This window comes from Brassica napus, chromosome C5, assembly GCF_020379485.1.
Source record: "Brassica napus cultivar Da-Ae chromosome C5, Da-Ae, whole genome shotgun sequence".
Taxonomy (NCBI): Eukaryota; Viridiplantae; Streptophyta; class Magnoliopsida; order Brassicales; family Brassicaceae; genus Brassica; species Brassica napus.
In genome coordinates, this window is record NC_063448.1 from 39,575,818 (window position 1) to 39,635,457 (window position 59,640).

Consider the following 59,640-nt stretch of genomic DNA (forward strand, 5'->3'; position numbering starts at 1 on the left):
TTTCTCGTAAGTCGTCTACCTGGACGAATTTCAAGTAAGTTGTCTGGGTAAAGTTAAATATTTAAGTTTCTTTTTCGAATTGCAAACTAACCCGAGAAGACTTACAAATAAGTCGTCTAGCTTTAATAAAATATTGAAATTTTTGTTTACCCAGAGACGACTTACTGGTAAGTCGTCCAGGGAAAAGTCAAATATCTGACACAATTCGGTCAAATGCAAAACTAACCCGTTTTATCCCAGACGACTTACTGGTAAGTCGTCTAGAGTTTTTTTTTTTTAACAAACAAAGCTGGAGGACTTAATTGTAAGTCGTCCTATTTAAAATTCAATTGCAAAAATGACCTGTTTGGACGACTTACTGGTATGTCGTCTGCGTCAATGTTTAGTAAACTTTCATTTTCTCTATGTTTACTAATGTGTTTTATTTTGAATTTTTGCAGATGATGCGTCAGTTACATGCAGTGTATGGAGAATGGTTGTTGAAAGATTGCTGTTGGGATTTTGTGGTTGATAATGTTAAAGGAGCGAGAATGTTTTTTTTTTAGTGAAGGTTTGACACATGTTGAACTTCTTGCAATGGCTCAAGAAGATTAAAACCTGGACATGAGCACAGAATCTGTGGAGATAACCTACTCATTACCAGCAGAAATGATGCTGGCTCCAGACACCCCTCCTATTCATGTTACAAGTGATAAACGAGTTCGAAACTTGCTCGAGATAACCAAAACGCATGGAGTACGACTTTGTGTATCAAGCCGTAGCAAGGTGGAAACGGTTTCAGAGTTCAGGGAAAAAGATGATGAAGCTGATGAATGTTTTGAAGATGATGATGATGATGTGGTTGAAGATGAAAATCATGATGGGGAGGAGGATGATGGGGAGGAGGACAATGTGGAGGAGGATGATGGGGAGGACGATGCTGATATCTCTATTGTTGCTGAAGCGGACGAGAATGGTGAGGATTACAGTGTTTATGGAAAGGTTGAAGATGAGGATGAGGAAGATGATGATATGTGTTTTGAAGATTTCAAAAAGATTAAAGTAGGAAGATCGAATGGTAACAGTATCTATGTCAACCAGAGTTTTGTTAGCAAGGATGCACTACTTTCAGAGCTGTGGTTGACAGCAGTGAGGCTTAGGTTCTCCTTCAGAATATACAAGTCAACGAAAACTCTCCTTGAGACAACATGTCCGGTAAGTGATTGTGAATGGAAGATCAGAGTGAGTGTGAAACATGGGACAAACACGTTTTGGATAACAAAGTATGTGGAAAAACATACATGCTCAGTGGGAGACCGAATCGCTCAGCAGAGACATTGTACTCTGAAGTATGTTGGTAGGCTTTTCATTGATCGTGTTGGAATCATTGATGGGTTGAATCCGCAGCATATGACTGATGCAATGAAGAACATGTTTGGCATGAAGCTTGATTACACCACTTCATACAGAGCACTTTTATATGCACAAACATTGGTGAGGGGATCAACAGAAGATGGGTATTCGCGTCTGCCATCATATCTCAAGTAAATCTCCTTAGCAAATCCCGATTCTATCACGGCTATAGAACTTGATTCTATCAATAGATTTAAGTATCAATTTCTCTCTTTTGGAGCTTCTATCAAAGGTTTTAAGTATCAGAGAAGGGTCATTGTGGTGGATGGGACTCACCTAAGTGGGAAGTATGGAGGTGTTATGTTAGTTGCAGCCGCACAAAATGAGAATTTTCAGATATTTCCATTGGCTTTTGGGATCATAAATGCTGAAGATAAACCTTCTTGGGAATGGTTTTTCACAAAATTGGCTAGTTGTGTATCTGATGAGCAGCCTCTGGTGATAGTCTCCGACCGGCACACGGCCATTAAAAGTGCATGTGATAAGGTGTTTCCTTGGACAACCCGAGGATTATGTTATTATCACCTTCAAGATAACATTGTCAAAAAGTATAAAGGGAAACATCTCTTGTACTTGGTGAAAGGTGCTGCTTATGCTCATACGGTTTCAGATTTTGACCGGTACATGGCTGAGATACGGAGTGCAAACCCAGACCTTGCAACGTATTTGGAGAATGCCGACGTCAGCCTATGGTCAAGGGTTTATTGTCAGGGGGACAAGTACAACATAAAGACAAGCAACATCGCTGAATCTATTAATTCCGCTCTGAAGCGAGCTAGAGGATTTCTGATTCAGTTCCTGTTGGAGTTCATAAGGGAGAAGCTAGGAAAGTGATTTTGGAAAAGGAGAGAAGATGCTTTGAGTCTCCCAACTCAACATAGTCGGGGTGATGAATACTTACTTGCTGTTCGATCGGAGATAGCGGATACGATGACGGTACAACCAATTGATGGATGGCGATTCTTTGTGAAATGTGGCAAAATGGACTGTGTGGTTGATTTGGAACATGGAAAGTGTGATTGTGGTGTCTATGCAGTGGAGAAAATACCTTGCTCTCATGCTATAGCTGCTGGAACATCTGCTGGTTTGCATATCTCCACACTTGTATGCCCAGTGTACTCAAAGGATTTTTTGTTTGCAGGATACTCAGAGAATATATATCCTTGTGTTGGACAACAAGTTGAGGAACGTACATGATTTCCTCCAGATGTAAAGCGTGTTCTGGGAAGACTGAAGAAATCAAGATGGCAATCTTGGTTGGAGCAATCCAGGATGAGAGGACGCAAACCCCGGAAGCAACACATGGTTTATAGATGCTCAAAATGCAAGGAAACTGGCCATACGAAACCACAATGTAAGAAATGACGTGGACGACCTTCAAGTAAGTCGTCCCGAAGGTCGTTCAGTTAGTCGTCCAGGGTTTTTTCTTCCAGACGACCTTCAAGTTAGTCGTCCAGTGTTTAGTCTTCCAGAAGACCTTCAAGTAAGTTGTCCAGAAGACCTTAAAGTTAGTCGTCCAGGGTTTTTTCTTCCAGAAGACCTTCAAGTTAGTCGTCCAGTGTTTAGTCTTCCAGAAGACCTTCAAGTAAGTCGTCCAGAAGGTCGTCCAGTTAGTCGTCCAGGGTTTTTTCTTCTAGAAGACCTTCAAGTTAGTCATCCTGTGTTTAGTCTTCCTGAAGACCTTCAAGTAAGTCGTCCAGAAGGTCGTCCAGTTAGTCGTCCATTGTTTATTCTTTCAGAAGACCTTCAAGTTAGTCATCTAGTGTTTTGTCTATGTATTAAAAATTTGTGTTATGAACTTATCTGTGTCAACTTCTTTGTCAACTTCTTTGTCAAATTGTACTACCAAAAAAATTTAAGAAGGTCTTGCCCTTTATATTATCCGAAAGGTTACAAAAGGTCACTGCACAGAAGACTTTCCAGACTACTTATAGTTAAGTCGTCCAACATTCCATACGACTTAACTGTAAGTCTTCTGCGCAGAAGATAAGTTACAAAATAATCAAGTTCAAATACACACATCAGCCTAATCTATCATACAAAATAATCTAACGTAGCCTGTTTATCACCCCTCATATGCACCCATGTTGGCATCATTGTCCTTGTTTTCGAACTCATGTGCGTTAGGAAGCTCTTTGAATATATCCACCGCCATCTTATCCCTCATAGTCTTCCCGTTGGACTTAGGAAAGTCTTTTTTACTAAATGGCATCCCAAAAGCATGACATTCAATATACTTTAGAGCGTACACCCCACAATCACCAGCTCGGGCCTGAGGTATATTGGTTAGTCTCTCATATGTGAATGGCTCCAGGCTGTATTGGGCACGTTGTTCGTCTGAGGAAGCGCACTCAACAAGCAGATAAAGGACCATGTAGAGAAAAAGATCCATTACCACATCGAGTTCTTCTGGGGAGATACTGGAACAAATGCTGTCCCAGATGACTATGTGTCTCTTAGGGATCAATATCCACATAGCAATCCAATGAGTGTCGGTGTAGTTCACTAGCGCATAGACATCATCAATATCCGTCCCCAAACCTTGTTTGATTGGCAAAATGATGGTATAGTGCCTGCATAATAATTCCACGCTCCACCAGGGAGTCTTCTTCCTAAACCGTTCTGATCGAGCACCGAGTCCTTAAAATCCTTGTAGTTGAATCTCCATTGCTGAGCAAAGAGATGATCAAGGAAGCACATTCTCTCGCTCCTGAAATGTTGTGGGTTAGCGTCGTAACTCTTCCTCAGCACATTAATCCAAGCATCAATATGATGCATATAAAATAGGGTACAAGTCAGAAGATATCAGACGAATTACTGGTACCTCTTCTACGTAGAAGACTTACCAGACGACTTATAAGTAATTCGTAGACGAATTAAGTCGTCTGGTAAGTCTTCAACGTAGACGACTTACCAGACGACTTATTGGTAAGTCGTCTACAAAGAAGACTTATCAGTAAGTCATCTAAGTCATAGCAGAAGACTTACACAGTCCTCCAACCACTCTAAGGAGGTCCAGAGGATGTGATACCACCAAGTTCTATTTGTACGTGTTTTTTTATCGAGAGATGTTCTATAATGACTGCAAACACAAAATGTCGAAAAACAATCAGTTTTTGTAGACTAAAGCAAACTATTATGGGAAAAGCAAACACTTACGGACAAGTTTTCAGCCAATCAGCGAGCTCCTTCAACTTCTTCTTGTCAATTGGTGCAAAAGGATTATAGCCTGGATAAAGCATTTTTTTTGGAATGATCACTTTGGCCGTGCTGTTTGCCGTATAAGGAGATTGCTATAAGGCAGCAAGTGTCCTTGTTCGGTCACTCTTTGCACGGCAAAGTGCCAAAGCAGCATCCCTCTTTTCCTGATATCTAGCATCCTCCTTTTGTAAATCCGAAACAGTGGGTTAATTTTTGTCCAATAGAACAAGGCTTGGTTCTGGAGCTTTATCTTTCGAGGAACTAGAATCTGCGGGCACATCTGGACCTTTATCCTTCGGCAAGCTCTTCCTTCCCGCGTTCGTCCCATTAACACTTTCACTCTACAATATACAAGATGGGTTTATACAATAATAACCAAAGATCCATTTCAAACAATAATAACCAATGAGTGTCTTCAAACATGAAAAAAAATACATATACAAAATACATACACTATAAACAAAGCACACATGTTCTGACATACAAGAAACAAAGCAAATGCAACTTTTCAGTTCTTATTCTTAAGACTTTGTCTAGTCAATCTCTTGTTGGGAGAGGATTCGTTACTAACCCCGGGTTCGAGCGTCGGTTTAGGTGGAGAGGTAGTGTTTTGAGATGATGTCCCTTTCCGTTTTGTGGTGATACCAACCTTCTTCTCCACAGCTTCCACCCTTTCCGACAGATACTTGATCTCCTTAAGGCACGTCCCAAACCCTTCCCTCATGGCATCAACTATGTCCTTCAAAATGTTTTTAATATCCTCTTTGGTCAACCCACCAACAGTCGTAGTCACCTCTGAACGAGCCAGTGTATGAACCTCTTCACTAGCCTCTGCAGGTGCCTCTTTACGAGCTTTCTTCCGAGGTCTTGGACTCTCTTCCTTCACTACTTTTTTCTTCGTTGGACTCACAACCGCCGGCTTTGTATTGACCCAAGTACCGGTGACTTCCCAGCAATCCATAGTCCACTTCCACGGTCTCTTCACAAACATGAGTTTAATTATGTTCTCCGCGGGCGTGTCCTCAACATCAAACTCCCATTTTGGAAACATTTCACCAATGTCCTTCAGAACAAAGTTGATCACCCTAGTCTGCAGTAAATTGAAGATATGAACTTAGATATTTGACGGATTAAGAAAGATGGAAAGAAAAGACTTTGCAGACGACTTATAATTAAGTCGTCTGGAAAGTCTTCCAGTTGGACGACTTAGTAGATGACTTATAATTAAGTCGTCTGGAAAGTCTTCCAGCTGGAAGACTTAGTAAAAGACTTATAATTAAGTAGTTTGGATAGTCTTCTCATACGACTTAATTATAAGTCTTCTACTAAGTGATCCAGCTGGAAGACTTTCTAGACGACTTAATTATAAGTCTTCTACTAAGTCATCCAGTTGGAAGACTTATCAAACGACTAAATTATAAGTTTTCTGCTAAGTCATCCAGATTGAAGTAAATACCCGACTGAGGATAGCCTCTTTAAACTGTCTGCGTCCTTTGCGACCCTTGTAAGCTAGTATGGGTGGAGACGGATTGTTTGGGAGAGGATTACCATAATTAGCACCCAATTCCGGTAGAGCTGTGTACATCCAGACCTGGAGAACTTGCGCAACCCATTAATAGTCTAACAACCCGAAATATCTATGCCCTTCACAGAGTCCATCAGCACCTTAAACGCGACTCTCCCCCATGGATAATTTTCAAACCGTTCTTGCTCCATCACTAGCGTTGCCAGACTAACCTGTGTAGGGGTTGAATACTTTCTCCCTTCAATGTATCCAGTGAAGATGGCAAGGTACGCGAGCCGCTTGCGATCATCCCGAGACCACTCTTCGCATCTCTCAAATGTTGCTATTATCTCCTGAGTAGATGGCCCAGCTTCGACATGAACTCCCAACATCTCCCAGAAAGAAGTCAACTCCTTTGTAACAACACAGTGAGGTCTCTCAATGTCCTCGATTTACTCGCAGTTTAGACTAGTCAGGTTTCAAACTCTAACAGTGAAAACCTCACAGGTTGTGGACCAACGAGACTCCACAGCTCATACTTCTTCTTTATGTCCAGCTGGAAACCGAGCATGTAGTGAACCAGCCTTGAAGCCCAATCAAATCCCAGCTCTTGGAACTTGATGAAAACTCCCAACTTCGACTCCTTCAGCTCTTCATATTCGTCATCATGAAGAGCTTTCTTTAAAGCAATATGCAACGTCCAACAAGTATGATACGAAATGCTATGCATTGCGGGGGGCTCTTCCCCTAATGTATGTATCCTACGGGGGAGTTCTGGTATATCCATTTTTTTTGCCTGCAAAACAATCAAAGACAACCATCTCAAAACAATCAAAGACAACCATCTCAAAACAATCAAAGACTTATAATTAAGTCGTCTGACAAGTTTTCCAGCTGAAAGACTTATAATTAAGTCGTCTGGAAAGTCTTCCAGCTGGAAGACTTTCCAGACGACTTAATTATAAGTCTTCCAAGACATCCAGTAGAACATTTTAAGGCCGACCTGAAAATTCGGAGAAGATATAGTCGTGTTCGAGACAGCGGTTATATATCTGCAAAAATAGACGTGAAAAAAGAACGAGTGTATAAATTGATAGAGACAATGTTTTATGTTCATCTTTTCCTCAATCAATCACTCGACAGTAAGAGATATAACTTACCGGTGGCGGAGTTCAACAAGACGCCTCTGAGAGAATGCGCGCTAGGGTTTCCTCTCACACTACAGGAAATGTGGGTATTAATAGCGTCGTAGCATAGCGTTTTTTGCTTCTCTGCTATTGTATATAAACACGGGCCTTTATAATAGCGTTTTTGAAATGTATAAGCTATCTTTGTAGTCGCAGGAAAATAAAATAATTCAGCCGCGTTAATTTGGTAAGTGGAGGCGCCTTACCATTGCAAATCAAAAACTAAATGCTATCGTATATGAAAAAATATATTAAAAATAACTTAAGTATTAATCGAAACCGAGACTTCATTCTCTTCACTTCACTCTCTTCACATTCCTCAAAATCAAAATCGACTCATCGAAGTTCTTCAGAGTTCTCTCGAGTCGAAGCTTCAATTGGTATGAGTTTCGATTTGATTCTGAGTTTAGAATAGAGACTGGTTCTCTCGAGTCTAATCTCTTTGATTTTGGGTTTCTCTTTGATTCAAATCTCTTTTCACATGCATGTCCGCGTTAACACATGATTCGATTTTTATTGTGGGTTTCGATTAGGTTTCGATTAGGTTTTGAATATGATTGTGGGTTTCGATTAGGTTTTGAATATGATTGTGGGTTTCAGTTTGATTTTGAATATGATTGAAGGTTTCGATTTGATTTTGGGTTTAAATTTTTTGATCGAATGGCTTGATTTGATTTTGGATTTGTTTATCAGTTTCAGAAATGGCAAAGACAAGAGGAGGACTAGTTGGTTCTCGTCGGAGTAGACGTAATCAAGGCTTGGAGGTAGTAGATCAAGAGGACAAGGCACCGCAACTAAAAGTGAAGAAAAGAACACCAAAGAAAATGGCTTCCCCTAAAAAGAATTTAGTTTTAACGCCAACGAGAAGAAGTAGTAGAATCAAGAAAGTGGCTGCTGAAGATGATTACATAGAAGATGTAACACCATCTGACGATGGTGTGGTAGAAGATGTTACACCTCCTAAGGATGATGAAGTACAAGATGTAACACCTGCTCAGGATGATGAAGTAGAAGATGTAACACCCGAAGATAAGGATGATCAGGCTGAGAAGTCAATGTCTGAAGAAGATAAAGACGATGAAGAGGATGTCAATGGGAAAGAGGATGAAGAAGATGGCGATGTCAATGGGAAAGAGAATGAAGAAGATGGAGATCTCAATGGGAAAGAGAATGAAGAAGAACCGGCCAATATGGAAGATGATGGAGTTCTTAATGAGAAAGGGAACGAAGAGGAAGCTTGCGAAGAAGAAGCTCGCGATATGGAAGAAGATGGCACTGCGCAAGATGATGAGATTCCTAGTACTGAAGGAGTTGAGCTAGCAGGGGAGGAAGTTCAAAAAAAAAATAAAAGAGGACCTACAAAGTTGCGTAGAGTGGCTGAAAATCCCAATGATAAGATTATGGTCACATTCAATGACATTGGTGAGCATGTTGGACCTGGTTCAGTAACACTATCGTCGTTTCTTGGTCCTCTTGTGAGGGAACATGTTCCGGTTACACTTGCCGATTGGAGAAAACTTGATGCAGCGACTAAAGCAACAATGTGGGAAGAAATTCAGGTTTGTATATATATTAGTATGTTTTGTTTAACCACAAGATGAAATTATAAACATGTTTAACTTGATTATTGTGATGCAGGGGAGGTTTAACTTGCAAGAAGAGTGGCAGAAAGCTGTTATTTTCAAGCAGCTGGGAAATGTGTGGAGGGCTGGGAAGTCGAGGCTGGTGTCACAAGTACGTGTTGCGAAGACTGCAGCTGAGAGAATAGCTTTAAAACCGAGCAACATCCCATCCCTTCAACTGTGGAACACTTGGGTTAAGAATAAGACTACCAAATCTTTCACAGTGAGTTATCTACAACTAAGTAAGTTTCATTCTTAAAGGTCATGTCTGATGGATATAATCAATGTCATATTTATATTGTAGGAAATGAGTAACAAGTACAGAGCGATGAGAAGAAATCAGATTCCTCACACCACCAGCCGCAAAGGAATGCTTCCTTTAGCTGATGATATGGTAAAAGAGTAGTCAAACATCTACATATTGTACATCAGCTTGTTAGATTAAAATGGTAGTGAGATATGTTTGTTTTCATATAGAAAAAAAAGAGTAAAGAACCAAGTAAGGTGAGTAGATCCAAGGTTTGGATTGCGGGACACACTCATGCTGATGGCAGACCTGTGAAGCCCCAGTTTGCTGAGACTATTGTAAGCATTATGGAAGTTGTATATTGTGTATAGTTAATAGACTATCGCAATGAATGATTTTGTGTTTAAATGATTGTATCAGGAACAAATACAGTCACTTGACAGTCAGATGGACTCCACATCAGCTGCTGATAACATAAGGGAAGATGCTGTGAGCAAGGTTTTGGGAAAAGACAAACCTGGACGAGTAAGGGGCTTTGGTAGAGGGATTACAGCTAATAAGCTAGCATATCTGCAATTTAGAGACGCTAAGATTGCAGAAATGAAAAGTGAGATTGAAGATTTAAAGGGGATGGTGCGAGAATTAGCTGAGAAGAAGGTAATCCTTTTCATTACCTTTGGTCAATTAGTTTTAAGACATTTACGATTTCCGTTGCCTTTTCTCAGAAAAGTAATGTTGATGATGAAACATCTGAGAGTAGTGGTGGATTCAAAGAAGGAGTCAGAGTACAAATACTGGATTGGATTGAAACAGAGGATGTTGTTGTTGGTGAAGGAGAATTCTGCTCTGCTGAACCGAAGTACAAAATTGGTCGTATACCAATTGGTCCTAATGCAGTGGCTATCGTAGTTAAGTATGCACTAAGCGCATCAGCTTCACTCTGGAGGCCTACTACGGATGTGTTAACTCTTGATGAAGCTGTGGGATACAAGATATCTTGGCCAATTGATAAAGTAATTTTGGATAAGGATCCAAACTGTTCTGAAGATTTATCTATGGTAAATTTTCAAATCTTGTTTTCTTCTTACAACAATTGAGTCATCTCTAATCATTACTAAAATTTCTAATTTCAAATCTTGTTTTAGCAAAGCAAGGAAGGTGAATATCGAAGATGCAAGATATATGATTGGACCAATGATGAGGACGAGGTCATTGCTGAAGGTCTCGTGTGCTCTTCAAAATTCAAAGACATGGTTAACAACATACCTATGGGTCCCAATGCTGTTAGTGTCGAAGTAGTGAAGGTGTTCAATGATCAAGCATATTTGTGGAGGCCAACCGCTGATATGTTCTTGATTGGTGATGCACTTAGCGAGAAAATAGCATGGCCAGTCCTAAAGGTTGAAGTCATGCCTACACCCGCTACAGAAGTAACACCAACTAAATGTGCAGGGAAGAAAATAGCATCACCTTCGAAGCCAGCCAAGAAAAAAGCAGTGGTATGTAATTGACATGAAGTTAAATTTTTTTATTTGCCTGATGATTGATGTTGCGTCCTTGATTGATGTTGGAACTTGCTTCTGTCATCTTGTTTGAGTTGTAGAGTCTAGGCAGCACTAGTTCGACCATAAGTCCGAAGCAGAAGTGCACTCTCTTGGATTGCAACAACTCTGGACGTAAGGTAGCTGAAGGAAGGGTAGCTTCAATGGATCCGAATGAGTTGTGCCACTTTGTACCCCTAGGTCCAAATGCAAGCAAGGTGTGGATTGATGTGGCTAAGATCGGTGATGCAAAAGTCTGGAGGCCAAATTCAGAGATTGAATACATATCTGATGCAATGGGTTCGGTTGTGGCATGGCCAAATGACAAAATCAAGTTTGTCTAAAATTGTCGTCTGAAACATTTTTCAAGTTGGTTCTCATCGGCTATGTATTTCTAGTGTGTGATCGAATGTTTAGGTACTTTTTTACTCGGTTGAAATCATGTATGATATTATGCAACAGTTAGCAGACAAAAAAAAACAAAAAATTATGTGTTATATTATGATATAAGGTTATGTGTGAAAATGTTTAGCTTGTTAACCCCTATACCCTTAAGTGCATAATTTTACATTAAACCATAAGCTTTAAAAATTAAATCCACAGACGGGAAGACCAAAAATTAAAATCCTATACCCTAAGTGAAATCCTTAAACCCTAAAGTACAAACCTATACCCTATACCCTAATTGTACTTGATTTCACAATTTTGTTCATTCTTAAAAGGATATTGTAATCTTAATTTCACAAAACTGATTAGTTATAAATTTTATAAACACTCATTTGTTCAAACCCTCTACCCTAAAGCCTTTGTACATACAAATAAGTAGTAGTGTTTATGAACATATGAACTAGATTGATCAATCTTATAAAAGCTCACATAAAAAATTTATATTCATACAATTTATTTTTTGTAAAATTGGAAAACTGAATATTTGATTTTTAAGATTTAGTTTAATTTTTTTTTTTGCTTCAAAATCATATTTATATATTAATTTCCAGATTTCAAACGAAATTAATACCTTGAGCCAATAAGGAGTAACCTCCAAGATTGCAGACGTGGCAAACCATATGCCGATGGATGTGTCTTCCCAACTTCAATCTTAGCCATTCTTTTTATTTTTTGAGCCAATGAGGAGCAACTATGATGTCTCGAGTTTTAACCCGATTATCTAACTGCAAGTGCACAGTAAAGTACGCAGTAGTAATGCGGGATCGAATCCACAGGGACCGATGATCACACGTAGAGTTGTAGACAAGTTAATAGCTACAGCGAATCAAGATATATTTTTGATGGTTTTTATTTAATTTTCTTAGGTGTCACAAAACATAAACAAGCTGTAAAAAGATGATTTAAACGATTTGAAAACTATTTTAAAACAAACGTTGGGCATTGGGAATTCTCAGGGATTTCTTTTTAATCAAGATACAATTAATGGCAGACACATGGATATATTAAGAACCGTCTAGAACTCAAACACGATATTAGAATTAACCTACTTCCGTAGCGCTAATTCTCTATGTTATAGAAATCTCCACACTAACTTCCGCTGAGTTTCAATTTCTAAACAAGCATTAAGAACAGGTTCAATATGTTCACAAAGCGCAATAACATCAACTTCCGAGGGTTAAGGACACTTTGCTCATCTAAAGTATTTTCGGAAGTTAAAACAATCACTTTCGGTGCATCAAACAATCTGAAATCATGAACTAAGTGATCAATTCAGTTCAAGCAGTAAGAAACCCATTAGATGAAGAACCAAAACGTAATCCCTTAGTCTACACACGTTTTATGAATCAAAACATCAAGAAATCCCCTATGAGAACCCCTAAACCCAACTAGATGACTACTCACACATAACTAAATAAGAACAAAACGATTTTGATGAAGAAAACATGATAAGATTGTATTAAAACAGAGTAAAGGTTCAGAAGATCTTCTCCAAATGGTTTTGAGATGAACTCCTTCACAAATCTTCACAAATCACACAAAAGATGAACAAAAACTCTCAAATCTCTCTCTAGAACTTGTAAATCTCCTTCTTGGTCGCCCCTGGTCTTTTCTGAGTCTCAAAGGTCGAGTTCTTTTGTGAATTATTGAGGGGAGTGGGTAAAAAGGAGTGAAAAGCTCGTGTGTGCGTGTGGAGCCCGTAGCGCCTGAGATCGGTCGATCCACATGGCCCGGATCGGTCGATCTCGTGTATGAAAGCCTAGGATCGGTCGATCCACATATCCGGATCGGTCGATCTAGTGCTCTGTGCGATCAATACTTCATTCGGTCCATTGTTCGGTCCATCTTGCTTCTGAATAAATCCCGAATGCGTTCTTTTCTTTCAAGCTATCTAGTAACCTGCATATTACACTTAAGAACACCAAAACGCATCAAATAGACCAAAACATTAATTAAAACCGACCATTTAATTGCTCCAAAACGAGTTTAAAACCGTTAAAAACACGGAATATCAACTCCCCCAGACTTGAATCTTTGCTTGTCCTCAAGTGAAGAGGATTAAAATTTGGGAGCTCACTAACCCTCAGTAGACCTTACCTTGTGATTTCGCTAACCACTTAAATCAGAGACTGTCAAGGCTTTCATTCCAAATCCCCACCAAGACCGCGCAAACCTTTCCATATTTCAGACCTGCAAGTCTCAGTTTCAAGTAATCAACTCTTTACATTCATTAAAAAGGGCGTGACCTTTCCACCAAAGATATCTCCATCAGGTATAACGGGCTTGGTGTTTGGGAGGCTGTTTTAGTGTTTAATTAGGTGAGGCTCAAGTGTTTGTGGGTATCAGCGATAACAAAAAAAATGCAAAACATTATGCAAAATCGCTGGAGAGACCGAGTATATTGATAACCATGTTTTCGAACTGCTCAAGTCTCAAATGATCAAAAACCAACAAATCTCAAACTCTAACCCCAAATTTAAACAAAGCATCATCTCTAGTACATAAAATAAAAATAAAATGTCTAAATCAAATATACTGAATGAGATATAAACATGAATAAATTTTTTTTTTTTTTTTTTTTTTTTTTTTTTTTTGGACCGATTACTTGCAAATGTTTTGTGGTAATCGATCGAATCATATCTTTTTTTTTTTTTTTTTTTTTTTTTTTTCAAACCGGAATCGAATATATACACTGCGATGCAATCACACACTTACAACACCCAATTTTTCTATTTACACCTCTAGACACACAGGTCCGTGTCTAACCACCTAAATGTTCCGATCCTACCTAAGCAGTCGGATGAACCATGTCTACCCTAATCTCTCCATTGTTTTTGCACATGTATGCACATATGATCAGTGTGTAAGAATGCATGGAGATGAAATAAAAGGGTAAGGTGTAGGTGAGGTACCAAACTATTGATGAGTCTGGCCATTCAGGATTATTAAAGAGTGGTAGAATGTGGTAAAGAAAATCCTGAATGTGTATATGGTGTACCGTTTCCTGATGTTGATTCCTGGTCAAAAGAAATTAAATTCATTAATGGTCAAAAATAGTTGAGTCGACTACAATTCACCGAGACTTGATAAAAGATTTAAGGAGAGGTTGTTTGGTCAAGTGGTTCCTCGGTTTGTCTGCGCTAACAGTCCTGAAAAATGGTCAATATGAAATGTAAAGCACAACACACAAGGAAGTAGTCTAATAATCATCACAGGGTCTGAGAAAAATACGTAGAGAGTTTTTAAAACACAAAGAAAATAAAAGAAATAAAAGCAATATGGTACATAAGTAGCATCCTCCCCAGGCTTACTTCACACCGTCTCGGTGTGAAAATAATTCCAAGAGAGATTACCGATCAGGCGTTGCGGTCAGTACGCCTCTTGGAGCGCCTCTCCAAGGCTCCATCATCATCAGAGTCCTCCGCTGCCTCAGGTCCAGCAGCGGTGCCGTGGGCGCCTTAGATCGACCGATCCATAGGCGTTGGATCGACCGATCTCTGCCTGATCGTGATACATGCCTGAAAATCATCTAAAAAACACATCCAAAAATCAATTCACACCAAAAAAAAAAAAAAAACATAATCACAAAAGAGAAAGAAAATCAAACCATGTGGGTTGCCTCCCACTCAGCGCTTGTTTAAAGTCGCGAGCCTGACTATTTTGTTGTCCTTAGGCGAGATCAGGTTCCGATAAAGGAATGTTGGTTCCTTCTTCGGGTTTTGCATCTGTGAAGTAAGGTTTTAGCCTCTGCCCATTGACGGTGAATTTCCTCCCATTGTCTTCCAAGACAACAGCTCCATAAGGTCTAACCTCTGTGATGGTGAAGGGTCCGGACCAACGAGACTTAAGCTTTCCAGGAAATAGCTTGAGTCTCGAGTTGAACAGAAGAACTTTGTCTCCAGCAGCGAAGTCTCTCGGGATTATCTTTCTGTCATGCCATGCCTTAGTTCTTTCCTTGTAGATTTTGGTGTTCTCATAGGCGTTCAACCGAATCTCGTCCAGCTCGTTCAACTGAACCATCCTCCTTTCTGCTGCGGTTTTAATGTCGAAGTTCATCAACTTCGTTGCCCAAAAACCACTGTACTCCAATTCCACAGGTAGGTGACAAGACTTTCCATAGACCAGATTAAAAGGAGTGGTGCCCAAGGGAGTCTTGTAGGCGGTTCTATACGCCCATAAGGCGTCATCAAGCTTCACAGCCCAGTCTTTCCTTGTTTTGCCTACAGCCTTCTCCAAAATCCCCTTGATTTCTCGGTTCGATATTTCAACCTGCCCACTTGTCTGAGGATGATAAGGTGTAGCTACCTTATGCTTTACTCCATGTTTCTTCAGCAGTTTATCGAACGTCTTGTTGATGAAGTGAGAGCCTCCATCACTAATAACCACTCTCGGGATCCCGAATCTTGGAAAAATGACTGTCTTGAACATTTTCTTGACAACACTAGAGTCATTTGTCTTGCTGGCTACTGCTTCCACCCACTTGGAGACATAATCAACCGCAACCAAGATGTACTCATTTCCATAAGAAGATGGGAAAGGGCCCATAAAATCAATTCCCCATACATCAAAAACTTCAACTTCAAGGATGAAATTTTGGGGCATCTCATTTCTCTTACTGATGTTACCCTTCCGCTGACATGCATCACACTTTGAGACAAACTCATGGGCGTCTCTGAAAAGTGTAGGCCACCAGTAACCAGCCTGCAGGACCTTAGAAACCGTCTTGAATGTTGCAAAATGGCCTGCGTATTCTGAGCTGTGGCAGTGGAAAAGAATCCCTTGCATCTCATTCTCCAGAACGCATCTCCTGAATAAACCATCTGAGCATCTCTTGTAGAGGAAGGGATCATCCCAGTAATAGTGGTTCACATCTCTCATGAACTTCTTCCTCTCATATCCCTTCAGGTTCGGTGGTTCAATTCCAGCACATAGGTAGTTTGCAAAGTCTGCAAACCATGGGAGATCATCCTGAATTTGTCTCATGGCACAGCAATCAGCCTGATCCAAATACTCATCCTCCAGCAAGGTGATCACATAGACATTCTCCTCGGGTAATGTATCATCCAGTGGTGTTTCAGCTTCCACTCTCATTCGGGAAAGATGATCTGCCACTCCATTTTCTGCTCCTCTCTTGTCTCTGATCTCAATATCAAACTCCTGTAGGAGTAAGATCCACCTTAAGAGTCTCGGTTTAGCATCTTTTTTCGTCATCAGGTACTTCAAGGCTGCATGATCTGTGTGCACAATTACTTTCGAGCCCACCAAATAGGACCTGAACTTCTCGAAAGCATAAACTACTGCCAGCAACTCCTTCTCAGTGGTAGCATACTTGATTTGAGCATCATCAAGCGTTCGGCTGGCATAATAGATCACATGGAGTTTCTTGTCTTTTCTCTGCCCCAAAACAGCTCCAATCGCGTAATCACTTGCGTCACACATTATTTCAAATGGCAAGTCCCAATCTGGTGGCTGCACAATGGGAGCACTGACTAGAGACTTCTTGAGAATCTGAAACGCAGCGAGGCAGTCAGCATCAAAAACAAACTTCGCTTCTTTGCACAGCAGACGGGTGAGTGGCCTCGCTATCATAGAGAAGTCTTTGATAAACCTCCTGTAGAAACCGGCATGTCCCAGAAAACTCCGAATATCCCTCACTGTCCTGGGAGGCTGTAGGCTGGTCATAACTTCAATCTTTGCTTTGTCAACCTCGATACCCTGCTCTGATATCCTGTGACCCAAAACAATGCCATCTTTCACCATGAAATGACACTTCTCCCAATTTAACACCAAGTTCTTCTCCTCACATCTTTCCAGCACCTTGCACAGATTAGCAAGGCAGTCGCTAAATGAAGAACCGTAGACTGAGAAATCGTCCATAAAAACCTCCATAATGTCCTCAATAAGATCAGTAAAGATCGACATCATGCATCTCTGGAAAGTTGCAGGAGCATTGCACAATCCGAAGGGCATTCTCCTGTAGGCAAAAGTACCGTATGGGCAGGTGAATGTTGTCTTCTCTTGGTCGTCTGGATGAATGGGTATCTGAAAGAACCCGGAGTAGCCATCGAGAAAACAGTAGTAGGGGTGGTTGGCTAGTCTTTCCAGCATCTGGTCAATGAAAGGAAGTGGGAAGTGGTCCTTCCTTGTGGCTGAGTTTAGCTTCCTGTAGTCAATGCACATCCTATGCCCTGTGACTGTTCTGGTAGGAATCAGCTCATCCTTCTCATTTGTGATGACAGTGATGCCACCCTTCTTAGGAACCACATGAACCGGGCTCACCCAAGTGCTGTCTGAAATTGGGTAGATCACCCCTGCACTCAACAGCTTTAGAATCTCCTTTTTCACAACTTCCATCAGTTTGGGATTCAGTCTTCGCTGGTGCTCTATGGACGTCTTTGACTCATCCTCCAAGTGAATCTTGTGCATGCAAAGATCTGGAGAAATACCTGTAATATCATCCAAAGAGTACCCCAATGCTTTTCTATACTTTCGCAATTTTGAAAGAAGCAAAGCGGTCTCCACATTATTCAGGTTAGCACAAATAATAACAGGATATGTGGAATTCGGTCCCAAGAATGCATACCTCAGCCCAGCTGGGAGGGCTTTAAGTTCCACCTTTGGAGCATTCTCCTCACTCCAATCTGGTTGGGAGGATGACGGTTTGACGGTTTTATCGGTGCCTGAGTCTTCAAGGCTGACATAGGCGACATGCTTCTCAATCGGTGAGGCTGAATCCAAAATCTCAGAAAATCCAACCACTTCTTGGTTCATGAACCCGAACTCACTCTCCTTTTGGGTCAATGCGACTTGTAGAGGATCATCAGTGTGCAACTCTTCATCCATTTCCTCCACCAGTTCAGTCAATGTATCAACCCAGAAAGTCTGTCCATCAATAGTCGGATTTTTCAGCACCTTCTCCACATTGTATCTCATCGCCATGTCTCCTAGACGTAAGTCTATATGCCCATTCTGTACATCAATCATGGCTCCAGCAGTAGCTAAAAACGGTCTGCCCAAAATGAGAGGATCTTTAGGTTCCTCTTCCAGCTCCAGAACTACAAAATCGGTAAGCACGTATCCCTTTCCAACACCAACAGGGATGTTCTCTAGTACACCGACTGGTCTTCGCACTGATCGGTCAGCAAGGACCAAGGAGATCCTTGTAGGTTTGTAGTTCGTCATGCCTAGCCTCTCAGAGACAGAGAAAGGCATTAGGCTCACTCCTGAACCCAGATCGCAGAGACTCTTCTCAAAAGTAAGTGATCCAATGCGGCATGGTAGAACAAATGCTCCGGGATCTTCACGCTTTTTAGGCATGACATTTTGTAGAACTGCGCTACACTCCTCATTGAGCATCAACACACCCCGCTCTAGGCTCATCTTATCGGTAAGAATCTCCTTCATGTACCTTTTAAGAGAAGGTACCATCTTCACCGCTTCAACAAATGGCAATCTCACATGTAACTCCCCAACAAGGTTCTTTAGCTTCTCGTACTCACGTTCTTTGATCTTCTGCCTTGGTCTGGATGGGTATGGAGCCTTAGGAACATAAGCAGGAGGCGCCACATACACCTCTTCAGGTTCAGAGGAATTTGGCTTCGTCGACACGGGATCGGTCGATCCAGATGGACCGGATCGGTCGATCTCCTTTCCCTTGGATCGGTCGATCTGTTCTTGAGATCGGTCGATCTCTTTCTCTTTCGATTCCTCAATCGTTTTTCCACTCCTAAGTGTTATAGCATTCACAAACTCCTTGGGATTCGTCTCTGACTTCCCTGGTAGAAATCCAGGTGCTGTTCTGCTGCTGGAGGCGGTTTGAGCAACTTGCTTTTCCAAAACTTTCAAATGGGTGTTCAAAGCTTCGAACTTCCCATTAAGCTCTCCATACATGTTATCCACCTTGGTGTTTATCTCTGCAGTGCTATTCTTCTGACCTTCTAGCACCATTTGCAGCATCTTCTTAATTTCGTTATCCTGAGAAGGCTGTGACGAAGAGGCATTTCCTTGATTCTGATAGTTGTTGTACTGCTGCCTTTGCTGAAATCCTGAGTTGCCCGAGTTGTTCCCCTGATATTGATTTCTGTTCTGAAATCCTTGGTTGAACACACTCTGGTTCTGATTCTGGTTCTGCCTGTTTCCTGCCTGAGGGTAGGACTGATGTTGTGGATTCTCCACATTGTTGCTTCGGTAAGACAGATTATTTTGCTGATTTTGATTCCATCCAAGGTTCTGATTGTAGCCTCTGTTGTAGTTTCCTTGACCACCAATGTAGTTCACATCAGCTTGCATATCATCTGAATCATCACCAACAGTTTCTTGTGAGGAACGATAGCCTTGCTCCTCCACAAATTTCACAGATTTCTGATCTCTCTTGAGAAGCATCTCAATCTTGGCATTCAGCTCATCTATCTTCTTGGATTCATAACCAACACCCTTCTGGCTGGTGTCAAACCTTGACTTGCGGTTTGCTTTGCTGGATGACAGGTTGTTCAGCAAGGTGTAAGCTTCTTCAACAGTCTTGGTCATGAAATCACCATTACTTGCTGTGTCCATGGCATCTTGACTCTCTTCATGAACTCCATTATAGAAAATGTTCAGCAAACTCACATCAGTGTAGCCATGGTGAGGGCAGTCCTGTGTGTACTCCTTGAAACGCTCCCAAGCCTCATGAAAGCTTTCTGAATCAAGCTGCTGAAAGCTTCCAATTCTGCTTCTCAGATATGTGGACCTTGACTTGGTGAAGAAATGCTGTAGAAAAGCAGCTCTTGTCTCTTCCCATGTAGTAAGAGATCCTGGAGGGATGGACTTTAACCATCTGATAGCTTTATCAGCTAAGGAAAACGGGAACAACCTGCATTTCAAAGCGCCTTGAGGAACTCCATTATGTCTGCTGGTGTCACAGACTCGCTCAAAATGCTCCAAGTGATACATCGGGTCCTCAGACGGGTTTCCATGAAACGGATTTTTCTCCACCAAATTAATGAGACCAGTCTTGATCTCAAAGTCTCTTCTCTCAATGGGAGGTGGGCGAATCCCAGAACGATCGGCATAGAATGCATCTGGTGTATCATAATGTGCAAGCGTCATCCTAGGCATGCCATAGTCTCCAGCCTGTTGTCTTGCAGCTACACCAGCCTGCTGATTATCACCAGCATTGTTGCCTTCTCGTTCATTTACAGGAATTGGATTTTGCGGGTTGTCCTGAAATTGGTCTTCTTGGTGTTCAGCCATTTCAACCTCTTCAGCGGACTCAAGTCTTTTCTTTTTCACTTGTCTCTCTAGGCGGCCGAGCTCTAACTCCAAAGGTATTAAATTCGATGATCCTTTGCTTCTAGTATGAAATCCGCTCATTCACCTGAAAACACAAACAGAAAGAGAAAGACAGAAACATTAGACAAAATAAAGAAAATGCTATAGTCTTAAACTGATCATTAACTCTAGGGTGACCAAATGGTCCCCGGCAACGGCGCCAAAAACTTGATGTCTCGAGTTTTAACCCGATTATCTAACTGCAAGTGCACAGTAAAGTACGCAGTAGTAATGCGGGATCGAATCCACAGGGACCGATGATCACACGTAGAGTTGCAGACAAGTTAATAGCTACAGCGAATCAAGATATATTTTTGATGGTTTTTATTTAATTTTCTTAGTGTCACAAAACATAAACAAGCTGTAAAAAGATGATTTAAACGATTTGAAAACTATTTTAAAACAAACGTTGGGCATTGGGAATTCTCAGGGATTTCTTTTTAATCAAGATACAATTAATGGCAGACACAGGGATATATTAAGAACCGTCTAGAACTCAAACACGATATTAGAATTAACCTACTTCCGTAGCGCTAATTCTCTATGTTATAGAAATCTCCACACTAACTTCCGCTGAGTTTCAATTTCTAAACAAGCATTAAGAACAGGTTCAATATGTTCACAAAGCGCAATAACATCAACTTCCGAGGGTTAAGGACACTTTGCTCATCTAAAGTATTTTCGGAAGTTCAAACAATCACTTTCGGTGCATCAAACAATCTGAAATCATGAACTAAGTGATCAATTCAGTTCAAGCAGTAAGAAATCCATTAGATGAAGAACCAAAACGTAATCCCTTAGTCTACACACGTTTTATGAATCAAAACATCAAGAAATCCCCTATGAGAACCCCTAAACCCAACTAGATGACTACTCACACATAACTAAGCAAGAACAAAACGATTTTGATGAAGAAAACATGATAAGATTGTATTAAAACAGAGTAAAGGTTCAGAAGATCTTCTCCAAATGGTTTTGAGATGAACTCCTTTACAAATCTTCACAAATCACACAAAACAAGTACAAAAACTCTCAAATCTCTCTCTAGAACTTGTAAATCTCCTTCTTGGTCGCCCCTGGTCTTTTCTGAGTCTCAAAGGTCGAGTTCTTTTGTGAATTATTGAGGGGAGTGGGTAAAAAGGAGTGAAAAGCTCGTTTGTGCGTGTGGAGCCCGTAGCGCCTGAGATCGGTCGATCCACATGGCCCGGATCGGTCGATCTCGTGTATGAAAGCCTAGGATCGGTCGATCCACATATCCGGATCGGTCGATCTAGTGCTCTGTGCGATCAATACTTCATTCGGTCCATTGTTCGGTCCATCTTGCTTCTGAATAAATCCCGAATGCGTTCTTTTCTTTCAAGCTATCTAGTAACCTGCATATTACACTTAAGAACACCAAAACGCATCAAATAGACCAAAACATTAATTAAAACCGACCATTTAATTGCTCCAAAACGAGTTTAAAACCGTTAAAAACACGGAATATCAACTCCCCCAGACTTGAATCTTTGCTTGTCCTCAAGTGAAGCGGATTAAAATTTGGGAGCTCACTAACCCTCAGTAGACCTTACCTTGTGATTTCGCTAACCACTTAAATCAGAGACTGTCAAGGCTTTCATTCCAAATCCCCACCAAGACCGCGCAAACCTTTCCATATTTCAGACCTGCAAGTCTCAGTTTCAAGTAATCAACTCTTTACATTCATTAAAAAGGGCGTGACCTTTCCACCAAAGATATCTCCATCAGGTATAACGGGCTTGGTGTTTGGGAGGCTGTTTTAGTGTTTAATTAGGTGAGGCTCAAGTGTTTGTGGGTATCAGCGATAACAAAAAAAATGCAAAACATTATGCAAAATCGCTGGAGAGACCGAGTATATTGATAACCATGTTTTCGAACTGCTCAAGTCTCAAATGATCAAAAACCAACAAATCTCAAACTCTAACCCCAAATTTAAACAAAGCATCATCTCTAGTACATAAAATAAAAATAAAATGTCTAAATCAAATATACTGAATGAGATATAAACATGAATAAATTTTTTTTTTTTTTTTTTTTTTTTTTTTTTTTTTTTTTTTTGGACCGATTACTTGCAAATGTTTTGTGGTAATCGATCGAATCATATCTTTTTTTTTTTTTTTTTTTTTTTTTTTTTTTTAGGAAAACTTATACAAACCGGAATCGAATATATACACTGCGATGCAATCACACACTTACAACACCCAATTTTTCTATTTACACCTCTAGACACACAGGTCCGTGTCTAACCACCTAAAGGTTCCGATCCTACCTAAGCAGTCGGATGAACCATGTCTACCCTAATCTCTCCATTGTTTTTGCACATGTATGCACATATGATCAGTGTGTAAGAATGCATGAAGATGAAATAAAAGGGTAAGGTGTAGGTGAGGTACCAAACTATTGATGAGTCTGGCCATTCAGGATTATTAAAGAGTGGTAGAATGTGGTAAAGAAACGAGCTATCTAGTAACCTGCATATTACACTTAAGAACACCAAAACGCATCAAATAGACCAAAACATTAATTAAAACCGACCATTTAATTGCTCCAAAACGAGTTTAAAACCGTTAAAAACACGGAATATCAAACTACTAAGATTGCACTCGGAAAATTTCAGAACACAACATCTCTCTTTCTGTCGAAACTCCTTTCTATCTCGCGATCTAAAATCGAAAAAAACCTAAAGAAAGCACATATATCTCTCGAGCTAAAATCAAACCAGCTGTTCCTGTATTCGCCGATTGAAAGTAAGCAAATGGATAAGTCGTGGATTTGGCTTCCAAGGTATAACCTAAAATCCCTCGATCTCATTTCTACTCGCCGATTGAAATAAAGCTAATTTCTTTTGTCTGATTCTTGTAGGAATAGCCACGAGTATTCAGAAGGAGCAACTAATTTTGTGAATTCGTCCGCAAAAAGATTGGGAAGTCTGTCTGAAATGCTATGTCCTTGTAGAGACTGCCGCAATTTGACCCATCAGTCACTGGATAAAATTGTGGAGCATTTGGTGATTAGGGGTATGGATAAGAAGTATAAGAGTTCTCGTTGGAGTATTCATGGAGAAAAAAGAGATTCTGCAGAAGACAGTGTTCTTCAATATGAAACAGAGGCGTTTGATTTGTTTAAGACAACATTCTCCATGGACGAAGGTGGTCCAAACCAGACAACTGACAACGAAGACGATGAATCACCAGAGGAAATTGAGTTTAAGAAAAAGCTCAGAGACGCTCAAACGCCATTATACTCGGATTGTCTCAAGCACACAAAGGTTTCAGCTATCATGGGACTTTACAGATTCAAGGTTAAAAGTGGTGTGTCGGAGAACTACTTTGATCAGCTGTTGGTTTTACTTGAGGATTTGCTACCTGAAGACAATGTTCTTCCCAAGAGTTTAGCTGCAATCAAGAAATTTCTGAAGATCTTTGGGTTCGGCTACGACAGTATTCATGCTTGCAAGAATGATTGCATATTGTATAGGAAGGAGTATGAGAACCTAGAAAGCTGTCCAAGATGCAAAGTTTCAAGATGGGAAATGGATAAGCACAGTAATGAGTTAAAGGTGGGGATTCCGGCAAAGGTCCTTAGATATTTTCCAATCAAGGACAGGTTTAGGAGGATGTTTAGATCACAAAGGATGGCTGAAGATCAGCGTTGGCACTATAGCAATGCCACTGAAGATGGTACAATGCGGCACCCTGTTGATTCTATCTCTTGGGCACAAGTGAATGCTAAATGGCCAGACTTTGCTGCTGATCCACGGAATCTTCGACTTGGGATTTCTACAGATGGGATGAACCCTTTCTCCATGCAAAGCACCAATCACAGCACATGGCCAGTGTTGTTAGTGAACTATAACACGCCTCCAACCATGTGTATGAAGGCTGAGAATATAATGCTGACTTTGTTGATCCCTGGTCCTACTGCTCCTGGTAACAACATTGATGTTTACCTAGCACCACTGATAGACGATCTAAAGGATTTGTGGGCTGAGGGTATTGAAGTGTATGACTCATTTGCGAAGGAGAACTTTAATCTCAGAGCCTTGCTGCTTTGGAGTATCAGTGACTATCCAGCCTTAGGAACACTGTCTGGATGTAAAGTAAAGGGGAAAAAAGCCTGCAATGTATGTGGAAAGGATACACCTGCAAGGTGGCTTAAGTTTAGCCGCAAGTTTGTCTACATGAGTAACAGAAGGAGACTACCACCTGGCCATCGTTACAGATATAAAAAAGCTTGGTTTGACAACACTGTGGAGGAAGGGAATGCTAATAGGATACAAACAGGCGCTGAGATATATGAGACACTACAAGCTTTTACGAATGATTTTGGTAGACCTCTAGAGAAGAAAAAAAAAAGGAAAAGACTAGAGTTGGAAGATGATGAGAGGTTACAAGAAGAAGAGTGTGAAGAATCAAATGAACTATGGCGGTGGAAGAAGAGATCAATATTCTTTGATCAACCTTACTGGAAGGTAAACTATAGTAACTTACCTATATTATCTGATTACTGGAAGGAGAGATCAATATGTCTAACAGTTTCTTGTTTAATGTGTTAGGAGTTGCCTGTTCGTCACAATATTGATGTTATGCACGTAGAAAAGAATGTGTCCGATGCTATATTGTCTTTGTTGATGCAAAGTGCGAAGTCAAAAGATGGGTTGAAAGCAAGAAAAGACTTAGAAGATATTGGAATCAGAAAGCACTTGCACACAGAGGTGAGGGGAAAGAAAACATACTTACCTCCTGCTGCCTACTGGTTATCAAAGAGAGAGAAGACCATTTTCTGCCAAAGGTTAGCTAAGTTTAGAGGCCCTGATGGTTATTGTGGTAATATTGCGAATAGTGTTTCAGTAAACCCTCCAAATATTGGTAGTTTAAAGTCGCATGATCATCATGTCTTAGTACAGAACTTGTTACCAGCTGCATTAAGAGGGTTGTTACATAGGGGTCCTAGGATAGCCATAAATAGATTATTCAGTTACTTCAACAGGTTGTGTCAGCGCGTCATTGACCCAGAGAAACTTATATCCATGGAGACAGAGTTTGTGGAGACAATGTGTCAGCTGGAGCGCTTCTTCCCTCCAGCCCTTTTTGATATCATGTTTCACCTTCCACTACATTTATCAAGAGAGGCACGGTTGGGAGGACCAGTTCACTTCTGATGGATGTATCCCTTCGAAAGGTTTGATCAACATCTCTCTTCAATATATCCACTTCCCACAATGATGTTTGACTAATATTCATATTTCCTGAGTTATAGGTACATGAAAACACTAAAGGCTTTTGTTAAGAATTATGCAAGGCCAGAAGCATGTATGGCTGAGGCGTATTTAGCTGGAGAATGTGTTGCATTTTGTTTAGAGTTCCTTAAAGAATCAGTACCAGTTCAAGAAGCAGTTAATCGTAATGAAGATGTTGAGGCTGATAGAATGGTGGTTCAAGGCCGACCTCTGCAGAAGGGTATAGAGGTTACCCTGTCAGATAAAGATAGAGACATTGCACATCGATATGTGCTAATGAACATGGCATCTTTGGATCCCTTTCTTGAGTAAGTAATTCTCTATGTTTCTTCTACTTGTTTTACTCATAATTTCATTTTCATATACTGTTGTTTAATTTAAAATCAGGATGCATTTGGAAGAGTTGCAAGCTAAGGATGCTCGATTGGCTAAAAATGAAACTTTGTTATGGAAAAACCATACTGAACACTTTACAGAATGGCTTAAAAATAAGGTTACAAACTCCAAATTCTTTTCTTGATTATTATTGTAAATACTGGTTAGCTTGTTTGGTGATGACTGGTTAGCTTGTTTGGTGATGACTAGTTAGCTTGTATCATGATGCCTGGTTTGTATCTTGAAGAACATGTCCATATTTTAGCGAATTGATGTCTGAGTAGCTTATAGCTTCATGAAACTGTCTGGATTTTTAGTATTTTGATGACTGGTTAGCTTGTAGATTGATGATTGGTTTCGTGGTACATATTATCATGTTTTGATTATAATTTAAGTACCTCGGCTTGATGATAATCCTCTGATTTCCTGCGGCAGATTCATTTAGACTCAAAAGATAGTCATTCTAAGGAGATAAGGTGGTTGGCATTTGGACCAAGAAATGTTGCTTTAGCACATAAAGGATTCATCATCAATGGCCAACGGTTTCATACTGATGCGGTCAAGCTGAAGACACAAAACAGTGGAGTAACTTATGAAGCCTTTAGCATGTGTAGATCAAGTGCAAGAGATATGAGACAGGTCGCGGATATGATTACATACTATGGAGTGATAAAGGAGATTTTGGTCATCGACTATCACATGTTCAAAGTGTCACTCTTTAGATGCAACTGGGCAAACACAGCGAATGGTGTGAAGGAAGAAGATGGCTTCACTCTTGTTAACCTTCATATGAACCAAGCAGCCTATTTGAAAGATCCATTCATTCTACCTTCTCAAGCGAAACAGGTTTTCTACTCTAGGGAGGATGATGCTTCAAATTGGTATGTTGTTATGAGAGCACCACCTAGAGGTTATCATGAGTTGGAAACAGAAGAGGATTTAGGTGGTGCTCCTTTACCTGTCCAAGAAGTTGATGATATGGGTGATGATATGGATGATGATAGTGTATATGTTAGGGATGATTGTGAAGGTTTATTAGTGGTAGATTGATGATATGTTGTATGCTTGTGTGATGGTTTGTATGAATGTGATAATGTTGTGTTATGAGATTTGAATAATTATATTGATTTTTAGAATTTTAATAATTTATTTTGTTTTTATTTCATATTTTTGAATTAATTATTTAAAAATCAATTCAATAATTATTATTAATTAATTTTGGGATAATTATAAAACTAATTAATAACACGAAACATTTGCTATCTTTGCTACTAGGAAAAATCAAATTATTTGGTTCTAATAACATTTATTAAACGTTATTATAAATACTAACAATTGCGAACAAAAAAGCGCTATTGCTATAAACTTAGTAATAGCACAGAGGAAAATCGCTATTAAAAGGGTTGGACTTTTTATAACGGGTGATGTCAGAGCGTCCAAGGAAACGCTATTAAACTAAAATGATAGCGCTTTTCGTCCGCTATTACTAACCACATTTCCTGTAGTGTCAGATCTTAAATAGAGGAAGCGGCTGTGAGAACGGTGGTGAGAACGATGGTGATAACAGCGGAGAGATAACCGGCGGTGAGAACGATGGATTAGAGAGAATCGACCGAAATCTTCTTCGAAATCGCCTTTGAGAAAAACGACGTTAGGGTTTTCTGAATTTCGCGAAAAAGTGAATTAAAAAAAAAACACCTTATATGTGGCTGGTAAATAATTCGGTTAGGTTTAAAAGTACATTGTAAAATTAAAGGTTCGGTCCGGTTTGGACGATTTACTAGTAAGTCGTCTGTTGAATACTGTACATCAGAGTAAGTCGTCTCAGATCCTAAATTTAACCCCTAAACTAAATTGACTAAATTAACTAACTAACCACGTTATAAAGCCGTAGTTATATTTAAATAGTGTTTACTATACGCAGAAATAAACACACTTAGGTAAATTTTAAAGTTTTCAAAAAAAATATTTATGCATTCCAAAATTTAACTCTAAGAACACATACAATACTACAACATATGTTGGCAAAACCTAAACCAATGAATATCATGACTCACTACTTTCACTCATCTATGTTAAAAACAATTAACTTTTGTTATATCTTAATTTATATCTCTTAAAACATATGTTTATTACATGATTTCAATTTTTCACTTATCAAAATATTTTTTACAAAATTTTTAAATTATTTCTAAGTAGAACTAGACTAGACGACTTTCCAGTAAGTCGCTATAAAGTCGTTTGGACAGACGACTTACGGAGGTTATAAACGTAAAAAAATTTCGGTTTTTTTGTTTGTTCACAAGGGGCTGGTTGTAATTTCAATAGTCTTTTAGGTTACTTTTGCATTTTATTCAAGTTTGAGTTTACTTTACATTTGAAATCAAATTGTGAGTCATATTTGGCAATTTTTCCAAAAACTAATTATAAAATAAGGAATTTTTTTTTTGTAAAACGTAAATAAAACGAAAATTTAAATGTAAACTTATTGTTTTGTTATAAATAACTAGATTTCCTTTTTAATAGATATTTTCTGAACCAATAATAACTTCAAATATTTCACTTGATATGATTGTGACATGTGTTAATAAAAACAATTATATTTTAAAATGTGTTAATAAAAAGCAGACACTATTTCAAAATATTTTTTTCTAAAATCCAAAATAAAAGTGATTTATAAAATAAGTTTTTTTGTGTTTCTAAATCCTAACCAAAAGATGCTTTTATTTATTTTACCTTTTAAATCCTGACCAAAGAGAACTGTAAAATATTATTTTTTTTTTCATCAACTGTAAAATATTTTTAATAGTAATTTTTGATTTTAATAATTTAATGATAAACATGATAACAGTAAAATATTATGTAATATTAACTTTTTCCTTAAATCCTAAGAAAAACCTTAAAAGAATATTTGATAGCATTTTTAAAAAAAAACCTAAATGGAGGATTGTAAAACTTTATTTGATAATATATTTTCAAAAGAGAATTTGATGATTATCATGATACTAAAAATTATTTATTTAACAAAAAAAAATTGTAAAAATAATAGTAATACGAATTGTAAGAATTTGCAATTTAAAATTATTTAATAGTAGCTATAAATAATTATTTGATAGTAATTTATTTAATATTGAAATTATAAACATAAGATATTTTTAAAAGATTATATGATAGTATTTTTTATTTTATTTTTTTAATTCTGAATAAAATAAATTTCTAAAATATAATTTTTTTTGTCCTTGCAAAAAAAAATCTAACAAATTGTTTAATAGTAATTGTTTTTAAATAATTTGATGACAAACATGATACTAAAACTATTTAATTAACAAAGATCGAAAATTAGGATGTTGTTGTGATATGTCTTTATGTGTTTACTCATACCAAAATGAAAGACATGTTTAATATATATTTTCATGTTTGGTCATAAAATAGATTATTCTTATTGTCACCGTAAGAATCTATATATATATATGTGTGTTTGGTCAATAAAAAATCAAGATTCATTGTCATCTTATTAAAGTTTTTAATTCATTTTCAATTACATTGTTATTTACGAAAATTTATCCTTAAGAAATAATGAATAAAAAAATTATTTAATACTGGATAAATTTAATAAAACATATTTATTGTTACTGAAAAGGAGAAACAAGTGATTTGAATTTAATAATAAAGCACAGATAGGAAAAAATACAAATCTAAAATGGAAAAAATTAGAGAAATTGCTTGCAACACTATAAGTTGTATACCAGTTTTTAATATTATACTAGATTCTAATCCGCGCTAAGTACGGTTTTTATTTTTAGTTAAGTAATTTCAATAATTAGATCACACCAAATTTGGTCTCAAATTTTAGTGTTGCACTAAAATTGTGTGATTTTTGCAGTTCTATTGGAGAAGATTTGGTGTAAAAATTACGTTAAAATAGTGTTTTGCAGTTGGGTTGGAGTTGACCTGAGTAAGGAAATCTAATAAAAATTTAGATAGTCGCTTCAGATGATCTTTTGAAATAACCAATTGATTCATTAATGAGCCTTCTGTATCTTTTTTTCATGGCAAAAACATATGGCTTATAACCATCTGTAATAATGGCAAACATCTATGGAAAGGTCATCACTGTTGACACTATACTAAAACTGCATATCCATACTCTGGAAACTGAGCAGAAATTAAACCAGCAAGGATACAATTATTTTTAGGATAGCATATAACTCTTGAAAAGTCATTGTTTTGTAATTCATAGACATCATTTTTGATCTTTGTAATAAAATATTACAAAAAATAATTCATGAACTATACGAATAAGAAGTAGAATAACCAAATCACTTACCATCCATTCATCTAGGACTGGGCAAATAAACCAAACCCGAAAATCCGAACCGAATCTGATCCGATAAAAATGAATCTGAACTGATCCGAACCCGACATAAATACCGAATGAATTTTGTTTTTTTTGGTATTTTGGATTATGGGTATTATCCGAACCGAACCCGAACCTAAATGGATATCCGATAGAACCCAAAAATTTAAAAATTACAAAAGAACTTCTACCAAATATGATCTTAATTCTTAATATGTATCCAAAATATTTAAAGATATTATTAAACTTCTAAAATAATTATTTGTTACATGAAGGTTGATGGTGGAATGTAGCGGTTGAAGCATGGAGTTTTTAGATTTTGGTTTTGTTGTCATTGAATAATTCTCATTTCACGAGAACTTAGTTTTTGTTTTATGATTTCATTTATCTGGTTTTCTTTCTATCACTAACTATGTTTATCTTTCACTTGATTTTGAATGATCATGTTTGATGTTTTTTCTTATTTTTGAATCGATTTTACTTATGTTTTGGCTATTAAAATATGTACAAATCATGTATTTTAAATCCGAAGAACCGATTTCATTTATGTTTTAGTTACAAGATAGGTACAAATCAGGTATTTTAAAACGGAAGAACCGATTGGTACCCGAACCCGAAAGTACAATGGGTTATACCGGTTCTTTGAAGATTTACTAACCCCGACCCGAACCCGATAGAATCCGAACCGGTCTCGAACCGAACTTTTATATAACCCGAATGGGGCTGACTTTAATAAACCCGAATGGATAAAACCGAAACCCGATTGGGACTCCGAATGCCCATGCCTACGTTCATCCATCCAAGTGCTCAAAACAAACGATCAAATGCTCGTCCAAGTTACAAAATTGTGTAAAACTGGGCCTGAATGTTTTTTTTTTTTGAAAATGGTAAAATTATCCATTCAATTCTGATGCAACTCTGAGTAGTGATCACATGATGGTTTAAGATCTTACCCCTGAATCTTCAACAACAGGTCTCCCAATCCTATCCATCTCTGCACATATCTCATCGATGCTTCTGTAGATGAAAGCAACATCACTGGATATTTTCTGCCTGATGGCAGTCTCGAGAGAGGAAAAGCAAAATATAGTAAAAACTACTTAAGTTAAATATAATAATATATATAGGACGCACAGAGACGTGCCTCAATAGCAAACATCAATTCAAAACAATCACCACTAAGCTCAAGGATTAAGGAAAAGCAAGATAAGTATCAGTGCATTTATCCTTTTTGTTTAAAAAGCCAAATTAACTTTGGCAAATCTCATCTTGTCAGTAAATGAAAGCTTTAAATCATCATCAAGCTGTAAATCCAAATTTATTATACATCATGAGACATAAGCAAGTAGTGAACACATCTTCATGTCAGTAATCAATTAAAAACAAATACTTTGAAATTTCTCAAACCTCAACAAATAACTTTGAGTATTTAGATGGCCACTCCTCTGCTTCCTTAAAAACAGACCTGTATAAACAATGTCAATCTTTATATATTATTCATATAAGCTACACTTTTTGTCAATCTTCATATATTATTCATATAAGCTACACTTTTTGCAATGCTCCCATATAGAACTATATATACGTCAAAATTTTACCAGTCATTAACGCCTTTGATATAGATAGCACAGCCACGCCCGAAAAAAGACCCATCAATCAAAACCATATAGTTGTTTCTAAGAAACAATAAAGCATAACCCTGTCACTCTTTTCTTCCATAAAATTCAAAAAGGTCGAGACTTGAACGATCAACGGTACTGCATTTTGGTGAATGTTGACTTCCATGTTATTTTGATCTATCAAAGTCCTAAATGGAAGAGAAGATACATCGTAAAACCCTAAATGTTTTTAATACCGATCTTAGAAAAGAGGAAATGGCGAAGAATATAAATTGACCCATAGGTTTTACTCCTTCCTATGAGCAGAGGCGATGGTGTTCCTGAGGACTGAGTTTTGGAAATCTAATGGCAGGATGACTCGATAGATCTTCTTTCTGAGACAGTTGTCCTCTATTGCTTCCCTCCCGCATCAACCTCTGGAAGCACTCTCGCATGATTTCTGGTCTACGAAATTAGATTTTTGTTACACTAAGAAATTTTATATATTTTGTAGAGAAAATACATTAGCTGAAGATTATATCATGAATAACATTTATGATATACGTAAGTCTTAGTAAGACCAATTTAAACTTAAGTAACAACCTTTTACAAATAGATAAAAACTAGGACTCTATTTTAATAGAGTAGATTCATCCAAAAATACCATAACATTTGAATTTAGGATTTAGTAATTACTGTTTATAATTTAGTATTTAGGGGTATGATTGAGTTAATAAGTTATCTAAAGTCTCTAAAATGATCTATATAATATTGAATGTTTTTTATTTAAAAATTAAGAAGAACATCTCAATTACCTCCAGGATTGTGTCTTCTTTAACCTTATTACATCATATAATAAAATAATTTATTTATTCAATTTAAGATTTATCACCACAAAACTATTTCCTTTTTCACAAAACTACAGCTAAGAAGTTATGTTTTCTATAAACAATTATTCACAAAATCAAGTTTCAGAAACATGGTCTTGAAACATGGTCTTCAACATGCACATAATGTTTTGTGGCTATAAGATGCATGTATTGATGGTTTAATTATCATTAGTTACATGATAAAATGACGAAATAAAAATGCATAGATTATGCAAACCAAAATGTATATATGATAACAGATGCACAAAAAATTCAAAGACCCTAAAATGATAATACAAACTTCACTAAATGACCAAGAAAACATTATAATATATATGTAAACAAGAATAATAACATTTAGTAAGTTATTACATACATTAAATTATAAGAAAGTCTATGCTGTTAACATTGACTCAATTAGCCTTATTTAAATTTAAATATTTTAATTTCACTTTAATTCTTACTTCAGGTTGGGTTTGGTTTAAATTTTTAGGTATCAATATTTTTATAGTCTTAAGTACAAAGTTGATAACAATTCATGTATGCACCATGATTATGAATATACAAATATTAACTAAAACTTATGTGGGGGAAGTGATCTCTTAATTCTAAAATAAATCTCACACTATATAAGCAAAAAAAATCTTAAAACTATAACAAAATGATTTATTGTTTTTTTATGTTTTTTTATGAAATTAAACATCAAACAAAACCCGTGCAACGCACGGACCCATATCTAATTTAAAATAAAATTGAGAAAACTATGAGAAAAACTTTTTTAAAAAAATTTGATAAAATCATAAGAAATAGTCTGCTCTCTATAAGAGAAATGGGAGAAAATACATTTGTTGAAGCATAAATAAACAAAATAGGGAAGCATTATAATATTTTTATCCAGTCATTATTTTGTTGTTTTAATTCTATAAATATTCAATAGATTTTGACTCGCGCTTTGAAAGCGTTTGATTTATTTTTTTTTAAAATTGTGGTCAATATTTTTTAATTATAATATTATGTATTTTTATATAAAATAATTTAACATATATATATATATATATATATTTGTTATGTATTTATATAATTTGTATATATTTGTTATGTATTTAAGGATATTTTTGGTTACTTATTTTTATAATTTGTTAGTATAATTTTATTCAAATAATTTATCTAACGAAAGAAAAGGAAAAACTATAACTGCGTGTGTTTTGAATTAATGATTCTCATCTTTAAAGATATGGCAATATTGAAAACCAACTAAAATAATTAACTGATCTATTTTTGCGGGCAATATAATAGATCTGGTTTATTAAAAATCCGATATAACCCGGTAAAAACCCAAAAACTTACTATTAACTTGCGATCTGATACCATTGATCCGATAAAACAAAAAATATCTGATAGTATTTTTTAAAAAGTTGATTAAATTACTCATATATTTTTTAATATTACATAAATTAGTGATTCCTTAGAATTTGATGAAATTTTATTATGTTATCCAAATAAAAAATGATAATATAAATTTTTTTTATTGATATGACAATATTAGTTTATTTTTGTTATTAATAACCTATTATATGTTTGTGTTTTTATTTTAGATTTAAAATTTTATTTTAAGATAGTTTTTAAAATATTCTTGAACATTCGTAATTGTCATATCAATATTATGTATAAAATGACATTATACATGGAAAAATGATATTCAAATATGTATATGATATATGGCGTAGGATATATGATTTTGGTTTGAATTGAAAATATGTATAATATTCAAATTATCTATTTTGAATATTGATACGTATATTTAAGAAAATAATATTTTCATGTTTGTTAATTTATTTATAGTTCATAATATATTTATACTTATATTAAATTTAAAGTGAGTATATCGTTTAAATATATATATAAGCCCATTATTTATAGATCCATTTATGTGTATACGTAGGCCCAAAACCAAAAAACTTAAATGTCATTAATGAATTTTATTAATCCCTTGTAAAAATAATGGTATTTTTGAAAAAAACTGCAATTTTCATTAAGAGTATAATTTAGGAATGATCATATTTTAATGGTATTGATAGTTCTAATTAAAAAGTACAGTTATTCTTGGGTTAGGTTCATCAACCAATAAAATTTTGTTATTTTATATTCGTTATTTTTTAGAACAGGAAACAAAATTTTATGACTTGTCTGGCAGATTTATTTTCTCAGTTATATTAGACTTGGCTTTCCTTTTAGTTTTGGTTATCAATGATAGTCATTGCTTCAATCCGGTCTTAACTCATGTGGCAAATCCTCATAACCGTGAGTTCATGTCGCAGAGGAGGGAAATCACGGCGAATATGGTTTGTTTATGGTGTGCGGCAAAGAGAAGATGGTAAGAACGAAGATGAAGCTTTGTTGTTTATTTGTTCGTTGAGCTTTATTATTCATTTCTTATGAAAAAACGTAATTCATTCTAAAAAGAAAATAGATAAAATGTTAAGATATATTTTTAGTTAGCATAATTAGAAAAAAAATAGATAAAATGTTAAGACTGTTATGAATCATGAAGTGGATGGTCCATAACCTATATCATACAAGTTCAAGACTAGAATTCATTGGGGGTTTACATCCAGCCACATGGAAGACCCATTCAACCTTATGTCTTTATGAGTTTGACCATGTCATTATGTAGTGTATTTTTGTAATCAATTCTCCCTTTGACTCCACCTTGTATGAACCACTATATATAGTGGTGTAAGCAATAAGAAATATACAACACATTCTCACAAATCTTCTCTCAAATCTTAACACGTTATCAGCACGAGACTCTCTCCACCTGAGCAATCCCATCCGCCGGCGATCATCTTTTTTCCGGCCATCTCTTCCGGCCCTCAGCCTTGCTCCGCCGGCCAAGTCTATCCCTCTCACGGTTTTCCGGCCAGCTCCTCCACCTCTCTCTCAACCACCTCAATCCGCGGATCACTTCCTCTCTCTCACGGTGGTCCATTCAGAATCCTTGTGGTGTAAAAGGTAAACTAATCAAAACCTAAAGATCTAAGAACATCATATATCTGAATCTTGGATCTATATGAATCCTAAAACTTATAAAAATCTATAGATCTAAAATTATCTCAAATATTAATCTTGAATCTAAGATCTATATGAATTTTGATTCTAAAATTATTTGAATCCTAAAAACTTATAAATCTATAAAAATCTAAGTATCTCTAAAAAAAAAAAAAAAAAAAACTTATAAAACTTATTAATCATTTAAAGATCTATATGAATCTTGATTCTAAGAACTATTTGAATCATAAAAAATATTAGAGAAAATCATAAAATCATAAGCCTTTAAATCGGCTCTCCCTTTTTCTCTTATTTGATCCGAAGTTAAATCCGGATTGTCTAAAGGATCAAAACCCATAATCAAACCCTTTGATCATCCACATCACCAGCTATTCTAGCAGGATGAATAAGCCGGCCATCAAAAACCTCACCATCAAAATCCTTAAATCTAAATATGTATCTTGATGGCCATTATACATATCAATCCCCTAAATCCTTCTTGCTTGGTTTTCTCAACCAGCAAATCCAAAATTCAAAACAATCAAAAACATCCTGAGCCATATTCGGCCAGATTCTTTGAAAATCAGTCAAACCAAATAAAATCGAAATAAATCATAATCAATGCATATCTTTGACCATTGATGTTTGTTTTTGTAACTGATAAAATTTTAAAAACTTTTCTGATTTTATAAATGCATATTTAATTTTTATAAATGCATATTTGATTTTAATAAATGCATATCTTTGACTAGGTAGTATTTTAAATATTATAACCTATAGTCTTGATTTAAATTAATATGTCATAAGATAAAATAAATTCTGGTTTGATATCATTTGATCACATTATTGTTTGTCAGAATTTATCTATATCTTAACCGGCCTTGAAATCGGTTCATTATAGTTTGAACAAATGATATAAATTTATCTTGATCTAATACCAACCTTAAAACCGGATTTTGTGATGATTAAATCATATATTGAACATTGATCACATAGTTGCTTGTTAAATTAATCTTGATCTAAAACCATCCTTGAAGACTGATTTTGTGATGATTGAATTATATACTGATCTTATATGCATACCTGATAGCATCTATTAGATTAGTAAATCATTAGATCAAACTTGGATTATTTTGAACTAACATTTTTTCCATGCATGCTTGCATATCATTGACTATTCTGATCATGGTGCATTTAAATTAAAATTTAATTGATTCATATTGCTTTCATCTAATTGATTCATATTGCTTGCATCTAATTAGATTAAATCGGTTATTGTTTAAACTAAGCATGTTTGCTTTAATTGAAATAATAAACCTGCCTTGAAACCAAATTGATTGAAAATCTAATTGAATTTGGTTTAGACATATCCTAAAAAAATTATAATTTTTCCTTGTCTTTGTTTACCCTGTAAAGGGGGGAATGAATCAGTTTTATTTTATGCTCTTTAAAAACCAAATATCCTCATGCATTAGGAATCACATATAGATTGTTTAAGTCCAATGCTTAGTTCTGAACATGCATTCAGTTATTTCTTGATCCATGCATTTGCTTGATTTCATCCATCTTGCTTGATCTCATTTAATAAAATGATGATTGATCCTTATTCAAATTCTAAAGGGCCTTAATACCCTATATATATAATCAATCCAATTTGAATTATAATTAAAATGATTACTAGATGCAATGATCAATTGATCATTCTCATACTAAGATTGCTTAAGCAAATAGATTATATGATTTGGGGGAAAGCCTTATTGAAATCATATACATTGATTTATTCTATTGCTTACATAGAATTCTGAGTGCTTGAATTACTCGTTAAATATTCAGATGTCGAGATTTGAACCCTCAGATTACTCTGCCCTAAATCTCTCTGGAGATAATTACCTAGAATGGGTAAAGAATACTCTTGTTGCCCTGAGATCCAGAGGACTCGGACAATGCATCAATGAGTACAATGATATCATTGACAGTGAAAGGCATAGAGCTATAACGATTATTCGTTATCATCTCACTGAGGAACTAAGAGACATGTATCTCCATGTGGAGGATCCTTGTGACCTTTGGTTACAGTTAAGGAAAATGTTCAAACCGGTATCATGGCAAAAGGCCAACCATGAATGGGAGATCCTCAGATTCCAGGATTTTGAATCCGTGGACAAATATAATTCTGCTCTGATGGATATTGCTTATAGTCTTGAACTATGTGGTGAAAGGATAACACATTATTCTTTATTATATAAGACCTACTCCACATTCCATCCAAAGGATGTGCTGTTGCTACACACAGCTAAGAAGTTCACCACTTATAATGACCTTTTGTCATATCTTTTGGCTTCTGAACAAAGAAATCAGAAAATCAAAGATACCATCAACAGATTTGACAAGCTTCAGAAAAGATACATTGAGCTAAAAAATAATGAGATGAGGCCTCCTATAGCTGATGAAGCTGAAGTTGAGCGCCATATGGCAACACATGCATTGTGAAGGCCATATTATATAATTGTCTTTTGACATTCTCATTTTCATGTTTCCTGAGTTTATGTTTCATGAATTGCTTTGATACTTTGCTTTATACATGACTTCATTAATAAAATGAATTGCTTTGAGTTCATGATCATTATCTTATTCAAACTGTTGTTTGATAAGAAACTATATTTATCTGCCTTTATTGTGCCAAGATAAATATGATTGAGGATTAATACGCCAACTCACTTTTTCAAAGAGTTCAAAGAATCCTTTGACAAATGGCACGACATGCTCTGCCATCCAGGCTCAGTTATAAAATACTCTTGAACTCAACTGGACATTCCTTGAAAGAAAAGAAAAGAAGCTCGACCAAGGCTTTGCCTAAATGGCATTATATTCACCCTATAAGGTCCATTGAATTAAGTAGAGAAAATAGTTTCCAACAATGGACAAAAGGGAATAAGAATACCTAAATTAAAATCGCCTAAGTGGTCGAGACTACATTCTCTATTGATCTAGTGATCAATATGATATCAGGCAAATAGCCAGGGCAATCATGTTTGATTAACCCACGAAATTTATCACTTAGCATTACCATACTTAGCCATTCGGATTATGATGCAAATATTTAAAAGGGCACAAATGTTATCTCATAAGATCTCACGTGTGTGCAATATATCTATGCACAAGGGAATTTATTGTCCCAAGGACCACGAATTAGAGTATGTTCATGAGGGGGAGTGAGGACAAATCCTATGATACATGACCATACTAAAATCTGTGAAACATGGTCCACAACCATATTACATATTGGTTGAATTTGATATAAAGACCATTACCTATAAGGTTCAAATTCTAAAAGTCCATATGCTTGGGGACACCATGAGTTATAAAAGAATGAACCTGCATCAGGCTACAGTAATTATATCAGGCCATATAAGTGATCATAGATATTCCCACCTCAGACTGATACGGATCATGAGTCCAGACATATATCATCTTAAGATATTATGAAAAAATCCACCACAAATATATGTGCCATCTAAGATCATGTGATCTTAGAATCTCATAAAGAGGATTGGGAATATATGTTGGATATATATTATGAATATACTTTCTCCATAAGTTTAAAAGAAACCTTGAGCCAAAATGGGTGATCTAATTATAGGCCAAGGAACAAGGATTACATAAGGTTTATGAATCCGAATATCCAACAATGAAAGGAGAAAAGTAATAAGCTGGTATAAAGAATGATAAAGAATGGTATCTACCATCTGGTATCAACCATCAATGTCTTGGCAAAGATCCTCGGACTAGAAAATAATTTATAGACGTCCATATGCTACAATGATAGCAAAATAAAATGCCAGACACATTGACCCGAGAGAAAGAATGACTATGTCATCCCAGCTTAGCACCACACGGTTTTGATGTCTTAAAGACACAACCAAGTTGCTACAAAGTCTATATAAGATAGACCAAATAAATGTTCCAAATAAAGTTCCATAAATTCTAAGGAACCTCGGAAAGAAAGAAAGGTGCATGAGATAAAATCCGAGTTTTATTAAAGGAAACCATTCCAGACATTGAGATATAAGGCTGGCCAGCTGAACAACTAGGTACCATACCATATAGCTTGGGACGCCAAGTTATAAGGTTATTAAGGTCCTAGATAATGAAATCTCAAATTGATTTATACCATGTCTGGAACTAAAAGGAACTATATATATATATATATAAGTGTGTCGACACATACATTCATAGAAAATGCGCAAGTATGTAGCACATGAATACAAAGATATGTATCGAGGATCATAAACCCACACAAGAGTACTCATAATGAATAATGAAAGAAACGTGGGGTTTAAAGTGATATATAAAAGGCGTATTGTATTGGCCATGAATATGTAAACGCCATATGATGCCCAGTGAATATATAAATCCTGAAAGAAGGATAAATCGTGAGACAGACCGGGAAAGGTCTATATAATCCAATGTGGTGGATACTACTACATATTTCACTACATATGATGTCTGGAAGAAATTCAAAAGATGTAGTATGCTATATATGACTCACTAGATGATGATGATAATATTATTGGTACCGAAAGGTTTACCAAACGGTATTGAGCTCAGAATCAAAAGATGAGAAAATAAGTTCTCTTGAACAGCATTTTCCTAAAGCTGTTCATAGACTGAATTAAATTACTACATGTAAGCAAGTGAAGAGTTCTATAAGAACAATTCAAATCAGTCCATAGAGGAATTTTAAATTCCTTGTGTTTTATACTAACCAGCCTAAGATAGGTTAAATGTTATTCATTAAACCTTAGAAAAGGTTATAGACCATCACCACAAATTAGCCAAATTTTGGTAATACTTATGGTTGGTCGAATTCTCAGCATGAACCAACCAATCTGTGGTATGAATGAATAAGCTATCATAAAGGTAAGTTATAAGATCGAAGTTCATCTTTGAACAAAAGGTATAGGACCACATTATGCGTCCATATGCGACCCAACGGGTCCGACCATCATATATGAAGATAATGCAGCTTGCATTGCTCAACTCAAATACGGGTATATCAAAGGTGACCGAACCAAACATATTCTACCCAAGTTCTTCTTTATCCATGAGTTGCAGAAAGCTGGAGAGGTCAACGTCCTTCAGATCCGGTCTAGTGAAAACTCAGCCGACTTCTTCACCAAATCATTGCCCTCTTGCACATTCAGGAAGTTCACGCAACAAGATTGGCACGCGTAGACTCAAGGACCTTCAGTGATGTCCAAATCAGGGGGAGTAATGTGTGTTGTACTCTTTTTCCTTTCTCTGGTTTCCCTTTTTACCACATTGGGTTTTGGGTTTTCCAAGAGAGGTTTTAATGAGGCAACATTAGCATGTTACAAACCCTATATGGTTATGGCATTCAAGGGGGAGTGTTATGAATCATGAAGTGGATGGTCCATAACCTAGACCATACAAGTTCAAGACTAGAGTCCATTGGGGGTTTACATCCAGCCACATGGAAGACCCATTCAACCTTATGTCTTTATGAGTTTGACCATGTCATTATGTAGAGTATCTTTGTAATCAATTCTCCCTTTGACCCCACCTTGTATGAACCACTATATATAGTGGTGTAAGCAATAAGAAATATACAACACATTCTCACAAATCTTCTCTCAAATCTTAACAAACACATTAGCTTTTAGCATTTCATATTTTTTTTTCCACAAATGAAGCTTTAATTTGAAAAGGCTTTTGGTCTGTGTCCCATTTATTTGAAAGGATTTTGAATGGCTAGCAACTCCCTTGCAAAGTCCTTATGGACAAACACAGAGAACACAATGTTTCCAAAAACTTGTATAAACAAAGCAGACAAAACAAGCCTCTTCATTTATCACTATGTAGAAATAGTTAAAGAATATGGTAGCACAGATTCACACAGCTTGCATGCAGAGGATTGTAACTGAAAACTTGTAAATTAATGTATACAAACTACAAAGGATCACATGAAACATAACCTCAATTTTGGCTCTAAAAGTATGCTCACAACGACATCTGCAGAACAAAAGAAAAAGGAAAAATGAAAATTTCAGCTCATTCACTCTTAATCCAAGACACTCTACTGTTGTATTTCAGCATAAAGCAAAACTATTTACAATCTAAGAAACAAGAGAGACTCGGACCTGACTCATTTCACCATTAATCCAATTAATCCTATCGGCATTAGGATAATTAGAGTAATACTCAATCTGCTGACCGAGAACATTTGAGAACTCTTCGTTCATGGCATAAGCTTGTGCTGTACGAGCTTCCGTAAATAAGAGACGAGGAGGACGTACTTTCGGCTTGGCGATCCTGAGAATAGAAGAGGTTGATGTCTATCGGGGGTGAGAGAGATGGGAGCGGAAGGGTCGTAGACCGAAGACAAACGCCGACGAAGGGAAGCAACAGTGAGTTAAATCCTCGGATTTGAGGGTTTGGCTTGTAGGAACGAAGATGAACCCAAGGAAAATAAAAAAAAAGTTGTGTGAAGAAAATAGATAAAAGAGACTTTTTAATTTTTCTTTATAATTGATTATGAGTTTTATCGAATATTATGCTTTAAAATAGAGGGGCTTAATTCGATTAACAAGAAATATTACAATATAAGAGGACAAGTTAATTGTCAAAGGGACAAATATAGTTATTTTTTTTTGTTCTATTTTAGCAATTTTTTCATTATTTATTTAGCTCTTTAAAATTTCGAACGGCAATAAAAGGATAAAACTCAAACCTAAAAGTACAGCTCGGACCCACAAATCTCGCTCCTCGTTTATCATTCAAGCAATCTTGAAAATGCAAGCTATTAAAAACCAAACACTCTTCACAAGCTTCTGGTGACAAGTCTTTCGTACACTGCACCATTCCATAAACTGTATCACCCTTGAACCGCGTCTCCCCCACAGAGTACAATGCTGTTGGCTCAGTATAATTAACACGACTGATGGCTAAAGTCGTCAGATTGTCCATGAGATTATTCCAAACATCTCCAAACCCGAGCTTATCTCCCAACTTCTTCGCGTTGGACATACAAAAGATATTGTCGTAATCGATCTTTCCAGTAGCATAGGTGGCCGAAATCGCGAGAAGACATTCATCATACCATATTATTCTCCCCTTGGACCACGGACATTTCCTACGAAGCTGTAATATACGTTTTAAATATCTACACCACAATCAACAACGAGATTGCACGAGAGTAATTAACATATAATAAGTAGTTTTTTTTGTCTTATGCTAAAATTAATGTCAAAACCTGTGTGCAGATTTATAGAACTAATCAACAAGATTGATGTGACAGTACCACAGCGAGGGAGGTGACAAAGCAGTCGCGGCACTTGGGGCCATAGGAGTCGCCACGGCACTGAAGGATAGCGGATAAAGTATCAGAGCCGAGCAGATCGTAACCTGTTTTCTCGATACTGCCTTTATAGAACATTTGTATGATTTTTCTAAAAAGTTTCTCGTAATCGCTTCCCGGCTTGTATTTTCCTTGACTAACCAAGCATTTGTGGTTGAGATACGCATTGGTCGTGTTTAAAGACAATTCACTGCTTATAAGGAGAAGTTGTATGGCCAAGACATGGATCAAAAGGAGGCGTTTTGATACAGACGATGAAGAGTACATTGTTTTGGATTATTTTTCTCAAAGAGGGTTTTTTTTTCTAAATGATTCGTTGGGACTGATGTTTATGTAAGAGACTCAGAGGGATATTTGGATACTGAACATATATATGATGTTTTATATATGGTCTATTGTTTTTGGTTACCCAATACGAAATTTGTTTGAAAAGGTCTGTTTGTAGAATAAGATGTCCACGCTTTGTAAGGACATGAGATAATGGTTGAAGGTTGAGACTTATTGCGGCGACAAGTGGGCCGAAGAAAATGTGAAAGTTTAAGAGGTGTGACTTCGTTCACACGATTCATACGGTGCAAACCTGAAATGAAGGAATTCATTTCTTAATTTATTACTACCAGATTCTTGCTTTTTTAGACACCATAGGATAAGATTCCAACACGCGTATACTTTTTATACTATAGAAACATGTCACTCCTAACTGTTGCCCACATATATAATACCGTCGAATATTCAAAGAGAGAGAACCGACGACATTTTTTTTCTTTTTGGCAAAGAAATCGACAACATATATTGAAAGACTTTGAATTTGCTTGATTTCATTGATCGTTTGTAGAGTACACTTTATACACGAGTCTGTTACGTGATCATCTCGATCTTCCTATATTACAGGGAGACTACTTCTAGTTGTTACAACAGAATAATATTTAGTATATCCTTTCATCCTCCCCCCCAATTAGAACATGTAAAGTTCGAACGTTCAAACTGTCCCTGAAGGAGTTGAATAGCGACGTTGGCAAACCCCTTGTGAAAATATCGGCATATTGGAAAGCTCAAGGCACATGAAGGACTTTAACCTGACCAGGATAAAAAATTTCACGCACAAAATGCAGATCGATTTCCACATGTTAGTTCTTTGGTGCTTCACCGGGTTTGAAGAGAGATAGACCGAGCTCAAATTGTCTCAGAAGATCAATGTAGCCTTGGTTATAGGTATATGTAGTTCCAGCAGCAGGTTGCGCTACCAGCAAGTCTCGGCGACAGTGTTTGCGACTCCTCTGTATTCTGCTTCAGCGCTAGACCTGAAGACTGTTTGATGCGTCTTCGACGACCAAGATATTAAGTTGTCTCCCAGATAGACACAACAACCAGAAGTGGAGTGTTGAGTGTCAGGACACCCAACCCAATCTGCATCAGAATAGGCTGTTAACTCGTTAACCTTGGACCTGTATAACTGCAGTCCGTGATCCAATGTGCCTTTGACATAGCGTATGATCCGTTTTAGAGCGTTGAGACTTTGCACCCGAGGATCATGCATAAACAAGCAGACTTGTTGAACGGCGCACTGAATGTCTGGCCGTGTAACATTAGGTACTGCAACGCACCAGCTACACTTCGATACTGTGTTGGATTGTCTATGCGGCCTCCTCCCTACTGGAATGCTACGTTCAACAACTGGCAACATGGACAGCAATGAGGTATTTCTTGTATATATTTCCAGGCTTGTATTTCCCTTCACTTGTATAGAAAACTACTTAAATTTTGTTTTTATTTTTATTTTCATTTCACATACAAAATATCAAAAAATAATTTAAAATATTTAACAATTTTTGTAATAAGTTAAAATTTATTAAATATAATAAACATATCAAGACCTCATAAGTATTTAAATGCCTAATATTAATAATAAATTTTAAAGTTAAATCCAAAAAAAAAGTAAAAGTAGAGCATCAAAATTGAAATAGACTGAGGATAACAAAAATTAAAATAATACCAAATCACATCGAATAATTTTGAATCTCTCTATCATCGTTCACTTCATTTTATTCAGATGGTATATTAAATTTTTTAACAAAATTAATAAGTCACAAATAAATCACAAAATTCAATCAAAGTTCTAAAAATAACCATCAAAAATTTTTTGGTTTGTCATTTCATCAGTTTGGGATTTTTTCAGGAAGGAAATTTTCTAATTCATTAGAATCAATAATAAACACTGAAAACCGAATTTCTTATTTTAAATACAAAACAGATTTTAATGCCGTAATTAAAAAAAAAAATCTAAGAAAAAAGTAAAACTTACTTATTTGTTCAATCAATGGTTCAATCAGAAGTTGAGTTCCACGTTTTAACGGGTTTTTGTTATCGGACTCTTAAATAATATATATTTTTTTTAAATCCAAACTAGACTATATATCGCGACACCGGGTTTGTTTGATAGCGGGTCCAGGTCGGGTTTCAAAACATTGCGAAAAGGTTGAATACTCATTTCTTTCTTTTTTGAAACACTATCTCATTAGGTGGTATTTTCATCTAGCTGAATTTTAGATAATCTAAAATAAATTTAGATAAACACTATAGATGAAATCCCAATTTTCAGTAAGGAAAAATTTTATGAGAATTATTTGTATCAATGATTAATCCAGTAACTTTGGATTTGTAGGATTTTGTTATAAATACTAAGGGTCCGATTGGTAATGGCTGTATCTAGAGAATCGGAACCTAATCCGATCCAAACCAGAATATTTTAGGTATCTGAATATATCCGAACATGATTTATATACTTAAATATATTAATTTTCTTAAAAAATAGTATTTAAAAGAATATAAAAAATATATAAGACGTTTTTAAGTTGTCCAAAATACTTGCAAATATATACAAATAGTTATAAGTATATGTTTAAAATAGCTAAACGATACTTATAATACCTAAAATACTTAAAATATCTATTGATTTCCTATCCAAATATTTAAGTATTTTTGGCATACATTATTCAAATTTATATGTTATATATTATTTTTATTTTTATATATTTATATTAGTGACGCACATTGGTACTCGAATGTCCACCTCTAATCAAATGTAAAAAAAATTATTGGTAACAAAATATATATTATTAATAATATTTAAGTATAATATATTTTTAAAAAAAACCCACTCCATGCATGGCGCGGGTTATCATCTGGTTTACAGTTATATCTCAATTAAAAATAAAAATGAAAAACTACGAGAAAAGAACCTAAAAGATATTTGATAAAGCCATAAGAAATTAGATGATAATCCGCGCGCATGCGCGGAACTTATAATCTATAATCTGATGATCGAGTCGATTCCATGATTATAAGTTCATTCCATACCGGACCAGACCGGAATAAGGTTATATACATTCTCATGAGTTTTTATGATAATGTTTGTTCATTAAATGGTTTTAACATTTTACAACACTGCAATCTTTATCGATTATAAAATGACGAATACAAATGTTGATCTCTTAAATGTATCATCGTTGTTGAATAGTTAACATGTTACATCTCATCATTTTAATTATTTTTAAGACTTCATATGCACAAAAAAAATTAAGTTTTGCGGCTGAAACAAATCATCAAACCAAATAGGCAACATCGATTGTATAATGAAGGGGATTAGGTTGTCTGCTCTCGATTTGTTTACTATTGAAAATCCATAAGTAATTTTTTTTACCTCTATAAAATTGTGATTTCGTTCTCGTCTTTGTTTCATTGATATGAGTTTAGTTTTTTTTTAATTTCTTCTATGAATTCAGTGAATTACATAAGTGTCAATTTAAAGAAGTGGACATATGTATATAGTTCTACTCCAGATACATATATAAGAATAAAAAATTTGAAGAAAATCACTGGCAAACTACATTAACAGGTTAGTGTTAAAATATAATATATCAAGCTGTTATAAAATATAATTGCAAACTCGAAATATAAATGTTTGTCTAGTATATATTCACCAGTTCGGTCTAAAAATCATCTAATTCTAGAACAATAAAACAAATTACTTATTTTATTAGTCTACACTTTTGAGGTTTAGTTACGTAAGAGTATACAGATAAAAAAGTATATAATACTTTACTATTCTAATATATGTAAACTAAGAACTGTTTGATTTATTAAATAATAAACCAAAAAAACTTATAATAAATAGTTCTAATCTCTCGTTCTTACAATTATAATAGCTAGATAGGGTATCAGGGTAAAACAATTGGACAAATGATCAAATCTCTCATTCTTGGAACAAACTCAAAATGAGGTGATTGAATTTTTTTTTTTGTCCATAAATGGTTCAATACAAAGATCAAGCCAACGGGCTAGATACAAACACCAAGCAGAGTTCCAAAAAGAATAAAACGAAACAAGAAAAAGCAGGAAAGAAACATCAGTAGATGCCTTGCATAAAAGACCTTCACGTGAAGGGAAGATAATAAGTTCCTCAAACACTCCTAACACTTCGGTGCCTATGGAGTCGGTTAGCTGTTTACACTTGCACGATGCCAGCAGCTTCAGATCTAATATTAGAGGACAGCCAGCGAGGGCCACCAGTTGCAATGTAAGATTGGTACCTTCCATCTTTGGTGACGCTTGACGCAATCTCAGTAGCAACGAAATTAGTCTGATCCGATACTACCAATATCTAGCAAAGATCAAAATCATGCATCAAAATCAAGACTAAATTATTTAATCCGAATGAAATAATATATATAGTGCTTCAAATATTAGAAATCACTTCGATTTGAAGAATTGTGTTTCTGGGATTGTCAAGATTAAATAAGATATCAGAAACCACCTATTTAAAAAATAATTTGTATACATAAAAGTATATACATTATAGTAAGCACATAAATAAAAACCAATACTTTTTGTTAATTTATAATCACGTTTTTGTTAAATAAATCAAAGCAGTCATTTTATTTACCTTACTAGGTTGAGATCCGCGCTCTGCGCGGAGTGAAATGAATTTTTAATAATTTGATAATATGTATAAAATTTTTAACATTACATGCGTTATTAATATTTATTTTGTTCCATGTTCATAACACGACACATTATATAATAAATAGTTGGTCATGAATGATTATTATATACTATGTCTGAAATTATAAAACTTCGATCCCATTTTGTGTAAAGAAAATTGCTTTTAGTCTGAGAAAATAATTTTAATAAAATCATTGACTATTTTTAATGACTATGTTACCTAATTGAACATATATAAACATAATATTAAATTAAATAACTCTGGATATAATAATCTCACAATTAAATTTAGTTTTAATATACCAAACATAAATTGTTGAAAAATATGCGTATTTTTTCATGCACTTGAACTTTGGACAAAATAAAAGACCATTTCATTCTTATTTTATCACAATTAAACATATAGAAAAGAAAGTACAATATTTTAGAAAAAAATGAACTAAATGAGTACCTTTCCAAACTTTGATTTTGCCAAACCTCAAAAAACAGACAACAGAATGGTTTGCGCTAAGAGATGACAAAAAAAAAAAAAAAGAATGGTTTGCGCTAAGTTGTATAGCATCGCTTACATCCATGGCAAACTTACCCAACAAAACCATTGGCAGCCTAACATCCTTGTAATATGAACACACATAATAGATCTAATGACTATTAGCACTATAAAAGTGAAATCCAACGAAATCTATTAAATAAAAAATATTCCCCCAATATGTGATGTAATTACATTGCAAAGATAAGGAAATTCTAGTTTGAACACCAAATCGAGAATGATAATCGAATATTGGTGTCATAAATTTCGAGTAAATAGCTTCACATTAACCGCCTTGATCATTGCCCTCAAAATATATGATTTTAATCATTGCCTTTTTTGTAGGATATTCCGTTTTTATATTATCTCATTGAATATTTATCTAGCTCCATATTTACTAAATTAATTGCATACACGAAAATCTTGTAGTGCTGCATACACGAAAGTGGCGTTTAACGTTACGTCAAAACAACACGAAGTCTAACACATAGACTAGTGCAGTAAGGGTATTTCATTAAAGAGGCTGAGAAGCCCTGACAACGCGACACGTCGGCTGGTTCAAGCGTAAATAACATACACTTTTGAGATTTTTATTTTTCTAATGTTCACCAATTAATATATAAGGGATATGGTATAAGTTAAACTTTATAGATATTGACATAGATATATAGTATACTAGGGCCGGTCCGCCCTAAGGGCGGAAAGTTATAATAAAAGTGATTTTATAATAATTTATGAAGTAATTTAAAATTATGATAGATTAAAAAATATTATAAACGAAAAAATAATGAAAGACTTATGAAATCATTATAATTATTTTTTTTTTGTTTTGAATTATAATGACAGTAAATTTTACTATTCTCTGATAAATAATATTATATTTTTAATATTTATTTTAATTTAAATTTTTTGTTTTATAATATTCTTAATTAAACTAACTTATTTAAGGGTTTTTTTTTTGCGAATATGACTCAAAACTTGAAGTCATTCCTAAAGTAATTCATGCTTCTTCTTTTTTTGTGATGTAATTGTATATTCCGTTTGTATGTATGTTTTGTAAAATTTTGTTAAGAGAAGTATATAATAATGTTTATGGTTTTGAGAATTTTAGGGTGTCGAAAGATTATTTATGTTAAGATTAGTTATATTTGAGTTTTAATGAGGGGGTTCATTGAATGATTTAATGTGATAGTCAATGAGGATGCATGAATCCAACCGACTTCCATAACGGTTCCCAAATTCAACCAAGGGTAGAAGAAGTGGAATCGAACAGCCAAATATGACGTCTTCCAACTGATCTTGATCGGAATTCAGCGTGGCCGGTGCAGCAAATCTTCATTGGCTGTAGGTTTGAATCGGAGTTGTTAAAACGCAGCAGATCTGTCTTTCGTTCGTCGACATTATTTTTGGAGAATAAGTCGTCTCATGTGGGACCCCTTCATATGTTACCCTAGAGCCCAGAAACCCAATTATGTTAAGCCCAAAACACTGATCTGAAATATTTATTAACAAAAAGAGAAAAGCCCATTAATAATTGTGATTAAGTGAAACGGTGAGTATCATCCAACCCGGACATGTGTCGGCCTGTCAGGAACCGAGTTTATGACGTGGCGCAATAGGAGTGAGGCGAACATATTTTTATATATATATATTTTAATATTAATACTGATTATTGACACTTCCTACTCATATGATTTTTTTAACATTTGTATATTTGTTGTAACAAAAATTTAAACTGTTAATAACAAAAATTTAATGTGAGATTTTTCAATAAAAATTTCCAAACTAAAATATTAAGATATCAATAATTTTTCACTGCAAATTTTGAAATTAAAATATTTATATATTTTAATATAGCTATAATTCATTTCAAATGATATATATATATATATATATATAATGTGAATATCTATTAATGAGACTTCATATTCATATGATTTATTAGGGTTGAGCATTTTATTCGATACTCGAACCCATATCTGAATCTGGCCCGAAAATCCGACTGAAATAGTAAAATACCGAACGGTTATTGAATTCGGAAAGATTGGATATCCAAACCCAAACGGGTAGTATCCGAACCGAACGGGTAATATCCGAACCCGAATGGATATCCGAAGATAACCAAACATAAGTATATTTAACCGTATATTTCTAGTTACTTCTCTCATTTTATGTTAAATATTTATTTTAATGACGCACATTGCTCATTTGCTACTCACTTAAAATACATATCAAGCTCTTGTTTCTTACATTAAAAAAAGTTGCATCTAAAGTTTCAAAACAACAACTAAATTAGTGTCTTTCTATTTTAAATTTTTTGTCTCCAAACTTATTAATAGTTTAATCTTTTAAAAATTAGAAAACCAGTTAAGTTAGAAATATATTTTAAATACAAAAAAAATTAAACAATGAATAATTTATTTATTTTTCTTCAAAATTTAAATATTTGAACCCGACACAAAATATCCGAACCCGAACATAAAATACCCAAACCCGACCCGATGTGTAGAAATACCCAAACGGGTACTATACCTTTATACTGAAATACCCAAAAAATCCTAAATACCCGATACGAACCCGAACGTATATCTGAACGCTCATCCTCTACGATATATGATCATTTTTATCTAGATTGAACCAAAAAAGTTAAACCATTGATCACAAAATTTTTAATGTGAGACTTTTACCATTTTTAGTAATTTATAGTTGTTTTAAAAAAAATTAAATATAACATATAATAAAGCTTAATGTGATTGTTTAATATATGTTAATAATATAAAATTAAACAAAAAAGATATATGATACAAAAATTGTTATCAAATATGTATTATTCATAATCATTTATTGTCATATATATATTAATCATATTAGTTAATTCTGTAACTTTTATTTAAAGAAATAAAAAATATTCTTTTGTACACTACTAATTAATTTATAGTTAGTTTAATAAAAAACATAGTATATGTTTATATGGACCAACTTATTTTTCTAAGAATTATCCTCGTGATGACATATGACTACGAAAATATGTTTGTAATGCTCGAGGATTAATATACGAAGGATAGACTTCTCTCGGTGCACAAAAAAAATTCTCTCAATAAGAGAAAAGGTAGAGAAAACACTTTTTAAAGCATAAAGCAACAAAATAGACGAGCATTCTCTTATTCAGTCATTATTTTGTTGTTTTATTCTTAAAACATTCATGAAAAAAAGAGTTGCACTTGATGTTACATAAACTTTTGACTGAAAATATTCAAAAAAAAAAATTATTTAACTCTTTAAATATTTCGGACCTGCTTGGCAATAAAAGGGTAAAACTCAAACCTAAAAGTACAGCTTCTACACATAAATCTCGCTCCTCGTTTATCATTCAAGCAAAATTGAAAATGAATGCTATTAAACACCAAACACTCCTCACAAGCTTTTTCGGGTATGTCTTTCGTACATTGCACCATTCCATACATCATATCACCCTTGAACTTCGTCTCCCCCACAGCGTAAAATGGTGATGTTTTTGTGTCATTATTATCAACACGGATGGCTAAAGTCGTCAGATTGTCCATGAAAATATTCCAAGTCCTTATAAACGCGAGTTTATCTCCTCCCAACTTCTTAGCGTTCGACATACAAAAATTATTGTCGTAATCGATCTGCCCAGTAGAATATTTGGTATCAAACGAGAGAAGACATTGGTCATACCATATTATTTTCGCCTTGTACCACGGACATCTCCTATGAAGCTGTAATATACATATTAAATATCCGCGCTACAATCAGTGACGGGATTGCACGAGACTAATTAACATATAATAAAGCAGTTTTTTGTCTGATGCTAATATTGATGTGACATTACCGCAGCAACGGCGGTGGCATAGCAGTCGCGGCACTTGCTCCCGTAGGAGTCCCCGCGGCATTGGAGGATAGCGGAAAAACCATCAGAGCCTAACAGGGTGAAACCTTCTTTATTGCCACTGTCGGAATAGAAATTTTTTATGGTCAATTTTAACTGTTTCTCGTACTCACTTCCCGGCTTGTATTTTCCTTTACTAACCAAACATTTGTGGTTGAGATACGCATTGGTCGTGTTTAAGGGCAATTCGCTGTTTATATGGAGAAGTTGCATGGCAAAGACATGGATCAAAATGACGCATTTTGATGCAGACGATGAAGAGTACATTGTTTTGGATTATTTTTCTCAAAGTGGGGTTTTATAGTAGATGATTTGTTTTTTTTTGTTAAGTAGATGATTTGTTGGGATTGATGTTTATGTAAGAGACTCTTAGTGATTTAGATACTGAATTAATATATGCCGTATATATAGATGGTTCATTGTTTTTGGTTACCCAATAAAAAAGAAGTTGTTTGAAAAGGTCAGTTTGTAGAAAATAAAGTTTACACTTTGCGAGGAGAGGAGAGAAGAGTTGAAGGTTGAGACTTACTTGTGGCGACAAGAAGGCCGACTAAAATGTAAAAGTTCAAAGGTGTGACTTAATTCACGCGATTCGCACGGTGCCAACCTGAAATTAAGGAATTCATTTGTTAATTTATTAGGTAAATTTGTTTTTTATGCGAAAAAATTATAATTATATCCTATATTACTAATTTCATAGGGTCAAAACGGTGACCAATGAGAGATGTCAATCCAAGTCCCACATTGGAAGTTTAGACAAAGAGTGTCTAATATATAAAGAGATGTCCAACTCTAATAGTCCGAGGCTTTTTGGGAAAAAAACCAAAAGTAAATCCATGCGAGCTTGCCTAAGGCCCAAAGTGGACAATATCGTACTAATCGGATAATATAGAGTTGGATATGGGATATCACAATCCCAACAATTGGTATCAGAGCATTGAAAGTTTAGACAAGGAGTGTCTAATATATAAAGAGATGTCCAACTCTAATAGTACGAGGTCTTTTGGGAAAGAGGCCGTTTGGGAAGGAGCCCAAAAGTAAATCCATGCGGGCCAGCCTCTCAGGCCCAAAGTGGACAATATCGTATTAATCAGAGAATAAAGAGTTGGACGACATGGGCTCACACAATCCCAACAATTGGTATCAGAGCGGTTTGACGAAGATCTGCAAGAAGACCAAAATACCCTTCGAGTAGGAACAGGACCCATCGAGTTAGGATTGGGAGGTGTGTGTGTGGAAGAGATCAAGTCAAAAGATCCTGAAAATCAGTTGTGGGACAGGAGATGAATGTGATCCTTAGTTTGAGGAGGAGAATGTGAGATAACAAACTAAGTCCCACATTGGAGAATTAGACAAGGAGTGTCTAATATATAAAGAGATGTCCAACTCTAATAGTACGAGGCCTTTTGGGAAGGAAACCAAAAGTAAAACCATGCGGGCTTGCCTCTAAGGCCCAAAGTGGATAATATCGCACTAATCGGACAATATAGAGCTGGACACGGGATTTCACAATTCCAACAACCAAGAGAATGAGTGGGAATAGTGAATTAATTATCATTCTTTACAATTTACACCATTTACAAAGAATATTTGTTCCTTATGATTCTTTAACATTCTTTAAAATTTAAGGAATAATAAATTACATTTATTTTTATCAAATTATGAGAGGAATAGATTTTCCTCTTGCTTTATTCATCTTCATTCATTTCCTTTGTATTCATTATATTCCTTTCTGGTCACCAGTTAGAGCCTTTATGTCCTATTAGTTTAAATATTTTCGAAATGGCAATGATGCCTTCCATTTCAATTAAAAACTCGAAATTACAATTAATAAAACAATTGTTAAATATTAAAATATAATTTTTAACTAAAATGATTTTAAAAAAATATATCAAAAATCCAAAAAAAAACCTAAAGTTCGAAGTTTTTTTTTCTCAAAGGGATCAATCGATCCCGTAAGAAATCGTTCGATCTGAACCGGTCGATCCTGAATATATCCAGAACAACAAAAATATGCGAAGCATATGTTGATCGACCAAGCCCAGGCATTCGATCGCAGAAGCTCGATCCCACTTCGATCGGTGTCCGGGTAAGTCTTCCAAATCTATTTTCTGATTTTTGTCGGTTAAATCCGGTTTGATTCCCACTTTGAACCGAACAAACACGAGCTGAACTCTTAAAACTTAATTTTTAATCAATCAAACCCATTTTTCTCTTCTCCTTGAAGAACAAAGGGGAGAAGAAGATGGCGTGAAAAGAAGTTTCCAAATCGATGTTTTAATTTTTTTTTAATTTAAAAATTGATTTTATAAATCATGATTTTTTAAAATGATTTGATAAATATAAGAAAACTGAATATTTCTAAATATTCTCTTTCTATATTTTTGGGACTGATTATCCTTATCCGTAGAATTTGTATTCTACTATATGTAGAACACAATAAACATGTTTGAAATTAATTTCTGCTAGTTTTAGATTTATAGTAATGTGTGGATTCCAATTTCTACAGATTTTAGATTTATAGTAACGTGTAGATTCCGGATTCTACAGACTTTAGAACAATAGGTTAAGCGTGGAATGTGTTTTCCAAATATTTTTAGATTACTATTATTTACGTAGATTGCGTTTTCTAAACATATTAGATTCAATGAATTAAGTGGATTACATTTTCTACTGTGTAGAATGTCAATTTTACTTTTTGTAGAATAAAATATGAAATTATGATTTAAACATTTTTAGAACTAGAAAAAAATACCAATAAGTTGATATAAGTATTTAGTAGTTACTATTTTTTGAATATTTTTGTTTATAAAACTATTTATTTGATTTGTTTCGAAAAATACTAAATGATGTTAGAGGAAAAGATGGTACAAAAAGGAAATTGTCCTAATAGGATTTAGTTGTCATTTTTTTAGCCTAAAAAACAATTTCCCCAATTTATTATTATCAGATTCTTACTTTTTTAGGTAACATAGGTGTGACTTAATTTTTTTTTTTTTATTATCCTCTTTATCATACAACCCAATGATTTTATTTGAATGCATCTTTGGTTTGTCAGTGCTTGGTAAAATTTTATATTTCTATTTCTTTTCGTATGCCACATATTCTTATTTTTATGTTCTCAATATTGTTCTGTGTCAAGATACTCAATTTCTGAGAGATGGCCAGAACTTCCTCATATGATTTTGTCAAATCATTTTATACTTTCTCAGGAGTCTTCTGTAGATTATTTATTTTTTCATTCCCACAAGGTGGTTAATTTCGCCTTCTAAACCAAAATTTTGTGTCAGCATATATTTATTTTGTCTACTGTTACAGCATTATGCATTGTATCCCTTAAAAACTATCCCCTCGATACTGATTCCACGAAGCCCTATTCGCCAATCCATCTTTTATCAAACAGGAACTGTTTTTTTCCCTTATATTATCAATCAAAGCTACGATGGGAAATCATACTTAAATATTCGACATATGAACATGGGAATAGGTTATGTCAATTCCCGAAAGCCCAATCGAACTGACATCTGATAACTTGTCCCCCTCTTTGCTCACTCCATGAAAAAGTATTTCCTAGGGTTAGGAACTCAATCAATCCACAATTCTCAATCATGTTAACAGAGTTCCGCCCTGTTTTTTTTTTATGATTACCAGCTATATCATTGAGATCTTCAGTAACAAAACATGGTTCATCCCAGTTTATACATGTTTTTGTCAATCTTTTCCAAACCCGGTCCATTAAGTTTTGCATTGTGTCAGCATAGACAAATTACATAAATATGTGCTTGCCATTATGTTCTGTTTCAATGTTTAATATCTGATTATTCGTGAAAACAATACTAACCATATAATTTGAATCAAATAACAGAGCTAAACCTCTGTTTTTCCCCGAGGATCTATAAGATGAATGTACCCAAAATAAAACTGAAAGCTTTGTTCAAAATCAAACTTTTACTTGGTTTGAAAATAAAAATAATTGAAACTTTGGTTTGTGTTTTAACCATATTTTCCTCAAATAGCTTATAGTTTAACTACTATCTGGTCCTTGACAATTCCAACTCAAAATTTTCATTTTGTCTACTTCGGCTATCGAGTGAAAGTTCTAATGGAAATACCATACCACAAATGTGTCATCCAAATTACTAAATGGATGTGCGTATTGAGGCCTTGCACGATTGACATTGTATTATTATCCTTATACATTCTGGTTTCCTGACGACATAAATTTTTATTCCAAAAATATTTTTATCAATCCCCATCTATTCCTAACAAAAGTCTACCATTATCATCCCACACATATATGCCCGTTATCAAACATTCTCTCTTGTTTTGAGCGTTGTTTCTGATGTATCGAGAAACTTTTTTCTGCCATCTTTAGTGCCTCTTGATTCAAGTTGTTAAAACACATATAATACACTAAGATAGTAAAACACATATAACAAACAAAGGTGGTCAACCTCTGTATCCAAGATAGTAAAAATGTATTAATACACCAAGTTCCGTGAAGCATTTTTTGTACAGGTGAATACGTAACCACCATTGTAAGAGACCTCGTAAACATTTGATACTCCTACCCCTGCACTTACTCCTACCCCTGCACTTCCCGCAGATTTAAAACCAAAAGGGTCACAAATCATCCTGATGTTCTGTGCAGACAAAGGTAACAGAAAGATATTTCCCAGTCACTGTGTAAACAAATTTTTCCCTTTTTCACAGAAATATATGATAACTTGAGCCCTGAGCATTTTTTCCTCATCGCCAAGCTTACAGTCTGATGACATAATGCCATTCTTTGTTTTCTTAACAGCCTTATTCTAATAAATTCACGTTACCGATTGCTCACTTGTGAGACCAGAAATAGACTGAGACAAGTAAAATGTTACAGAATCCTCCGTTGCTTCTATTTCCCCCCTCAGAATCTGTAGATTTTGTCCACAAATCTAGTAGTAACCAATTGAATCAGATCGAAAATCTCCTACTTTCTACTTTGACAAACTCATAACCATGGAGATTATGAATTTAATAAGAGACCCAATTGTATCTCCCAAATCCCACTCAGTGAAGCGATATGTTCGGAGTGAACCTAATCACTCCTTTGATACCTTATAACACAAGTTGCTTTGATGCCAATTAAGGCCACTCCTCAAAGCTAAGAGAGTTTGTGAAAAACAAACTAATAAAAACAAAACACAAGTTACTTTACTTCAATTTTCTTCTCTGCATTTTTTCTTTGGCTTTTCTCATTTAAATACAGAAACTAGAACCATAAGTTCCAACAGTTACGGAAGCAAATTACGTAAAGGGAAACATGGACATCATGACTTACTCTCTCCTTGAAAAGAGGACATGAGCACGAGACCATAACTAATACATGCAATAATAATAAAATAAAGATAATAATCTGTCAAGCCACGTAAGGTTTGGTTGCCGGTTCGGTACTTGACTAATTACCAACTCATCAATACTACCACCCTCGAAATGAACCTTGTCCTCAAGGTTCAACAATGGAGAACAATGTTGAAGCTGATTCATGATCTGCCAAGTCCCTTTCATCCACTTGCAACTCTTTTTCTTTCATGTGTGTTTCATGGAGAAGATGTTGTCCACCACGCTCATGAACAAGACGTTGAAAGGAAGACTTCCGGATTACCAGCCCCTTACACTTCTGAAAGGTAAGGATCTCATGGATAGAAGCTGTTCTGGAACATAAACGATAAGGCTTATCGTCTCCTCCAATGCTCTTCTCAATTCTCCTCGTCATCTCAAGAACAATAACGACTCCGAGATAGTAACGTTGAGGATTCTTGACCAGTCCGGTTGTAGGCTTCGTAGTCTTCATGATACTTTGATTCTTGAGAGCTTTTTGACTCTTTGATTTTGTCTTCTCAAAGTTGTGATCACGTTGACATGTGTTTAATTCTTCTCGTAAACTTCTAAATCCTTCTTTTAGCCGATTGATGGAGGCAATAAGGTGTTGGAATTGATCTCCCATATCTAACCACATCTTGGTTATCTCCTCTTTTAGATCCAACGTCATCTTGGCCATCTCCTTGGTTAGACACAGCTTCATATTGGTTATCTCTTCTTCAAGATTCCCAAGGTTTTCCCGCACATAATTTTTTTTTTTGTGGAATGTGTTTTGACTTGATACCACAGTTAAGTGGTCCAGATCAAATCGGTGCAAGTGTAGTCACAGGATATAAGTGATATGATACCAATTGTTAGGAGTGAACCTAATCACTCCTTTGATATCTTAGAACACAAGTTGCTTTGATGCCAATTAAAGCCACTCCTCGAAGCTAAGTAAGTTTGTGTTAAACAAACTAATAAAACAAAACACAAGTTACTTCAATTTTCTTCTCTGCCTTTTTCTTTTGGCTTTTCTCATTTAAATAAAGAAACTAGAACCATAAGTTCCAACATTTACGGAAGCAAATTACGTAAAGGGAAACATGGACATCATGACTTACTCTCTCCTTGAAAAGAGGACATCCTTGAAAAGAAGACATGAGTACGAAACCATAACTAATACATGCAACAATAATAAAATAAAGATAATAATATGTCTAGCCACGTAAGGTTTGGTTGCCGGTTCGGTACTTGACTAATTACCAACTCATCACGATCACACATCTCTGTAGAGATCGTACCTCCTCAAATTCATAAGTCCTCTTCCAATCGAATCTTCGCATCCTCATCAAACTCAACACCTCATCGTCACCATCTAAACATTTCAACTCTTGTAGAGAAGAACCCCACGCACATAACCTCATTCTAAATGCAAACCTATATATATCCTTTCCATACGACTCAAACTCTCGAAATTTCATGATCAGCAATCGAAGCTTCTTAGTTATTTTGCTGGATAATT

The 59,640-nt window shown here is 35.5% G+C and overlaps 4 protein-coding genes and 1 non-coding gene across 6 annotated transcripts; 3 read left to right on the top strand and 2 right to left on the bottom strand.

Moving 5' to 3' along the window:
• Positions 1-6,990: 6,990 nt before the first annotated feature.
• LOC125587615 (high mobility group nucleosome-binding domain-containing protein 5-like) lies at positions 6,991-11,637 on the top strand. 2 transcript variants are annotated; one of them, XR_007323861.1, is made up of 3 exons: positions 6,991-8,843; positions 8,923-9,491; positions 9,574-11,637. XR_007323861.1 is itself a non-coding variant. In XM_048758411.1 (2 exons), the coding sequence occupies exons 1-2, from the start codon at positions 7,986-7,988 to the stop codon at positions 9,163-9,165; spliced, it is 1,101 nt and encodes a 366-aa protein (XP_048614368.1). In that variant the 5' UTR covers positions 6,991-7,985; the 3' UTR covers positions 9,166-11,637. The 2 variants fall into 2 exon arrangements, 1 of the variants encoding a protein (XP_048614368.1); XM_048758411.1 differs by having other exon boundaries at positions 8,923-11,637.
• Positions 11,638-19,755: 8,118 nt separating this feature from the next.
• On the top strand, positions 19,756-19,862 carry LOC125588095. Its single transcript, XR_007324492.1, has one exon. It is a non-coding gene; the product is annotated as a small nucleolar RNA R71 (small nucleolar RNA).
• A 3,519-nt stretch (positions 19,863-23,381) lies between these two features.
• On the top strand, positions 23,382-27,186 carry LOC106403495. Its single transcript, XM_048758412.1, has 2 exons — positions 23,382-26,200; positions 26,518-27,186. Exon 1 carries the CDS (start codon positions 23,407-23,409, stop codon positions 25,021-25,023), a length of 1,617 nt encoding a protein of 538 aa, XP_048614369.1. The 5' UTR covers positions 23,382-23,406; the 3' UTR covers positions 25,024-26,200; positions 26,518-27,186.
• Positions 27,187-42,526: 15,340 nt separating this feature from the next.
• Positions 42,527-43,750, bottom strand: LOC106405037 (putative cysteine-rich repeat secretory protein 17). Its single transcript, XM_013845657.3, has 2 exons — positions 43,276-43,750; positions 42,527-43,115 (listed from the first exon to the last, which is right to left on the bottom strand). Exons 1-2 carry the CDS (start codon positions 43,597-43,599, stop codon positions 42,651-42,653), a joined length of 789 nt encoding a protein of 262 aa, XP_013701111.1. The 5' UTR covers positions 43,600-43,750; the 3' UTR covers positions 42,527-42,650.
• Positions 43,751-52,112: 8,362 nt separating this feature from the next.
• On the bottom strand, positions 52,113-53,248 carry LOC106405470 (putative cysteine-rich repeat secretory protein 17). Its single transcript, XM_013846004.3, has 2 exons — positions 52,716-53,248; positions 52,113-52,602 (listed from the first exon to the last, which is right to left on the bottom strand). Exons 1-2 carry the CDS (start codon positions 53,037-53,039, stop codon positions 52,141-52,143), a joined length of 786 nt encoding a protein of 261 aa, XP_013701458.1. The 5' UTR covers positions 53,040-53,248; the 3' UTR covers positions 52,113-52,140.
• Positions 53,249-59,640: the final 6,392 nt, after the last annotated feature.

Coding starts and splice junctions, on each gene's coding strand:
- LOC106403495 (XM_048758412.1), top strand. CDS start 23,407: ATGCTATGTCCTTGTAGAGACTGCCGCAATTTGACCCATCAGTCACTG.
- LOC125587615 (XM_048758411.1), top strand. CDS start 7,986: ATGGCAAAGACAAGAGGAGGACTAGTTGGTTCTCGTCGGAGTAGACGT. Junction 8,844..8,922: donor CAATGTGGGAAGAAATTCAG/GTTTGTATATAT, acceptor ATTGTGATGCAG/GGGAGGTTTAACTTGCAAGA.
- LOC106405037 (XM_013845657.3), bottom strand. CDS start 43,599: ATGTACTCTTCATCGTCTGTATCAAAACGCCTCCTTTTGATCCATGTC. Junction 43,116..43,275: donor TTGTCACCTCCCTCGCTGTG/GTACTGTCACAT, acceptor CGTATATTACAG/CTTCGTAGGAAATGTCCGTG.
- LOC106405470 (XM_013846004.3), bottom strand. CDS start 53,039: ATGTACTCTTCATCGTCTGCATCAAAATGCGTCATTTTGATCCATGTC. Junction 52,603..52,715: donor ATGCCACCGCCGTTGCTGCG/GTAATGTCACAT, acceptor TGTATATTACAG/CTTCATAGGAGATGTCCGTG.